The following is a 68,846-nucleotide window of genomic DNA, read 5'->3' as shown; positions in this document are numbered from 1 at the left end:
GGATAAATTGAAAATCACAACTTATTTTGTTTCAAATAGAGTATACATTTCTCCCACGATTATAAACAACTACAAAAAACATGACATTTTATTCTGAAAGGTTCTGACTAAATGTATTATTGTTGCAGAACGTTTGGTGTGTGTGAGCAGTCTGGCAGCAGAGTTCTGAATATATTGTAATTTTGAAATGGAGCTAGCTGGTAGGCCAATGAAAAGTGCATTGCAGTAATCAAGACGTGATGTGACAAACGCATGGATGAGTGTTTCAGCATCAGAGATACTGATAAAGGGACAGAGCTGAGCGATGCGACGTAGATGAAAGAATGCTAATTTGGTGACGGAATTAATGTGAGAGTGGAAAGATAAAGAGGAATCAAAAATTACACCAAGATTTTTAACAGTAGTAGATGGTTTGATAAGAGTGCCAGCAGTCTCACAGGTGAAGTTGGTGGGAATTTTATTAGTGAGTGATGAAGGTCCAGTGAAAATAATCTCAGTTTTGTCCATGTTGAGTTTTAGAAAATTTGAATGAAGCCAATGTTTTATTTCATGTACACAAGCAGAGATTTTATCAGTTGTGAATGATAAAGTGGATGTACAGGTAGTGTATAATTGAATGTCGTCAGCGTAAAAATGATATTTAAAACCATGACGGCGTAGGATCTCACCAAGAGGTATGATATAGATTATAAATAATAGTGGCCCAAGAACGGATCCCTGAGGGACACCTTGCTTCAGGGGGACGGTGGGTGAGCGGAAATTCTGAAGAGAAACGTAGAACAGTCTGTCAGAGAGATAGGAGGAGAACCAGGAAAGAGCAGCACCAGAAATACCCACATCCGAAAGGCGCAGAATGAGTAGTTGATGGGAGATGGTATCAAAGGCAGAGCTAAGGTCAAGCAGCAAAAGCATAGATAGAGAACCAGAATCACCAGAGAGAAGCAAATCATTAAGTACCTTAACTAGAGCAGTTTCAGTACTATGTAAAGGGCGGAAACCAGATTGAAAAGGATCGAAAAGATTATTTTCAACTAGAAAAGACTGAAGCTGGGTGGCAACAGTACTTTCCAGTAATTTGGCTATGAAGGGGAGATTTGAAATGGGACGATAATTAGGTAAAACTGTGGGATCAAGGTTGGGTTTCTTGAGAACGGGGGTAACAGCTGCAGTTTTGAGTGATAGAGGTAATGAAGCAGAGGTAAGAGATGCGTTGATGAAATGAGAGATAGGTGCAGAAATTACTGAATGGCAACGTTTTAGTAGAGTAGTAGGAGCAGGGTCGAGATGACAAGATGTAGGGTTAGATTTCAAGATTAACTCGGAGACAGAAGAGGGAGTAGACAGAGAAAAAAGCAGCAGGGATTGACCAGGTTGATTCGGCAGATAACTAGTGTTAGTGGCATCATTAAAGAGACACTGGTTTACGGCATCTGTCTTTTCGATCATGTGAGCTAAGAATGAAGTGCAGAGTTCATCAGAAGCTAGTGCAGCATGAGACGGAGGTTTGATGAGTTTGTTTATTGACTTGAATAATGCTTTTGGCCTGTTGCTTGATTTATTAATTGTAGCCGATACAAAACTGCAACGAGCCAGATTCAGTGCAGATTTATAATTTTTCATATGGTCTTTGAATGCCGAATGGTGAACAGTCAGGCCAGTTTTCCTGTAGTTACGCTCAAGCCGTCTACCAGTGGCCTTTAAGATACGGAGCTCAGGAGTGTACCAAGGAGACGAATGTGTGGAAGGGACACTTCTGGTCTATTAATATAAATTTTATTTACTATTATTATTAAATCTCTTGTAATAAATGCACAGAAAAATTATGATGTGTAATTATTAAATGTAATAATTATTAAATTATTAAATGTGCACTATGTAGGATTTTTGCAGTAAAATATCCAAAAACCACCAGGCAAGTGTTATATATTTTGTTCCCTTTCGTTTAGTCACTCCGAGTAATGTCAGTGACTGACGAATGGGTTTCGCTTAGAAGCTAATCTTCTTTGAGATCTTAGAAAATGCCCAATGGCAGGGCCAATACAATGGGCATGCGGACTTTGCATGCTTAATTCCGCCCCACCACGTACATAAGGAAGTACGCTGGCATGATCGCATTATCCCAGCCAACATTGCCATGTGGGCCCCATGTGGGTTTTTGATGGGCTGTCACTTGGGCCCTGCATGGGCAACCCAAGTGGGGCCCGTATAATTTTGTCCATCGGCTCCACATGGGCCCATGTGTGTTAGCCCACAGGGGCACATGATGGGTCCATAGTGGGCTCTAAGTGGGGCCCATTTGTGTGTTCATTATAGGGGCCAACATGGGTCCCAAATGGGTTCTAATAAATGGGGCCAATGTGGGCCACATACAGAACCCTTATGGGGCCTAAATGGGTTTATGACGGATGGGCTCATACTGGGCCCATATGGGTATCCCAGCAGGTAGCACCCATTTGGGGCCTACATGGGTCTGCCCATATTGGTTGGTGACGGGATCCAGATGGGTGTTATGTAGGGCTCTTATGGGCCACAATGGGAATATAGATGGGCTACCATATTTTCTGTTTGTTATCTTATAGTAAACCCCTAAATACAAAAATTACATGTAATCCTCTAACTACACTAAACTGTTAAAAGTATTCAATGAACAGAAACCAGTAGTGCATGCTTTAGTTTATTATGCAAGGTTAATTTGGAATAATTTGAAAATGACTACATTTACAACTTTATAATACAAAAGTATCAAAAGTACAGTCTAAAATAATGTATTTCACAAACAAATAAAAGAAAAACAGTGCAGCTCCTCACTACTCTGTCATCACTCTCCAAACTGCCCTTTGAAAAAGAATCAACCATTGTGCCACCTTTTGGTACCCCAAGTCAGACAAAACCAGATGGCGAAGAAACGACAAACGCTAACTGCAAAATAATTCAGAATTTAGGTGAAGAATTAAGTGTGAAACCATCAGAAACCCTTTAGTCTCCAACAGCACAATTTTCCAGAACTGCAACCTACCTGGAGTCTTCAGAAGTGAGTCTTCAGAAGTGAAGGTGTCAGGATCTCAGAGACTTCAGTTAGCTAAAGAATCCTAAAAAATGACCCCCACTTAATAAGAATCACAAGCAGATGTGTTGTAAAATACATGGTTATGGTTACAAACCTGTCTTGGAGTATCACCAGCCCTGCAAATGTTGTATGTCTCATATATCTGACACACCCATTTCAGGTTTTGCAGTTTAATGAGCATGAGTTGAATCAGGTGATAGATGTGGGAGCCATTATATAATTAATTATAAAGTGAAGATCTTGGTGTAACCTACTAATAATGACTGAGTTTTACCAAATCCTTCTGAAGGCATTACAAATTATTTGTAACAGTATACTAAAGTGTTACTATATTTGGTATCTTTTGTGCATTTGTTATTTGAATTAGCACTAAATAAAAAAGGGAAAAAGCACAGGCAGCTGAGTGAGGAGATGTGGATAAAGCTCATCAGATCTCATTGCTCAGTGGAAACTATTTGTTCTGTGACAACATAAACATTTATTAAAGATCTATTTAAAATGAAACATTTGAGAATGGAAATATTTCCCTCAATGTGCACAATTTTTGAATAAAAGCTAAAATGGTCCCTGTATGGCGCTTTTCTGTGATCACGAAATAAACTTTTTTATTGCCTTTTTTCTCTGTATCCACAGGCCCTTGATGCCTGTTACCACTAAATGGCAGAATATTTGGTCAAATTGCAATTGTGCTGGCCTTTTTAGATTTTGATTAGATTGAAGTCACGTTGTGTTTAAGTGTCAAAATAACAATACAAATCATTTCAAGGATGATATTTGTGTGCTATCTATCCAATCAACCGTTGGAATTGACTGTGTTTGCACTTGTCTTGACTGTGAATGAATTAGACCACTGAGTAGCCCATTTTCAACCCATGTACTCATTTCCCATTAGTGAACTATCTAAGTCCCACATGAGGAGCCCAGCTGGGTTTGTGGGAAGAACTACATTTATTAATAAACAAAAAATCTCAGAGTGCTACAGACTTAAAACAATCAACAAATAATGTTTAAAAATAAAATGGAAAAATTAAGAAGTTATATATAAACTTATGAAATACTTAAAATGCAATAAATGTAATCAGTTGTTAGGGTTAGGCTGTTACCCATATTTGTACAAAAACAAAACCAACTGCAAACAATAAAACATTACAATTCTAAATATAGCCCAAATGTGGCCCACATGGGACCCTCAAATAAACAATAATGGGCAACCTAACTGGGCCCCACAACTTTATCCAAGATGGGGCCCACATTCAGCCCATCAAACTGCCCACCCTGAGCCCATGCCCAGCTTAAACCCATGTGGGGCCCACATGGACATGTTGGCTGGGAGGAGATAGCAGTGCTGTGGCAGTGGATACGAGCTGTTTCAGCATGCTTTCATACGTATCAAATGAGCTGGTTGTACAGAGAATTAGGCTCCTGTAGGAGATAATAATAATAATAATAATAATAATAATAATAATAATAATAATAATAATAGATTTTTTTTATAATGCACTTTTCATTCCGAAGAATCTCAAAGTGCAAAGATGACACTGCTGTGGTGGTGGGACAAGTTTGGATGGAGGAACAGCACTCCTGCAGGAGTGAGGTTGGTGGCACTGCTGTGGCACTGCTATGAGCCCTTTTAAACTTGCTTTTCAAGCTATCCGAAGACCCAGTTGTATAGAGAATTGGGCTCCTGTGGGGGTGGAGAAGGTGACACTGCTGAGACAGTGAAACGGGTTTTGGAAAGGCGTATCAGAGCTCCTGCGGGAGCGGAATTGACTATAACTGCTGCGGCAGTGGATACGAGACATTTCAACTTGCTTTCCAACTATCCAATCGAACTAGTTGTACGGACAATTGGGCTCCTGTGGGAATGGAGAAGATGACCTTGCTGTGGTATTGAAACGAGTTTGGATGGAGTATCGGGCTTTTGCGAGAGCGGAGTTGTCTATACTGCTGTGGCCGTGGGGACGAACCGTTTCAACTTGTTTTTTGAAACCAGTGAGCCGGGTTGGACGTATTACTGCAGCTCCTGCGGAAATATGGAGAAACCACTGCTGCGGCAGTACAAGCAAGTTGAATGGAAAACGGAACTGAGGGAGCTGAGGCGGTATCACTGCTGTGGCAGTGGAGGCCTTTGGGTGGATTCTGCTGGGGTGGATGAGATGATACTGCTGCGGCAGTGAGAACTAGCTGGATGGAAAAGCTTAGCTTCTGTTAGAAGGGAGCAGATGACACTGCTGCGGCAGTGAGAGCCAGCTGGATGGGGAATACTGAGCTTCTGTTGGAGCGGAGATGACGACACTGCTGCGGCAGTGAAAAGCCAGCTGGATGGAGAATCCTGAGCTTCTGTAAGAGCGGAGGAGGTAACACTGCTGAGGCAGTGAGAGCCAGCTGGATGGAGAATACTGAGCTTCTGTTAGAGCGGAGGAGATAACACTGCTGCGGCAGTGACAGCCAGCTGGATAAAGAATCCTGAGCTTCTGTTAGAGCGGAGGAGGTAACACTGCTGAGGCAGTGAGAGCCAGCTGGATGGAGAATACTGAGCTTCTTTTAGAGAGGAGGAGATAACACTGCTGCGGCAGTGACAGCCAGCTGGATGGAGAATACTGAGCTTCTGTTGGAGCGAAGGAGATAACACTGCTGCGGCAGTGAAAGCCAGGTGGATGGAGAAAACTGAGCTTCTGTTGGAGCGAAGGAGATAACACTGCTGCGGCAGTGAAAGCCAGGTGGATGGAGAAAACTGAGCTTCTGTTGGAGCGAAGGAGATAACTGCTGCGGCAGTGAAACATTTGAGGGGAGTGACGAGATGCTGCTACAGCAGTTAATATTATTGATTCCCTTAGTGAATTTGGTGATGTTGAATTGAAGCGGATGTGGTGATCCTGTAGGATTAAGTGTATGGAAACAAGCTGAAGCTGAAACAATTTTAGCTTATGAGGGTCTGTTCTTTGATGTGGGAGTGATTGGAAGAGATGTAGCTCTTGAAAGCCTCTGACGACCAGTGACATTAATTTGGTGCTGGAAGAGACCTTTTTGAGCAGCTGTGGTGGCTGCACCTATGCAGAATGAATGGCTAGAAAAGTTGTCTGCTGGGATGCCCTATTGAATCAATATAGAATTGAGGTCTTTTTGGAACCAGAAACGTGTGACAGGGAATCCTGTGGTGCTTGAGAAAAGAGTTTAGTCTGCAAACTTCTGAAATGTGGGTAGGCTAAAAGGGATTGATACGGCTGGATTGGTGATGGAAGGTTGAAAATGTAAATGGAATGCCCTTTTTTCATTTGATCCGTCTTGCTTTGTTTGATGAAGTAAGAGATTGTTTCGTCATCTAGCACTGCTAGGTCTGAAATTGTAGGACGAAGCTTTGGGTTGAAGGTGGACGTGATGGTAATTTCTGAGCTTCTGAGAAAACTGAAGAAAGCCGATATGAACATTGCATCCAGAGTATGGGCAGTATTGGTGGAGTGGTAGCCTCGGCGGAGGGTGGCGATACATTTGGTGAGTATGTCTAGAGTTATTGGTTGTCTGGTGTCTGAGTGGGTGGGTTGAGATTTTTTGAATGCCTTTGATGAGCATGGATGTTTGTGAATTGGTTATTTCTGGAGAGGGCAGACCAAACACAAGTTTGTGAAAAAATTGAATTCCGCTTAGATTAACCTTGATGGAGCTGACTTGGAGGTTTTTGATGCTGTTGAGATAAGATATGAATGAAGTTATGGTAAGCAAAGAAAAATCTGGAAAATTCAGATTATATATGGAGTGAAAAGACTTGAAACACTTCCATGCAGTTAGGTAGGATTGAAGGGTTCTGGGGGAAACAGCTTGAAGGATGGAATTGAGAGAAGCGTCAGTGAGGAGTCTCAATGGGTGGTTTAGGGGAATATTAGCTCTGAATAAGGAGGTACTGGGGTTGGGAATGGGAATGGGTCCGTCTCTGGCGCCAACAGCCTGAATTTCTGTGAGGATCTGTGCTCTAATGTTGCTGGCGACAGGGGGGCGGTTCCAAGGCTGTAGAATTCGGCGGTAAGGGCATCTGTGTTGCAGAAAATAGAGAATGGAGCACGAGTTTGGGAAAAATTTTTAGGCGGATAGAAACCAGGGGGCGAGGCCACTTGTGGAGGCAACCTCTCGTTTGGGTCGGCCCCCGACAAAGAAGGAGTGGGAAAAAAGGGGAAAGAGGAAAGCTGAGGAGGACAAAAAGGCAGCTGGGCCTGCACCGCTAGCGGAGGCAGCCTCGCGCTAGAGTTTGATGGTGGGGCTGCAGGCCAAGGGAAGGGGTTAGAAAAAGTGACAGGAAAAGGCTTTGATAGCGAAGCTTGAGCTGCTGGCGGAAGTGTACTTACGCTTAAAGGATTGCCTGGGGCAGAGGAAACTGGTATTGTGACCTGAGGTGCAATGCTGGAAACACCCACGGTCTCTAGCTCAGCGGAGCACAGAGATGAGTTGCGCTGGGTGGCGGCGGCGGCGATGGCAGCAGCGGCTGGAACTGGGGCGCGGCCCGGGCTAGCTGATGGCCTGCTGCAGCGGCCTGATGCTCGAGGAAGAACCAGTCCTGTGGGAGAAGGTGTCTTTTGAGAGTGTGAGTTCGGATCCTTATGTTTCCTTAACCTGTTTGCAGTTTTGGAAGGTGGAGTGGATTTTGGAGATGGAGAAGCTGCTTGAAGTGACACGTACAGGTTGTATAATTAGGCTTCATTAATTCTTCTGGAAAAATTAACATCGGCACTGATTAGCACTTGTCTTAACCCTAGTACGGTCCATTTCTCTATTGCTGGAATCATAGGTTGTACTGAGGAGTAGGAGGAAGCTGGAGATGGTGGATGTCTTGAAGGTGGAGGCGATGGCAAGCCACTGTGTCTCGGCGTACGGGATGCGGTTCGGCTGGGCCGACGGCCACGCTGTGTTCCTGGGCCCTCATTTATCAAGGGTGCGTATGCACAATTCTGTGGGTAGTGAGTGCGTAAGAACAGTTTCACACAAAGTGTGAGATTTACCAACTTGTACTTATACGTAGAAATGTATGTAAATATAAGCACACCTCTGAGCATGCTTACGCAGAGAAACTAGTGGTAGAACAGCGATACTACACATAAAACAGCATGTAAAGGGTTACTTCAGCAATTAACGTATGGCTTTTGTAGTCATATGGTTATATAAGGTCATCTATATATATATATATATATATTTAAATGGTTATATAAATTCAAATAGTTTTATATATGTATTTTTATTAATATTGGTTATCATTTATTAAGTATACTGATGTCTATATCACTTATATCTGCATATACTGGCGGGTGACGCTAGGGGGCAGTGGTGAGACCGCAGGGTATCTCACTTATGATAAAGAAGAAGTTACACTGCCAGCCATATCAACATGTGCTGAATGTTTATTGTCTTCTTTGTTGATTTTGCAGGTAAGATGAGTGATGGGACATCGCGACTGTTTTCTAATGGTTAGATGTTAGTTTATTTGTTTGTTAGGTGTTTTCGTTTTGTTAATCGGCAAAAATAACCGCATCGGCGCACCCGCGGCTGGAATGCGGCCTAGACGGCCGCGCGGGCGGATGCCGTGCGAGAAATCGCCGCGGCTGGAATGCGGCCTAGACGGCCGCGCGGGCGGATGCCGTGCGAGAAATCGCCGCGGCTGGAATGCGGCCTACTCGGCCGTGCGGTAGATCGTGATTTCAGCACAAATTAACAATTTAACGAACGCAGAGTTGTCTTTTAAAGATAGTTCAGCAACATTTGATCATTTATTTGTTTGTTTTATTACATTCAGTCATTGTGGGCAAATATATTGTTGTTTAGAGAGTTTGTAGACATTGATTCAGAGTTATATGGCCTAATGTTATTTAAAGAACAGAGCTTACAATCACATACAATTAAATATAAGTAATGCAAATTGCTTGTAGACAGTTTGTGTAATTGAGCATTAGCATTTAACTACTGAAAGATGAGTGTAAGCTAGTGGGTGGAATACAAATGTTATTATTTCTTGATATATTGTGTATCTGAGTAATGTACGTTATACCAGCATAATGTGTATATATGTGAGTTGATTGAACAGTATCTCACTTATGATAAAGAAGAAGTTACACTGCCAGCCATATCAACATGTGCTGAATGTTTATTGTCTTCTTTGTTGATTTTGCAGATATTGCAGTGTGACAGAAATAAAAAAAACGATATGTGCCACCAGAAAACACAGCCTCTTCTGTGTGTGCAACACTTTGTATCAGTTGAAACCTGGGAGTATATTCGAATGATCGTGCTAAATTTATTTGACACTAAATTTATATATAAAATTTTGTCTTTAAAATGACTATATATCTTTGTCTATAGATGGATGGATGGATGGATGGATATATAGATATAGATATAAAGTCATTTTAAACACAATGCGTAATTGGTTTCTAACCCTAAAAAAGACAGTTGTGACAAATGTTGGATGCAATTATTTCCTTGGACCCAACCCACAGTTCCCTTTCGTTCAGTCACTCCGACGTAACGTCAGTGACTGACGAATGGGGGTTTCGCTTAGAAGCCTGTTATCTCCGAGACTAGAAAGCGCCCAATGGCAGTGCCAATGCCATGGGCATGCGAGATTTGCATGCGTAACTCCGCCTACCCACGTGGGTATATAAGGAAGTAGCTGGCATCATCGCATTATGTTTTAATGCTTCGGAGCCAGGGGTTACATACCTTTCACTCCTATAAGCCTTCTGAGTTAAGTCAGTTCTTCGAGATGCTCAGGATCTTCCAGTCGGTGTTGGTGTTCGGCGCGTTCCAGCGGTCACATACTTCCTGCCTGCTGGTCAGACGATTGGTTTCCAGTTGGTGTGTGGTCCCCTGGGTGCTTCGGCATCGACTGCGAGGTTAATCCTCTCACAAAAGAGCTCACACGTGGCACGTCCTTTTCAGGATGTCTCGCCCGTGTGCTTCTGGGTGTGGCCGGTCTCTACACTCTTCTGATGGGCACTCGCACTGTCTGGCATGCTTGGGCTTCCGGCATGCTCAGGCGGCGCTTGTGGATGAGTCATGTTCTCACTGCGGGAACATGGCCATCTCCGTGTTGCGGTCGAGACTCAATGATCTCCGTGCGGCCGCCGGAGTGAGAGTCCCCTCCGTCACCCCCCGATCTGACGTGTCCGCGGCCTCGGCCTCATCCGGTCCGCGGGGCGTCTCTTCGGCTGGTGGCCAGGGTGACCTGAGGGTGATGGTGTGGAACACAGCTCCGACGTTCATGCCTCGGCCCACACCCCCCTCTGTTGAACCGGTACCCGCGAGCGTTGTGATGGAGCTCCAGAGGAGGACGAGATGTCGGTGACCGCATCACAAGGTGGGCTAGAGGCCATCCGAGGATGATGATTCGGCTGTGCTGCCGCCTCCGGGCGCGCCAGGATTGTCCGAGTCGGACCCGGAGCTGACAGCCATGCTTCGCCCAACAGTTCTCGGCCGCCCAGAAGCAGACTGAGGCTATCAAACATATACTGCCCCGGCGGCCCGCTGCTGCACCCCAAGCGCCGCCGGCACAGTCGCCTCAGCTGCCTCGCCGCCGAGGGCGGCCTCCTGCAGTCCCCCCCGCTCCCGCGCGGCCACAGCAGCAGCCTTCACCCGGGCCGCGCCGCGGAGCGCGCCGCAAGAAGCCGCCCCAGTCCGCGCCAGCCCCGCGGCCCGCTAAACGCCAGGCCAAGCAGCGCTCCTGACGCGGACAGCTCAGAGATGGGCAGTTCTTTCCAGGAGACGGCAGCAGGGCCGCTCCTTCCCCCGGTGGAGGGCCGGGGGAGAATCTTTCGTTCCGCTGCTGCCCCCCGGGGTGGCAGCACCCTAATGTGGTTAAAGAAAGAACTGACAAACCCATCTCTGAGCACCCAGAGACCGGTGACGGCAGTGTGCGCCGCCCCCGGGCCACGCCGCTCTCGTCCCTCTCTGTCGCCAGCCCCCTCTCAGAGCAGACCCCAGTGGAACGCGAGTCCTTCCCTGGTCTCCTCTGTCAGGGCGCAGCTGTTACCGCCGCCCCGACACTGGGCCGCTACGCCACCCGAGTCCGGGCCGGTAACACTGCCTCGCTGCCCCACCGAGGGTACGCCGGTGCTCCGCATGACCCCGTTGGTACACTCCCTGGGAGCGTGGCTACAGCTGCCGGGACTGTCCCGCTGGGTCGCACGGACCATCCGGCTCGGCTACGCGATTCAGTTCGCGCGAGCTCCTCCCCGCTTCCGGGGTGTACGGTACACCATGGTGGGGTCCAATGCCCCAGTCATGCGTGCGGAGATCGCGACCCTACTGGCGAAGGGTGCGGTTGAGCTCGTCCCTCCAGCCGAGATGAAGTCCGGCTTCTACAGCCCTTACTTCATTGTACCGAAGAAATCCGGTGGGTTACGACCGATCCTGGACCTTCGCGTCCTGAACCGATCCCTGTACAGGCTTCCGTTCAGGATGTTGACTGCGAAACGCCTTTTCGAATGCGTTCGTCCATGCGATTGGTTTGCAGCGATCGACCTGAAGGACGCGTACTTCCATGTGTCCATCCTTCCGCGACACAGACCGTTCCTGCGGTTTGCGTTCGAAGGGCGGGCATATCAGTATGCCGTACTACCATTCGGGCTAGCTCTGTCCCCTCGCGTCTTCACGAATATTGTCGAGGCAGCCCTTTGCGCCACTCAGGCAACAAGGGGTTCGCATCCTGAACTATCTCGACGACTGGCTCATACTGGGCCACTCTCGGGACCGGGTGTGCGAACACAGAGACCTGGTTCTCCACCACTTAGCTCGTTTGGGCCTTCGGGTCAACTGGGAGAAGAGCAAACTCTGCCCCGTGCAGAGGATCTCTTTTCTCGGTATGGAGATCGACTCGGTCGCCATGTGCGCGCAGCTTACCGGCTTGCGCGCGCAGTCGCTGCTGACTTGCCTCAGGCAGATAGAGAGCAAGAGTGCGGTTCCACTGAAACTATTTCAGAGGCTCCTGGGGCATATGGCATCTGCAGCCGCAGTGACGCCGCTCGGATTGCTTCATATGAGACCGCTTCAGCACTGGCTTCGCGATCGAGTCCCGAGATGGGCATGGCAGTCTGGCACGCTCCGGGTCCCAGTGACTCAGGCCTGCAGACAGACACTCACCCAGTAGTCGAACCTCAGCTTTCTACGGGCAGGAGTGCCCTTAGAACGAGTTTCCCGGCATGTTGTTGTGTCAACAGATGCGTCCACCACGGGTTGGGGTGCCATGTGCAATGGTCATGCAGCCGCCGGCTCTTGGTCAGAGAGCCAGAGCCGCCTGCATATCAATTGCCTCGAGTTGCTGGCAGTACGGTTCGCCCTGCACCGCTTCCGAGCGTTGCTGAAGGGTCAACACGTACTAGTCAGATCGGACAACACGGCCGTAGTAGCGTACATCAACCACCAGGGCGGTCTACGCTCCCGCCGCATGTCTCAACTCGCCCGCCATCTCGTTTTATGGAGTCAGAAGCGCCTGAGGTCCCTTCGTGCTGTCCATATCCCGGGGATCCTGAACCGTGCAGCCGACGAGCTCTCACGGATTCAGCCAATCCCTGGGGAGTGGACACTCCATCCCCAGTCGGTCCAGCTGATTTGGGATCAGTTCGGGGATGCACAGGTAGATCTGTTTGCCTCCCACGACTCGTCTCACTGCAGCCTGTTCTATTCCCTGACCGAGGGCACGCTCGGCACGGATGCACTGGCGCACAGCTGGCCGCGGGGCCTACGCAAGTATGCGTTTCCCCCAGTGAGCCTTCTTGCACGTGTTCTGTGCAAAGTCAGGGAGGACAAGGAGCAGGTCATCTTGGTCGCCCCGTACTGGCACGGCCGGACCTGGTTCCCAGAACTAGTGTTCCTTGCGACAGCCCCCTCCCTGGCCAATTCCTCTGAGACAAGACCTACTCTCTCAGAGACGGGGCACCCTGTGGCACCCGCGTCCCGATCTTTGGAACCTCCACGTGTGGCTCCTGGACGGGACGCGGCAGGTTTGAGTACCCTACCACCTCCGGTGGTGGCTACCATCACTTCCGCTCTGGCCGAGTCCTCGAGACAGGCCTATGCGTTGAAGTGGAACCTCTTCGTCAATTGGTGCTCTTCTCGCCAAGAAGACCCCTGGAAATGCCCGATCGGGTCTGTGCTCTCTTTCCTCCAGGAAGGGTTGGATCGAAGGCTGTCTCCATCCACCCTGAAGGTTTATGTGGCCACTATCGCCGCCTACCATGACCTCCTGGACGGGAAAACGGTAAGTAAGCACGACCTGGTCATCAGGTTCCTGAGGGGTGCGAGGAGACTACATCCTCCTCGTGCTCCTCTCGTACCCTCTTGGGACCTCTCAGTAGTTCTAAGTGCTCTGCAGAGGGCCCCATTTGAGCCTTTGCGGTCAGTAGATGTTAAGTTCTTGTCTATGAAGACAGCGCTCCTGACCGCACTGGCCTCCATCAAGAGGGTAGGGGACCTGCAGGCATTTTCGGTTGACGAAGCGTGCCTGGAATTCGGGCCGGCCGACTCTCACGTGATCCTGAGACCCCGGCCTGGATATGTGCCCAAGGTTCCCACCACTCCGTTCAGAGACCAGGTGGTGAACCTGCAAGCGCTGCCTTTGGAGGAGGCAGACCCAGCCTTGGCATTGCTCTGTCCAGTACGCGCCCTTCGCGCTTACGTAGACAGGACGCAGTGTTTCAGGACCTCAGACCAGCTCTTTGTCTGTTATGGTGGGAAGCTGAAAGGGAAGGCTCTCTCAAAGCAAAGGTTGTCCCACTGGATAGTGGACACCATTGTTTTGGCTTACCAGCAGCAGGGACGCCCATGTCCCCTTGGGGTCAGGGCCCATTCCACCCGGAGTGTGGCCTCCTCTTGGGCTTTAGCACATGGCACTCCGCTGACAGACATCTGCAGAGCTGCAGGCTGGGCGACACCAAACACATTCGCCAGGTTCTATAACCTCCGAGTGGAGCCTGTATCCGACTATGTACTCGCCTCTACAAGTGGCCGGTAATGGATTGGCTCAGGTGTCTTCGCTTGCTCGCCATTCCACTCCACGGACTGGATACGTGCGATATTCTTCTCAGGTGAGTTCCCAGAGAGCCCTGAGCTCCTCCAGCACTGACGACGCCGACGCCAGTAAATCTGCCCTCAGCCCAGACACTCGTGTCCGGCCAGGTGCCCCATGTGCATGGTTCCCCTCCGGCGACCCCCACATGTGTATTTCCACCGTAAGCCTCCCTGAGCGGGTGTATTCCCTTGGCAACCTTGCCACCCCCTGGGGTTAAAAATCCACCTGCGGCTGGTACCCCAGTGATCTTCCCCCGGGGTCATACGTGTATTCCTAAGTCCTCCCTACGGGTAGGCATCTTGGCGCATATCTCCTCCTGGAATATGCCTCCCAGTGTACCTTGGTATTCCTGCGTTAAGTAGAGGCCTTTGACCGTTCTAACTTGCATCAGGGTTCTCACACTTGCGCAGGGCACTGGAAGACAGCCGAGTGGCGTTATTGCATTGGGACCCCCATTCGTCAGTCACTGACGTTACGTCGGAGTGACTGAACGAAAGGGAACGTCTCGGTTACGTATCATTAACCCTCATTCCCTGAGGAGGGAACGGAGACGTAACGTCCCGTTGCCACATCCGCTGTACCACTGGAACGGAGTTCAACTTGGCTCCTCAGCAGGTAAAACATAATGCGATGATGCCAGCTACTTCCTTATATACCCACGTGGGTAGGCGGAGTTACGCATGCAAATCTCGCATGCCCATGGCATTGGCACTGCCATTGGGCGCTTTCTAGTCTCGGAGATGACAGGCTTCTAAGCGAAACCCCCATTCGTCAGTCACTGACGTTACGTCTCCGTTCCCTGCTCAGGGAACGAGGGTTACATACGTAACCGAGACGTTCCCTTACTGAAATCTTCAACAAGCCAAAATAAAATGGGGCTTGCATGCTATCGCCAGATTTCCAAACAGAATTGGAGCCACAGACTGCACCCACATCGCCATAAAAGCACCATCATAAACCAACAAATTTACTTATGTAAATAGAAAAGTGTTTCATTCTGTTTTCTGCTAGACAAATAATCATTTGTGTTGCAAATTTGTTGTTGTTAAATGTCATTGTCATTGCCGTCAACGTCAAAATGATTGACTCATTTTGCATTTGTGAAGTTCCTCTTTTTGCCATAATTGCGGTGACAGAAAAAAAAACTCGTGATTTTTAAAGGGATGTGTTGTCACCATATATGCTTCATTGGAGGCGTTTCTGAATGCTAATGACTGCCCAGATAGCATGGTGACATTGATTCAATCTTGATTCCATCAGAATCATCATTTTGGTTGAGGTTGAAACTTCAATGCTAAGTAATATTGGATCAATGTTGAAAATTCAATGCTAACACCATACTGGACCAATGTTGAAAATTCATTGCTAAATAATATTGGATCAATGTTGATAATGCCATGCTTTTCAGTGTTGAAAAGACAAACATTGAATCAATGCTGATGTTTGGTCATCTTAATTCTCCACCGGTGAGGCTTATGGTCAATCTATCTGTCCCATTATTCAACATGTTAAGGCAAGTCCAAATCAATTGGCTACATTTGTGTGAATGTGAGCACATTTAACTTTTGTAAATTTTGTAATTGTAAGCCTTTCTTTAAATGTTTCTGGAAGAGTGAAAATTGTATGCGTGTTTGATTTCTGACTCTTCCAATAAGAAAGCTGAAAAACTATGAATCTTTTTAAAAGGTATATTATTTTCCTGCTTACTGGCATGTAATGTTGTCATTCTGTGTTTCATGTTATTATAATAAAAAATGTAAAAAATAAATAATAAAAAAACAAAGAACTTCTACCATAAATTTAGTCTATCAGTTTTAAATAAATAAAAATGTAGCCTATTATTATTATTTAAATCATGTAGAATGTAATACAAAACATTGTATTATTTATCTAAAGAATACAGAGTTAATAAAGAATTTAGAATATGTGTCCCTATCGAATATCGAATGCGCCACAATCCAATCCAGCAGGTGGCGGTAATCCACCTTAAATACATCCACCAATCAACCAAAGCAAGCGCAGCTGAACAGACTTCAATCGTGAAAAAGTGACACAGGACAATGACCATGTTTTTTTAGAGGTAAGTGGCCTACAAAAATATAATTATAAAATTCATCTCAATTTTAATTTAGTGTTTTTATTCATCTTTATGTTTTACAACTTGTGTGCTTCTCCTGCGCGAGTTAGAGTGAACTGCAATGTTAATAATAGTCACATGAGCGCCCTCGTAAGTTACACAACCAACGGCCAGGATAATCTTAATACATTGAGTTTCAGTTTGTTTTCACCAAACCATATCATATTTGTATTCATTTTTTTTTCTTAAGATTGGCATGTATACTGTGAATTGCGTCCGAATTCTGACTCGTGCAACTCAAGTCGATCCTATTTGATTCATTTGGATTTTGAGACCATATAGGATCGACTCACAAGTCAATGAATGCGCGGCGCGGATCCACAAACGTATCTTACTCGTTGCACACACAGATGAATCATTTTGAATCATCCTATATTCTTCCAGTGTATAAACGAGAGGCGATCGGAAGGTTAGATGAATTTCTGGCTTGTCAGTAATTGTGTTCGCCACTCGTGAGAGTATCTCACAGCTGAAGCAGAACTAGAACTGATTGACCTGTTAGCGCGGTGAGGGGAAATACAATCAGTTCAGCTCTGCTTCAGCTGTGAGATATCATCACGAGAGCAGATCACTTCATTACATCATTACAGTTTAATCTTTAATGCAGCAAGAAAAGAGTGAGATCTTTAAGTTCTGTAGGCAGCTATATCAAACTACAGAAATTTAGTAAACAGTTGTGCCTCCAGTTCGTGTTGTAAATGGAAAAAAAATCTCTTCCAAACCACCATGTAGCCTATACAGCTCCTCTTTTATTTTCTTAATTTAGCTATTTGGTCATTCATTTACTTGTTTCATTTTCACACTTTATTTATTTACTATTAAATACAATAATATTATTAGATAAAACACCACTTTGGTGATAAATAGTCACTTTGCTTTTTCATTCATTGTGTGTCTGCAGGTCCTTTAAAGTCTATACTAAAATGCATTAAATAGTCCTGAATTTAATGTAATGTTAATGTTTAATGTTTTAACTGGGATATCAAGATTGTGATAAAATTTCAAGTTTCACTTCATTTTGTAGTACGCTATATTTGTAATGTATAATTAATCACATTTCCAAATATTTACTAACTTCTTGTTGTTTTAGATGCCGTGAATGCTGATAATAAGAGGCATCAGAGTTTATCTTTGCTGGGACGGTGCAAAACTGGCTCCATTACAACCTGAAAGGCTTCGGGGCATTGCTCATGGTGGAAACCCCTGAGTTTGGAGTATTTCATTCTTTCTTCTACCTTCTTTCTTTCAGTAGTACTATGTCATTTCTGTATTTATTGGCAAGTTTACATTTGTATTTACTTCCATTTTGCAGATGCACGTTGTCATGTTTTTCCAGGCTCTTCTCATTTGTATCATAAATTCAGATGTAATTGTTTCAAGTCAATGTGAGATTTCCTGTTGTAACTGTGGGGCAAAAATAAATACATTTGCATCTAAACTGAAGGATGGTGTTTACATTGAGTGACTTTTTGATGCAAAATCATATCGACTGCAGCCACACATGGTCTCTGATTAAAATGAATAAAATAAAGAGACAAATTAACTGGCATAGAATCCTGCTGTACATAAAGCAAGATTGATCTTTTTTTCATTGTTGAAATAACATTATTTCACGGTGCAAACCTGATGAAAAATCAATGTTATATTTTAATATTTATTCAATGATATTTTGATTGATGCATTAACATTGATTCAACATTGATTCACTTAAATAAGTGGTTTAATTTTAGTTGGAAAACTATTGATTTTAAGCCCATCTTGATCTATTTTTCATCGTTGAAATAACATTATTTCAGGGTGCAAACCTGATGAAAAATCAACATTCTCAACATTGACATCTCAACATTGATTCAATCATATTTTAGTTGATGCATTAACATTGATTCAACGCTGATTCACTGTTTGTCTGCTATCTGGGTGTGAACGTGAACGAGCATGGCACTTACGTACATGTGGGATTTATCAACAACGATTGCTTACTCATGTGCGTAAGAACTGTGTATGTACGTTTGATAAATACAGATTTTCTTTTACTTAGACACATTCTAAATTTCAGTCATACGACGAAATATAGAACCTTTTCTACGCACTGTTGATAAATGAGGGCCCTGGAGATTCAGTCACAGTGTCTTGTTGGGTTGGGGTGCTCCTTGCAGCTGTGGGATGCTGTAGAGAATCTTCGTCAGATGGATAAAGTTCATTCTCAGACATTGCAACAGATGGGTAGGACCAAATCAGGATTTTCTTCAGCTCCTGCGGAAGCATAAAGAACAACACTGCTTTGGCAGTGCAGAAACGGTTAGCCAGAGAAACCGAGCTCCTGTGGGAGCAGAGGGAACAGCACTGCTGCAGCAGTGGAGAAACAGTTAGCCAGAAAACTGAGCTCCTGTGGGAGCAGAGGGAACAGCACTGCTGCAGCAGTGGAGAAACGGTTAGCCAGAAAAACTGAGCTCCTGTGGGAGCAGAGGGAACAGCACTGCTGCAGCAGTGGAGAAACGGTTAGCCAGAAAAACTGAGCTCCTGTGGGAGCAGAGGGAACAGCACTACTGCAACAGTGGAGAAAAGATTAGCCCAAAAACCTGAGCTCCTGTGGGAGCAGAAGGAACCACACTGTTATGGACACTGGAGAAATTAGCCAGAGAAACTGGGCTTCTGTGGGAGCAGAAAGAACAGCACTGCTGTGGCAGAGGATAAAAAGATTAGCCAGAAAACAGAGCTCCTGCGGGAACAGAGGGAACAGCACTGCTGTGGCAGGGAAGAAATTAGCCAGAGAAACTGAGCTCCTGTGGGAGCAGAGAGAATAGCACTGCTGCGGCAGAGGAGAAATTAGCCAGAGAAACTGAGCTCCTGTGGGAGCAGAGAGAATAGCACTGCTGCGGCAGAGGAGAAATTAGCCAGAGAAACTGAGCTCCTGCGGGAGCAGAGAGAACAGCACTGCTGCTGTGGTGGAGAAAAAGTTAGATGGAACAAAATGGAAAAGCATGTTTGTGAAACCAAAATGAGACTCTTATCTTGAAAGAGACCCATTTGGGTCCAACTCTTATTAAATTTAGCAAACAACATTACAATATAATCACAATAAAGAAAACAGTCATGGTTCATAAGAACTCATTGATTGTAAAATGCTCTGAAACTGTAATATTCTGAACGCAACACAGCGCTACATTCAAAGTTTAATAATCACAATTAGGAAGATGTGATGTATGTTTCCATCTCCAAAATATAAGATGGCTTAAATAATCATTATGCTGTATTGTCAACATTTAAGTTACTAAGCCTCACGATACATTCATTCACTTTGCGAGCGAGTATATTTATTGTTCATCACCACGGCAAATGCATAATGAAAGCACTTTGTGTGTGACAAGTTTCTGTCTGTAGTACACAGAGTCAGCAAGATCACAACAAAGCTTGCTGCGTGCCGGAACAATTTTATTTAAGATACGTTTCTATTTCCTGGGACAGGAGCTGTTGTAGCTGTCCCGCTGCAAGTCTGTGCAGTGTGCACTCTTTACAGTGTCTGAGTGCTGCTCAAACAGTTGAATCGTCATTGATTGAATTGTGGCAAAGACCACATTACACTTTGGAAAAAAACAGCAATTCTTTTACCGTGATGTTGAGGAGCCATTGGTTTGAAATAATGCTGATGAAAAGCGGCCGAAAGGGGCTTTAGGTAGCTTAGGAATTTGTAAGGAAAGTTTTTAGCATTGTAGCATAGCTTCGAGCAGCGTGTGGAGCCATGTTAACAGTGTGGGTAGAAAAAGCAACCTTCCAGAATGCTGCAAACTTTGTCAAGGAACATTGGTGAGTTGACTGGGTATTTATGTGATCCTCCACTTGAGCTGATTGGTAGACATGTTGATTACTGATTGGTAACAGCTGGTTGGAATGACATCATGATTAGGTAGATCATTTGAACGTGCTTCTCCGAACTTAGTTTTTTAAGAAACATCATTTAACGAATCGTCATCTGCACGCTGCCTCAGCAACGCGAGATTCGATTCGTTCCCAACATATTTGGCTTTTATCCCTCGAGATGAAAGACCACAGGCGCGAGGCTGAAACACTCGAAAACGCACGTTTCTGTACGCTGCGAGATATTTCTCAACGACCATAGCCAGCAGCCTCAGGAGCTGACTGCACGCCTCGCCAAACAGTACCACATGTACATAAAATAGCGTGTGTTCACTTTTGTTGCAGACCCGTAATGCACGCGCTGCCTCGGCAACGCGAGATCGAGCCTGCATTTTGAGGTGGCGAGCTCTCGTTTACTTCACTCCGTCGACGCTGAGCACATCTAATTCCTCGGAATTAGATTGCTCAAGCATCTGGTTCTCTATCCCGGGGAAGAGCCGCATCGCGGGCTTCCGCACGGGAACGGAGAACACCGGGTTACAGGCATCCCCCTCGGGGACTGCCCAAGCACCTTTTTTATGAATGAAGCAGTGTGTATGGTGTTTTAACGTCACCCGCCTCGATGCTGAGCACATTTAATTCCTCAGAATCAGACAGCTCAAGCATCGGTCCCTCCAACCCGGGGGAAGATGCCGCCAAGCAGGCTTCCACATGGGGAGGAAGATCGTCGGAACTGTCAGAGGAGGATTGGGAAAGTGCCGCGGCAGTCCCGAAACCCTCTGACAAGTCCCGCTGTGAACCCCATGATCTGCAACACCGAGCCGCCTCAGCGACCGCAAGTGCAGAACCATGGGGCTCACGAGGCTGGCCGGTCTCATCGAACACAGCCAGCCGAGAGCGGAGCAGTCTGAGTGTCAGCCGCCCACAATGCTCGCATGCGGCTCCCTCGAGAGCCGCCCGGGCATGCTGACCACCAGACACTGCACACACAGCAGGTGTGTATCCAAGCCCGAAATGTAGCGGGGACACGGATGCACACACTGCCTCAACTCTCTTTTTTTTTCTCTTTCACACACTTTCACAACTGGACTGACAAGAGTAAATAGACAGACAATCACAGAGCGCGCTATGCCGCTATTATGCGCCGGCTCCCCTTTTATACTTCCGGGTATGCCGTCACAATGACGTCATCACGCACGCCAATCGGATTGGACTAGTGTCTATTCGGACTTCAGATTCGCTGATGCTTAGGGAGCATCCCCATTTCGCCGTTCCAACGCAGTGGGAAGTTCCCTCGATAAGGGAACTGCATACCATAGGCACACCAAAACTCATCTTGGCGTATACTCCACAAGATTGCACACTCGTACTATACCTATTTTCATGAGATTGGGCTCCCAAAATCCAAACACACGACACCCTGTTGCTAAAAAGTGTTCAGTGACACATCACACATCTCTAGGCCAGACCTTCATACATATTGTGATTGCATAAAATTTGCGCAAGAGGATGCCTTTTGATTGGTTCCTACATTTATCCATCAAAATGTTGCTGGCAAGTCATTGGCTAGGCATTGAATGGCTCAAAAAGGCACAATATGTATGATTTATAGATACAAATATTCAAAGACCAATAGAACAACACTGTAAAAAGTACTACCTATATATAACTCATAAAAAGTGAGGCAAGTGGCTGCATTGGATGTTTTAAGTTGAGTCAACTTGCAGCATTTTTTAAGTAAAATAAACACTGTAATATTACTTAATACAAACGCAACAAAATCAAGTTGAGTTAAATAATAATACTAGTATTAATCAGTTGGATAAACCTACTTTTCTTGGTACAGGTAACTTATTTGTGGGTTGTTACAAGTAACCTGTACTCATTTTAATTAGGTTTTATGAAATGTATTTTCTTAGTAAAATTAACTTAATCACAAGTGAATAAATATTTTAAGTGTGCCCTATAGCTATAATCTCAAGAAATACATCTAAATGTCTATATTCTAAGCACTACAGTGATTAACTTTACATAATCAGACTTTTTTAATTACTTTTTTAATAACAATTACACAGTCAAGTGAAGAAAAAAAGATGGGAAGATAGACTGAAGACAATAATATTTATTTAATGTAAACCAGTGTCACTTTTAACAGTGACTACAGCATGCTTTCGACAGGTTTGGCACACCTCTGACCACGGGCTGTCCTTCTATGACAATCCAGTGTCGGGTTGATGGCACATGTAAATTTTCTGTGGGCTAAAACTGCCAAGCTCAATATGCACCTCAGTTTCATCACAACTCTATTGGTGGAGACAAAAAAAAGATAAAGATTTTGGTCAGACAAACTGTAAATTAGATGCATATCGCAGACAGGTAGAAGACAGATAAGACACAAATAAAAATTATAAAAGTGGTGGATACTAGATGGATACTGTGACTAGAGCATGTGACCAGAGTGAAGTCTACCATGACAATGCCATTGAGTATGGGTACTAAACTATCATGATCTACTGTAGCATTGTCTTTTCCTGGTTCAAATGATCCATTACAATAAAACAATGCAATTGTGTTTGCCTGTACCTGATTGGTCATCCCCTTAATAAAGGAATAGTACACTTTCAAATAAAAATGTCCTGATGATTTTACTCACCCCCATGTCATCCAAGATGTCCATGTCCTCCTCTTTAATCAAAAAGAAATTAAGCTTTTTAATGAAAACTTTCCAGGACTTTTCTCATAGTGGACTTCAATTGGCACAAAAATGGCTAAAGGTCAAAAATTGTTTCAGTGCTGCTTCAAAGGGCTTTAAACAATCCCAGACGAGGAATAAGGGCCATATTAAGCGAAACAATCTGTCATTTTCTTTTTAAAAAAATGTATATGCTTTACAGACACAAATGATCGAATCACAAGTGCTTCCACCAGAACATGATTCCGTATTCTTCAAAAAGCTTGCACTAAATGTGACGCCTGTTCTGGCACCAGTTCCGTTTTTTACGTAAGTCGAATAGGGAAGGCTTAGGACATTTAGCGTATAAGCTTTTTGGAGAATGCGGATTCACATTCTGGTGGAAGCACTTGTGATGTGATCATTTGTTTCTATAAAGTTTATACATTTTAATGAATTTTTTTATAAAATGACCAATCATTTTGCTAAATAAGACCCTTACTCCTTGTCTGATATTGTTTAAAGCCATTTAGAGCAGCACTGAAACTATTTACTCAACTATCTGGGGCTTATTGAAGTCCACTATAAGGAGAATAATCCTGGAATTTTTTCATCAAAAACCTGAATTTCTTTTCGACTGAAGAAAGGAGGACATGGACATCTTGGATGACATGGGGGTGAGTAAATTATCAGGAAATTTTCATTTAAAAGTGGACTATTCCTTTAAGCTACAGAGTTTAAATATCTTTCAAGAGCAAGCGTTATTACCCCATATCATCACAATATTAATACATAGACAGAAAAATAGAAAAGTAGCTTTAAGCCCAATACATACGTGGTGGACACTGATGAAGTCTTCCTGTCTCTCCTCCATGTACTCATTCAGGCATCTCAGGACCACTTCTCTCCTTTTCTCCACAGAGGCAGATGGTTCCTGTCAAAAAGTAAAATCTGATCTAAATTCACAGCCTGATGATAAATTAAAAAGGTCCTACTATACATCTAATAGTAGCTTCCAATAGTACATTGGCTATTTCTCACCTCAAATGCTTTTTTTAAGCATGTTTTAGTGGACCTTTTATGTGCAAAGAGTGATATGCAACTGATTCCCAGGAACTCTCAACGGATCTGTAAAGAGAAGAAAACCATCTTAGTTACACACCAAAAGTGATGTTTTTTGTCTGTGTGTCACGTCACAGACAAGGGAAAAGGGTGCGAGGACTCAAGTGCAGAAAATAATATATTTATTTATAACAAATAAAACAAACTCAAAACAAAACCCACGAGGGGGAAAAACACATAATAGAATAATAACATATAAACTTAAACAAACCAACAGAATCACGGGGAGGACGGAGGACGGAAGACGCAGACATTACACAAGGATCCAACACAGACTGACAAACACAAGGAGCTTAAAAAGGGAAGAAATCAAGAGGGAACAGGTGGGAGAAATCAACACTAATCAGATAACAAGGGGGAGGGATCAGACAATGACAGGAGCACATGCAAGACATGACAAAACCCACATGTGCACACAAGACAGGACAGGCATGTGACATTACCCCCTCCTTAAGGAGCGGCTACCAGACGCTCCACTAGGGACGGGCGGGACAGACCAGGGCGGGACGGGAGGGACAGACCAGGGCGGGACGGGAGGGACAGACCAGGGGGGCACGGGAGGGACAGACCAGGGGGGCACGGGAGGGACAGACCAGGGGGGCACGGGAGGGACAGACCAGGGCGGCACGGGAGGGACAGACCAGGGCGGCACGGGAGGGACAGACCAGGGCGGCACGGGAGGGACAGACCAGGGCGGGACAGGGGAAACAAACAAGGAAGGAACAGACAAGGGAGGGGTCAACAAGGGAAACATGGGGAAAACAAAAAGTTCAGGAGGCCATGGTGGCACACAAAGTTCGAATGACCAGGGCGGCACGGGAGGGACAGACCAGGGGGGCACGGGAGGAGCGGTGAGAGCAGGACGCCTCAGCGGCGCACGGAGAGCAGGACGCCTCAGCGGCGCACGGAGAGCAGGACGCCTCAGCGGCGCACGGAGAGCAGGGCGCCTCAGCGGCGCACGGAGAGCAGGGCGCCTCAGCGGCGCACGGAGAGCAGGGCGCCTCAGCGGCGCACGGAGAGCAGGGCGCCTCAGCGGCGCACGGAGAGCAGGGCGCCTCAGCGGCGCACGGAGAGCAGGGCGCCTCAGCGGCGCACGGAGAGCAGGGCGCCTCAGCGGCGCACGGAGAGCAGGGCGCCTCAGCGGCGCACGGAGAGCAGGGCGCCTCAGCGGCGCACGGAGAGCAGGGCGCCTCAGCGGCGCACGGAGAGCAGGGCGCCTCAGCGGCGCACGGAGAGCAGGGCGCCTCAGCGGCGCACGGAGAGCAGGGCGCCTCAGCGGCGCACGGAGAGCAGGGCGCCTCAGCGGCGCACGGAGAGCAGGGCGCCTCAGCGGCGCAGGGAGAGCAGGGCGCCTCAGCGGCGCAGGGAGAGCAGGGCGCCTCAGCGGCGCAGGCAGGGCGTTGGGGAAACTTCTCCAGTCCAGCAGTATCCACCGGCACTGGGACCACCGGAATACGATCTGCTGGCATTGGGACCACCGGAACATGATCTGCCGGAACTGGGACCACCGGAACACGATCCACCGGCACAGGGACCACCGGAACACGATTCACCGGAACTGAGACCACCGGCACACGATCCACCGGAACTGGGACCACCGGAACTGCCTCCGGGGCTTCGGATAAAGCCCTGTGCTCCTTCCACGCATGCAGGACTGCCACCACAAAGCATCCCATCACAGCCCTCCAGGCCGTTTCCGGACTCGGGACCACCGGAACGGAGTCCACCGGCACAGGGACCACCGGAACACGATCCACCGGCACAGGGACCACCGGAACACGATCCACCGGCACAGGGACCACCGGAACACGATCCACCGGCACAGGGACCACCGGAACACGATCCACCGGCACAGGGACCACCGGAACACGATCCACCGGCACAGGGACCACCGGAACACGATCCACCGGCACAGGGACCACCGGAACACGATCCACCGGCACAGGGACCACCGGAACATGATCCACCGGCACAGGGACCACCGGCGCACGATCCACCGGAACTGGGACCACCGGAGTGGTGGATGACACCCTGTGCTTTTCCCAAGCATGCAGGACTGCCACCACAAACCCTCCCATTACGGCCCTCCAGGCCATGTCTGGACTCGGGATTCCCGGACTCGGGACCCCCGGAACTGGCACCGAGGGAGAACTTCTCTGCTGAGTCCTCATAGTATGGTTGGATCCTTCTGTCACGTCACAGACAAGGGAAAAGGGTGCGAGGACTCAAGTGCAGAAAATAATATATTTATTTATAACAAATAAAACAAACTCAAAACAAAACCCACGAGGGGGAAAAACACATAATAGAATAATAACATATAAACTTAAACAAACCAACAGAATCACGGGGAGGACGGAGGACGGAAGACGCAGACATTACACAAGGATCCAACACAGACTGACAAACACAAGGAGCTTAAAAAGGGAAGAAATCAAGAGGGAACAGGTGGGAGAAATCAACACTAATCAGATAACAAGGGGGAGGGATCAGACAATGACAGGAGCACATGCAAGACATGACAAAACCCACATGTGCACACAAGACAGGACAGGCATGTGACACTGTGATTTAAACAACATGAGAGTTTTGGATACAAATTAGTGTCAAGCAGTAAATAAAAATATTCACTATATAGTTATTTTTAAGTATGAAAAAAAGCAAGAATGATATTTAATCTTTATTGAGGTTTGTTGCCTTATGTGCCCCATCTTCACAACTAAATTTACCAAAATTGAGCAATGTGAAATTCCTCTGAATGTGGCACAGCACGAAAAAGATACTGTTGTTGACTTAGTGCATACTGCACTGTATTCTTTAGCCGTGTAATGAGTTATAGCCGTGTATCTATTTTGAAGTGTTTCTTACCTGGATGTGAAGCTTGAAGACCCCATGTAACAAAAGCGCTTGGATATCTAAAGACCAGGAAAATGCATGTTAGAATAAGGTTAGAAATGTGTTAAATGCAACTTATTTATGGATTAGAAGTTGTAGGGTTTTTCAACCACAAATCTGTCAATAATCAACTATACAGCATTAAAAAAGTGCTCTCTGATGAAATCTCTAAAAACAGACAGTCTACTAAGCATACATCTATAAAAGCTGAACTTGGCATCTGAATTAGTAATGCAAAAGTATACTAACATAATCACTGATTCCAGAGTCCTGCACTTTACTTTCCCTTATTTGCTATTGAACTATTGTCTTGAAATTGCTACTGTTTCGATCGCATATGATCCCGAAATTGAATTTGTGCAATATAAAAATATAACTGAGGGCATTTGTGCAATGAATTATTACCTACCTATCTGCATTTTTAAACACGTCCCTCCTGAATGTTGTTACAATGACGATGATAACAGACGATGATATAAAACACTTACTCACAGCACTTACTCATTTCATATTAACTTATTAACGTTAACTGTTGTCTGCCGATTGACCGCACGGTACAGCTATCTTGCCATGTGTGCAGCAGTGTAGCTAGCTATACAGTACAATTTGCAAACCTAACCTCAGTTCCCTGGAGTAAGCGATTTCTTGTGACTTTACATTACCAGTCATTTGGCTAAATTTGTTCAACTTACCGTGTTAATCAGTTCCTGAACTTCAGATCCGCTGCATCGAATGATCAGTTGAAGTGCAGAGGAAGATACTGCATGCCTGGGCAAGTCCCCTCGCGCCAGTGAAAAACAGTTAATGCCAACTTATAAAATTTAAAATATTTACGTTTGATGAACACACCTGCCACAGCGACAGCGCAGCTCAAATAAATTGTGTATGTCTACTCACTTTTATAGCATTTCTTGTACACAATAACCACATACAAATAACTACCCAAATTAATTGCAATGGTTTTATTTAAAATATTTTGTTATATAAAAACTGATACATTTTAAGCAAAGAGGAAGTATTTTGATTCTCTTTAGTATAAAACAAATAAAATAAACTAGATTATAACTATTTTAAATATATAAACCCTACTTTGATGGTGTAGCACTTTTTACAGTGAATACATTTTGTAGTGTTGTCAAAAGTACCGACTTCAAAACCAAGTTGGTATTGAAATTTAAAAAATGTGACTATACCAGCATTCGCTCCAATCACAGAAATATGTTGAGCATGTGAACACAATGGCCAATCAGAGATGTTTAAGAATCCGTCCAGAAATGCTGGTATAGTCACATTTTTTAAATTTCAATACCAACTTGGTTTTGAAGTCGGTACTTTTGACAACACTAGTAAGTACACAAAACACATAAAAAATAAAACAAACATATTTCCTACTCCTTCATAACATACTCCTTCAATCCATGAATGCTTCTCCCACTTACTCTGTGATCTCAGTGTTTAAATCTGTGTTTCATATCTCAATACAGTAAAATAATATATAGTAGAAAGTTTTGTAAATAGATTGGACTTTAAACCTTTTGACTTGTTTTTCTGACTGAATCTGTTCAGGAATAGTTTAATGAATGTTATGTTTAAAAGTTGCTGCAGGCTTTCAGAAAACAAAGTTTTACAATTTAACGATTTAAAACACAATTAAAAAAAAGTTAAGCAGTTGTCATTGCTTCTTTTTATTGTTATAAAGGACTGTTTAAATATAGTAATTCACAATTTGTACAGTTTTACAGTAAAGAAAATTGTATAATGATTTACAGTTAATAAAATTGTTTCAAAGTAAAACAATATATACTGTACTGTAAAAAAAAATCACAGACATTTAATATGTCCTCATAAACCACATTTATAGTGTAATACCAGTGTAATACCCATGTAGTTAGTTATAAAAATTTGTGTCCTCATAAACCACATAAACAGGCTCACACACACACACACACACACACACACACACACACACACACACACACACACACACACACACACACACACACACACACACACACACACACACACACACACACGTCATGTTTCCATGTTTTATGGGGACTTTCCATAGGTGTAATGGATTTCATACTGTACAAACTGTACATCCTATCCCCTTACCCTGCCCCTGCCCCTAAACCTACCCATCACAGGAAACCTTCTGCATTTTTACTTTCTCAAAAAAACTCCTTCTGTGTGATTTATAAGATGTTTTCCTCATGGGGACCTAAAAATGTCCCCACAAGGACAAGGATTTCGGATATTGGCATCTTTGTGGGGCAATACACATACACACACACACACACACACACACACACACACACACACACACACACACACACACACACACACACACACACACACACACACACACACACACACACAAACTCCAGAGATTATCGGCTTCCTCTGAGGTTGGGAACATCTTAACTAACTATAAACAAGAAAATTCTCCAAAATATGCTGATAACATGTGCTTTCTCTCAGACAGAGATACAGACAATAGTACAGTCAATATTAATCTTGATTTTTTACTTCTTCAGTAAAATAAAATATAAAGTGGATAAAATATAATAAATTAAAATGAAAGACAAATCCATATGTCATATCTTGAAGCCGGGCTAAGTGAGAAAACACTGTTACTGCTCTCCTGACATGTTTGGGGTGTGTGATACCTCCAAAATCCAACACGATCACATGTGAATGCGTATCAATAGTACGAGTGTGCAATCTCGTGGAATGTAAACGCCAAAATGAGTTTTGGTGTGCCTATGTTAGGCGTACCTATTGTACGCTGTTTTTAACGTACATCATGATATGCACTTTATGGCGTGTATATGACAGGCTCTTGGGTAGTATGGGGTGGTGGGGTGGGTGGTTTGTGCGTATAATACGCCATCAAGTGCTTTTCATATGCACAAAAAAAACTGCATACCATAGGCACACCAAAACTCATCTTGGCTTATACATTCCACAAGATTGCACACTCGTACTATACGTATTTTCATGAGATTGGGCTCCCAAAATCCAAACACACGACACCCTGTTGCTAAAAAGTGTTTAGTGACACATCACACATCTCTAGGCCAGACCTTCATACATATTGTGATTGCATAAAATTTGCGCAAGAGGATGCCTTTTGATTGGTTCCTACGTTTATCCATCAAAATGTTGCTGGCAAGTCATTGGCTAGGCATTGAATGGCTCAAAAAGGCACAATATGTATGATTTATAGATACAAATATTCAAAGACCAATAGAACAATACATTTTGTAGTGTTGTCAAAAGTACCGACTTCAAAACCAAGTTGGTATTGAAATTTAAAAAATGTGACTATACCAGCATTCGCTCCAATCACAGAAATATGTTGAGCATGTGAACACAATGGCCAATCAGAGATGTTTAAGAATCCATCCAGAAATGCTGGTATAGTCACATTTTTTAAATTTCAATACCAACTTGGTTTTGAAGTCGGTACTTTTGACAACACTTGTAAGTACACAACACACATAAAAAATAAAACAAACATATTTCCTACTCCTTCATAACATACTCCTTCAATCCATGAATGCTTCTCCCCCTTACTCTGTGATCTCAGTGTTTAAATCTGTGTGTTTCATATCTCAATACAGCAAAATAATATAAAGTAGAAACTTTTGTAAATAGATTGGACTTTAAACCTTTTGACTTGCTTTTCTGACTGAATCTGTTCAGGAATAGTTTAATGAATGTTATGTTTAATAGTTGCTGCAGGCTTTCAGAAAACAAAGTTTTACAACTTAACGATTAAAAACACAATAAAAAAAAAGTTAAGCAGTTGTCATTGCTTCTTTTTATTGTTATAAAGGACTGTTTAAATATAGTAATTCACAATTTGTACAGTTTTACAGTAAAGAAAATTGTATAATGATTTACAGTTAATAAAATTGTTTCAAAGTAAAACAATACTGTACTGTAAAAAAAATCACAGCAAGATAAATGGTACTGTAAATAGCAATACAGTTAAAGTTTGTTTACATTAAATTACTGACAACCTGCTGCCAGTAAGTTACTGTAATTTATCCTCTTAACCTGCGCCCCTATTTTTGAGGATTTTCTAAAAACGACATACCCAAATAAAAATGTCTGCATCTCCTAAACCCTATGGTCTATATTCATAAATCTGGTCTTATTTTAAACTAAATACTTTAAATTTTGTTACCCAAGTGTCATAACTCGATTAGTATAAGAACAGAGTAAAGCAATGGGAAGCATGCAAGTGACTCTGTATGACTATTTTTTTTTTGTGAGATTTTAATGTTGAGGCCCTGAAAATAACCTAAATATAAAACTGAATGTCTGATCATGTTTTGATTCAAATTTGAGGATGATTCTCTCAAAAATGTAACTTCTGTAAGCCAAATGTCAAAAAAAAGACTAGGTGTCCTTTCAAAAAGACCCTTTATTTCAGAACTTTTGTTGTGGTCAAGAGTAGTTTTTTACTCAAGTAAATCTTCAATAAACCACAATAAACTGCTAATTATAATGGATATACAGTTCCTGAAAAACTAAAGCAACTATTTACAGAATTAACAAAGTGTAAAAAAACTAATTTAGTTGATAAAAACAGTCTGTCATTAGCTGTGTCTCATTTCAGAAGGCTGCGTCCTCCAGAGGTCGCATCCGAAGGCTCCATTTGTCATAAGGCTTTCTCATTTTTTTAAAAAAGTGAGTAGGACACTGCAAATGAGCCCTTCGAATGCGCCCTTCTCTACAGGATTTCGGAGTGTGCATGAGGTGTATCCTTTGCTGCTGGAGATAACCCACAATTATTTGCGTATATATTATATTATATTTTAAAAAACGGCAACACCGCCAGATATACATGCAAGCGTAGGTGTGGTGTTTAAATGTAAGTAGTTTAAGCTTGTTTTTGTTTTTTAAGCTCTATTACCTCAAACAGATAGTTGTGGAAAACAGAATTAAGTAAATTAATTTAGTTAAGTAAATTAACTTATTGAATGAAATAAACATTTAATTTAGTGAATTTCACTGTTTTTCACAGGTTTTATGTAACTCATTTTATAGAAAATATGATTAAGTAATGAGTAATAGGCGTGGAGCTCTCTAAATGTATCACTCACCCCTTGGATTTTTAAAAACTTGAGGAAGTGTTCTATTGTTCGCCAAAACAAACCACCCCGCCCCAAACTCACGCCATTGGTTGAGGGCTAACTCAAATACTTGGTCTTTCTGAGAGATTTTCCAGCAGAGCTCATTGTGTGATCGCAGGTCGTCAGGATGACAGCTCTAGTCCTCTGCGCGGTGTTATTGTGTCTGTCTGGATGCTTGAGCTCAACAGAAGCTGCTACAGAACTGAACACAGGTAAGAACATACATGCTCTTTAACTTCAGTACCAGTCTGAAGAAATGCATTAATGCCTTACAATATATGACATCTCAGGACATTACAATTTAAACATACAGTACAGACATCCAGTGAAAGATAAACTTTGTACATGTTTAAATAATTAATATAAAGTCATATAAATTTATCAATTGTAATAGTCCAATATTTCCACTGTTCGAGGAAAAACAGATAAACTATACACAGAATACACAGTTGTTGTTGTTGTTGTTTTTTTACAGTAAAGCGAACATTAAATGTTTTCTATTTTCCTGTTCTAACAACAAATGATACAACATAAGACGAGGAGCTCATAACTTATTACTTGATCAGTTTTAGGATTTTGTTGTTGCTGATTGAAATGAATTTTGACAGATACAATTGGTTACAAATACACGCTTTTTATATTTGAAGCTTGAAATACATATTACAAAACCACTTTCAGATGCTAAAACAAACTGTATAACCTGATCTCCCCTAATGATGCTCTTCTGGAGTTGAATTATATTATATATTATATTATATTATTTTATACCATGGCCTATTTAAATACTCGATTCTGATTGGCTGGAAGGTTTGCAGTAGTTTAATGCACAGGTAGTTCCAGTCAGTTTGATTACAGTTCGAAATTAGTCCGCCACTATAAACATTGGTAACCATAGTAACACAGTTACCCTTGCAAACAAAGTGACATTGGCATTTGGCAGTATATCAAATGTTTTGTCTTGGGGTCCTTCACGTGCACCAGCCAAGAGGGTAAACTAGCACTCGGAGAGCGTTCCACCCATAGGGGCGGCCATTGCTAACCAAGCCGTCACCTGCTGTTAGCATCCCATTGGCTCCCATTCATTTTTGAGCCACTTTGACAGTGAATAACTTTACATCTGAGGCATTTAAAGACTCCATTTGTCCATTGTTTATTTATAAAGAAACACGACAATGCATAAAAGGCTCAATTACCTTGTATCTTACACTATCGCCCCGTAGAAGCTGTTTTTGTAAAAATAGGCTAACAATTGCGGCATAACCAACGGGACTCTGTCGCACAGGAGGAGACGCTCAGAAGCAATCTTTTACTGTCTATGAGGCAGTCAGGGGGACGTGGAGACAAAGTCTGATAAAGTCAAGCGGGAAGAATGGGAAAAAGCCCATAGCCCATAGAGATGCTAATGCCACACTCAGTAATATATTAAAAAATGACTAATATCGGCCCGATATATCGGCAAACCGATATATCGGTCAAGCTCTAATATCAACCATAGATATGTATATGCATAACGTTACATATCTATGGTATCAACATTAAGTGACATGACATGTGACACACAGAAGCCAACGGCACATGTCACTATGCGCATAGATATGTATACGTATACATATCTATGACTATGCGCGTATTGGCACATCGGTGGCACATGCGGTCTTCATTGGCATGTGTCACTGACATTATCATGACCCACACTGACATGACACCTTAATGACACAGAGTTGCGGAACATGTCTCCGTGTGTCGTGTTTCTTTACAATCTATGGTCGTGACACCTCCGGTAGACTGACAGATTACTGGAGCACCTATACTGACGTGATACACAATAATTATTTATTTTAAAACAATAATTAGCCTAATGTTGTTGTATTTTAGATGTCAAATTAAATGCATTAAAGTCAGTAATATTTTTTTCAAAAATGTTATTAGTGTCACGTCTGTATTTGATTGGCATGTGCCACTGAATGTTTTGTAAAAGCCAAAGTCAATCATTTTAGAAAAAACTTGAAATAAATTTCATGGGTCACCATCAATAACGCATTAACAGACGCGTCCGTTGCTGTAAAACTTAAATTTTGCGTGACAAACTTACATTGCGACAAACTGACATCTAGAACCTCAATAAGCAAGGAAAACATAATTTCACCTCCAAGCCTAAACCTGAAATAACCCGTATCTAATTTTCGTCTAATTTCACGAAAACAATCACCAAAAAGGGAATTTCCAACTGTTTTATTTTTTAATAATTTATTATTATTTAATTTAATGCATTAAATGTAATGTGTCTTTATAGTAGCCTAAACTTTGGTTAAAGAAGCCGGAGTCACACTACATAATTAATTTAAATAAATTATATGATTAGTTCAAATAAATATTGCCTTGTCACTGTCAGTGTTGCCTGTCATTCATAAATAATTTTAATAAATCCATTAAATAATCATTAAGTTAGCCTATGTTTGCTATATCCTTAAAGGTGCCCTAGAATGAAATTTTGTATTAACCATGGCACAGTTGAATAACAAGAGTTCAGTACATGGACATCACATACAGTGAGTCTCAAATTATTACCCATTATTTCCTCCTTCATATGTAAATCTTGTTTGTGAAAAACACCACAGAAAAACAGACGATTCTCGACTTAACGCCAACTGTGACGCAATCTCTGGTGATCATTAATTTGTACGCCCCCCAACATTTGTATATGGCACATGTGTCACGCGAGGAAAGCAAAATTAGCAGATCATGGAAATAGATGTTATGTTCTAGGCTGTGTAGGGGATGTGGGGACTTTTCATACCCTTCTCACTGAACAAAACTGTCAACAGGCATGTTTATCTATAACTGGATACCGCAACAATTGAATTAAAAGTTGTTCATTTGCTCGGCAAATGTAGTTCAAGGTAGGTATTGACTGCATTACAGTTCCATATCACTTTGCCAATCATTTCAGTTATTTTAAAGTAGAAAGACTGAAATGGTTATTTCTTGTAAAACATTTTTCTTTTCTTTTTTTTTTTACAGAGAAAAGTTAAATTCAGCATTCAGTGATATGTTGCCTCTGTCTTGTGTCTGTTAACAGGAAATCCAGGAGTGTGTCCAAGCAGAGTCTATAAAGCAGAAAAGTGTCCCCTGATAAGTTTTTTGTCGTGTGCCGATGACAGTGACTGTGCCGAGAATGAGAAATGCTGCAGCAATGGATGTGGACTTCAGTGTATGGCTCCAGTTATAGGTATATTCTATTCTATTCTATTCTATTCTATTCTATTCTATTCTATTCTATTCTATTCTATTCTATTCTATTCTATTCTATTCTATTCTATTCTATTCTATTCTATTCCATTCTATTCCATTCTATTCCATTCCATTCCATTCCATTCCATTCTATTCTATTCTATTCTATTCTATGTGCTTGAATCTGATTGGCCAATGAGCCTATGTGTGCGATTATTTAGGGAAAACTAAATTAAAGGGTGACTAAACCCTAAAAAACTTTTTTTTAGTAAATGATCTGCAAGACTACAACACGCTTTCAGACAAATCCTGACACGCAAGTGGTTGCTGTGGTAACGAACAACAATACCGGAACGTGCTGCCGTAGGCTATAGTCTAACTTTTATTTGAGGAAATCTGTTTATAATAGGCTAATAGGTTTGAACTTATTGTTCCTGTGGTGCTTATTGATTCAGTTCATTTGAATAAATACATTGCATGTATTTGATTTTTTTTTTTTTTTTTTATGGCATTCAATATGGATTTGACTGTTCATTGTTCATAGATTAGTTAGTGGTTTTAATTCTCTCTTGCGCTGCTGCTGCTAGCATGAATGAATAAATTAATGAATGAGCATCGACAGCATCGGTTGTTAAAGGAACACTGCACTGTTTTTAGAAACAGCCTAGGGCTTACACCTTTTTTCCTACATTTAGATGTGTGGGCAAATGCATTTTTGTCTCAGTGTATGCATTGCACAGACGAAGCACTAGGCTTGTTTGAGATGAGCAAAATCTGCGCAGAACCGATCACCGGTGATCAGCGCGAGATGCATGCTGGTTAGAAATGTGTACGAGGGCGGTCCGCCTTGCTCTGATGTCATGCTTACGTATGTCAAAAAACTCCAGCGAGCGAAAGGCGGACATGTCGGATTCTGCAGTCGAGCGCAGTTGCTCTCCACTGACTGTGCTGAGCAAAATCATGATGGGAAAAGACTTGCTGACTACACACCTTAATGCTCATTGGTTTAAACAACCGTGATGTATGGTTCTTTTTTAAAATGTTTGATCTTGAAACTCTGATATCATGTTTTTATGTCTATAAACTAGGGTTGTGCACGAATATTCTAATAGTCGAATATTCGATCTGTAATTAATATTTGAAAGCTACAAATACTATTCGAATTTTACTGCGTTGATTTTCTGGTAGCCTAGAAATCTAGACGCACCCTAGCGGCAGCAAATTTAATCTGCCCGCAAGTGTCGTCTAGGAACTCTCAATACCCTTCTGAGCTGTATTCCCCTCCCTCTGGACGGCCCAGTCACATCGTGTATAGAGTCGGCGGGCGGGGCCATAATGACGACGGCCGAGTTGCGTTTGCGTGCTTCTAGTAAACACAGAAACTGGCGAACGGCGGTCTTTCGAATCAGCTTTGACCGCGACTCTGGAAGACTTGGAGTTAAGCTTTTCTCTGAGAAAAGAACAAAGAACGGCACTGAAGTCATTCTTAAAAAGGGAAGATGTGTTCGGAGTTTAGCTGACTGGATACGGTGAATGTTTAATCTGTCAACAAGCTCTGTTTCACCTTCGTTGCTCTGGTTGGTGGTAGCGCTACCCTATCGCGTGCAGAGAGAGTTTGAAAGACAACCGTTTATCCCGCCCCTCGGATTGAGCCCTGTCTATGGTGAGTTTCCAGACCAAACATCTTGATGTGGGTCTGGGTTGTCAGGCTAGTGTGGATATGCTCTACAGATACAAATTTCACTCTCACACGTGTTCAGTTGTTTTGCGCCAATAATACCTTCATATCATGAAGATTTTTTCCAAACCGTGTTTTTGTCTTATCCTGAATCACTACGGTAAACGTTATACATAAAATAGGTGTTTGTATTTCCGCTGCGGATTAGCACAGTATCTGCAGACTCGCCATTGACACAAACAGAGAGAAGTAGATCCGGCTGCAATGTTCTTCCGCAAGACGCATGCGGTTCTGTTTATGAAGCGCCAGAGCACCACAAGTTACGGCTTACTATTGCTCCAAGTATTGATTGCATATGCGATACTGATCTTGTACAAAAGTCCAATAGACAAGTTGATATTAAGTAATAACGTTTTAGCCACAACACTGCCTATTTGTGAAAATCAAAGCCACACCAGAACGGATTCGCATCTCCAAGCGATTCGATTCAAATGAATCTGTGTTTTGAACTATTGACTGAATAACTCGCACATTAAGACTTGCCGCCACCTACTGGCGGTTTTATTTTCATATTTATATTTTGACTTTTTATTTAAAATATTAAACTTTTAAAGTTTCATTTCTACATACCGGTATTTCTAAATTCAAAAACATGCATGAAAAACACAACATTCATACAATATTATTTACCCATGAGCTGCATTAAACACTAACAGTTATGTAAATGTATTCAAATCACACTTCAAATGGAGCTTCTGTGCCACTTCTGCTATGCAAAGACGGATGCTTATCTCATTTGATTGGAAACAGTCTGATTGTGTCTAATTGTTCTAACTGAATTTATTGTTTAAATTAAACAAACAAGTTAAAAACAACTTTTTAATTTAAGAAATTGACAGATGATGCATGTACATAATAAGATTAGAAAACATTGCTCTTATAATGGTAAAAATGCCCCTGGACATTAAAGGGTTAGTTCACCCAAAAATTTAAATTATTTCATACTCACCCTCATGTCGTTGGACACCTGTGACACCTTCGTTCATCTTCAGAAATGAAGATATTTTTGTTGAAAGCTGATGGCTGAGAAAGGCTTCAAAAAGGCCTCCATTGGCATTCAGTACATTTCCACTGACCCACTCACAGGGCACTATATGACCCATAAAAGGCACTAAAGACTTCGTTACAAAGTCCATCTCACTACAGTGGCTGTACAATTATTGTACCAAGCGGCGAGAACAGTTTTTGTGCGCAAAACAAATTAAAATAATGACTTTATCTGCCATATATATATGTGTATGTGTTTTTTTATTTTTTTATTTGATGAATCTTTATTCTATGAATCTTTCACAGTATATATATATATATATATATATATATATATATATATATATATATATATATATATATATAGTGGCAGGGTGAAGGATCACGCAACAATGAAATTGGTGCAAAGCCCCCAGAGGGTGGATTTATTGGTGTGAACTTTGACAAACGTGATGTGTTAAGGTGCAGGTGCGCTGTGAATGTCCTTCTTCCGGGTGCCCTGGTGCTAGCGGTGACGTGGGTGCGGCGAGGTGGCCGGAGCATCACAGGCTGCAGTCTGGGTGAGAGAGAGAGAGACAGGTTAGCGTAGTGCTGCATGGAGATCGTGCTCAAACTGGTGTCCCAGAGTGAAGGCCTTTATGTCCGGGCCTGATGGCCTGCAGCTGTGACGATCCGGCCCGTGCTGATCGTTTGCAGGTGTTTGCAATGAGTTGCCAGGGCGACGCTGATGAGAGCTCGGGAGACTTGTCACACTCCCCCCCCCCCTAAGCGTCGCGCTGGTCCTGTAATTAAAGTTAGTGGTGTACCTTGGGGAACATAGGGGTGGGCGGGGAGTGCACCCTGTCTCCGAGCCTCTGGGACCCAATAGGGCCGCCGCCTCACGATGACCCCTGATGTCGTTCGGACGTCGTGCTGGATGACGTCGGTGTCCCCGGGCAGACTTAGGCAACGGCCCCACCAGGTCCATTCCGATTCGCTCGAAAGGTACCCCGCTGCTGGGAAGCGGAACGAGCGGGCTGGGGGGAGGACCTCGTGGTGCGGTCCGTTGGCAGGTCGGACAGGCCTGACAGAAGCGCTTCACTTCTCCGTCCAAGCCTGGCCAGTGGTACCGGTCCCGGATCCGCTGGATGGTGTGGGCGACTCCCCGGTGGCCGGCCACCGGATGGCCGTGGGCTAGGTCCATGATCACCTCCGTCTTGGTCCTCGGCACCACGAGGAGCTCTTTGACCTCCCCCCTCCGCTGGGCGACACAGTACAACAGGCCGTTCCGAACGATGAAATGCGGGAGAGGACGGGGCGCTGGGAGATGGTCCCGGCCGTCGACTGCCCGGACCTGAGTCCAGCAGTTCTTGAGGCGGTCATCTTCCCGCTGGGCCTTCGCCAAGGAGCCCCCTCCTTGGACCTGTTGGAAGACATCAGAGACGACGTTAGGAGTTTGGGAGGGGGACTCACCATCTCTCCCGCTGTCCGACGCCCATAGAGCGGCCTGGGTCTTCCTCCTTCTCCGACCGCGCCGCTCTCGGGGGCGGCTCCCGGCCTGGCTGGCTGGCTGAGCGGAGGTCCGAAGCAGGTCTTCGAAACCCGGCCAGTCCCGTCCGAGGAGTACGGCCACGGGAAGGTCCTTCACAATTCCCACTTCCAGCGGCCAGGTGCCCGGGCCAGCGGAGATCGTCACTCGGCGGGCCGGGACATGACGAGTGTCGCCGTGTACACAGGTGATAGGAAGCTGGGCTTTGGAGTTCTTCTGGGGCGGTAGGATGGCGGCCTGGACGAGACTGACCGAGCTCCCCGAGTCCAGAAGGGCCAGAACCGGCCGCCCATTGAGTTTCACCTCCGATCGCGGGGCTCCGCGGGGCGGTTCTAGATGGACGGTGCAGCCAGCCAACCATGCGCGTACCGGTGTGCCCGGTTCCTCCGTGGGCATCGGCTCATCGATTGGGCCGGGAGCCGCAGGCCTGTGTACTGCGCGCTGGGTACCTTCCGGCGCGCGTCGCTCCTGGACCACCCTCCGGGGGAAAAACGGCGCTCGCTCCCCCGGGTCGCGGTGCATCGCCGCCTCCGCCAACTCGATGGCTTCGACGAGCTCGCCGATGGTGGTTGGATTCGTCATTCCCACCACCCTCCTGGTGGGCGGCGGGAGAGCTCGGAGCAAACGGTCGGTCGTTACGCGCTCCGCCACCTGACCCGCGGTGGTTGTTCCCTCGAGCAGCCAGTGTCGGGACAGTCTGGAGAGTTCAGCGGCCTGGGCGCGGGCTGGGCGACGAGGCTTGTACTCCCATTCGTGAAACAATTCGGCTGCTGAAATGGACGACAGCCCGAGGCGTCCGAGGATGTCTCTTTTTAATGCATCATAGTTGTCAGCCCTCTCAGTGGGCAGTGAAAAGTAGGCTCGTTGTGCCTCACCGGTCAGCAGGGGTCCCAGCAACCGCGCCCATTCGCTCCGGTCCCAGTTCTCCTGAACCGCCGTGGTCTCGAATAGCTGAAGGAACAACTCGATGTCATCATGGCTGGTTAACTTCGGCAGCAGCTGGGTTGCGCGGACGCGCGGATCAGGCAGCGGGACGCGCGGATCAGGCAGCGGAACGCGCTGGGCAGGGGTGAGGCGGAGAGCGGCGACTTCCTCTTCAAGCTTTTCCTGAGGAGCCATCAGGTGTTCGGTGATCTGTTGCTGTCGCAAACTCACTTCGGTAAGGCACCTGATAAGGTCGTCCATGATGGGGGAGGAGCGCCGCTTTTTTCTCCGATCCTGTTGACTGCGTGGGTGAGAAAAAACAATGTCAGTGTTGAGGGGGTGGTTGGTGATCCTTCACGCTCTTGCCCGCATTCTCCACCAGTGTGGCAGGGTGAAGGATCACGCAACAATGAAATTGGTGCAAAGCCCCCAGAGGGTGGATTTATTGGTGTGAACTTTGACAAACGTGATGTGTTAAGGTGCAGGTGCGCTGTGAATGTCCTTCTTCCGGGTGCCCTGGTGCTAGCGGTGACGTGGGTGCGGCGAGGTGGCCGGAGCATCACAGGCTGCAGTCTGGGTGAGAGAGAGAGAGACAGGTTAGCGTAGTGCTGCATGGAGATCGTGCTCAAACTGGTGTCCCAGAGTGAAGGCCTTTATGTCCGGGCCTGATGGCCTGCAGCTGTGACGATCCGGCCCGTGCTGATCGTTTGCAGGTGTTTGCAATGAGTTGCCAGGGCGACGCTGATGAGAGCTCGGGAGACTTGTCACAATATATATATATATATATATATATATATATATATATATATATATATATATATATACTGTGAAAGATTCATTCAGCATTCAGTGATATGTTTTCTCTGTCATGTGTCTGTATAACAGAAAAGCCAGGAGTGTGTCCAAGGGGAAACATTGATCCAGCAGTGTGTGCCATGACAAGCTTCAGATGGATGTGTGACTATGACAGTGACTGTGCCAAGAATGAGAAATGCTGCCACAATGGATGTGTACTTCAGTGTATGGCTCCAGTTACAGGTATTTGTTATGTTATGTAATGTTATGTAATGTAATGTAATTAACAGTAAATAACGAATAAACCACACGTTTTCTGTTATTAAGCTCTGCAACATAATTAACATAAAGATAGTAGCCAATATTTTACATATTGGTTGTAATGGCATCTTTTTATCAATGAAGGCCAGTATCACCGGTACCAATACTAAAAAAAATATCTCTATTCTTAATTTAAGTCATCAATTATAGCCATTTAGCATTACAGTATAAATGAAAGTTATTGTTCCCTTATCGCCGGGGAGTCTAATCAGCTGTTTGTCTGCTTCAGCACCCGGAGTAAACGGAACCCCGCCTCTAAGCAGACACTGAGCAAGTGGATAGTCAATTTAACTTAATATTGTTTAACTGAATATACGAAGCAAACTGCTAAAGTAACAACAACATTAACAACACTGAAATAAGAGAGTGCTGTTTATCTATTAATCAGAGGCGCATTAAAGTTACTATAGCAATTGTAGAGACCCGGCGCGTTTACTTCAGAATCATCATCATATAAGGAAACTGTCCTGTATAAAGAGAACAAAGAAGGCTTTTCTTTCTATTCTGTGAAGTGCCTGATATTTCCATGGAAGCGTTGCATGTTTAATGCCTGGAACACTTTAGTAAGGTTGTGTGTAGCCATTACTATGCACTATCATACACAATAGTTAGCATTAACTAACAGTACTTTTAAGGCCTTTTTAAATTTTGGCTTATTTAAATTTCTACAAATGCCATTTTATAGACTAGGCCAGGGATTACTAAAGTGTGGTGCGCGAGCTGCCACCAGGGGGTGCGCAAGAGGAAAAATGTAATGGCGGTCTGTTTTTTTAATGGGATTTTCCATACAACAAAAAAAAGACAAGATGATCGCGGAAGATTTGGTTTCAAAGTGAAATGTAAAAGTGCCTATTTAAGTGAGTTTGTCGTTGTGTGTTGTTGTGTTTTTCATTAAGAATAATAGGCTAATGAACCCACAGTTCAAGCAACCCGCCCCCGAATCGGCGCTAATTCGAAACTAAAATCAGCATGGTTGCACAGAGTGCGCACTTACTGACGAGCTGTCATTCACAGTGTGCGCGCACTGGCGCGGTTTCAGTTCATGCATATGGAAGCTTAACTTTCATAGGAATTCATTGAAAGTACTCGCTTTGCTCCGCTCCGTTATTAATGCCGGAGCAGCTGTGTGCATATGTTCCTTTCGGTTAGATAGAATTAGTGATTTAAAAGCCCAGTCGGTGATACTGGTCACACGTTAATTAACCGGTGGGAATTTCCACACCGTCACATCTCTATGCGTGCCAACTCGTTCCACACCCATAGGACCTCCGTTCATCTTCAGAACACAGTTTAGGATATTTTAGATTTAGTCAGACAGCGTATCTAAGTGTAGAATGGGAATAAAAGAAAAAAAAACAAAAGCTAATAAAAACATCATCAGAGTAGTCCATATGTGACATCAGTTGGTTAATTAGAATCTCTTGAAGCATCGAAAATACATTTTGGTCTAAAAAATAACAAAAACTACGACTTTATTCAGCATTGTCTTCTCTTCCCTGTTTGTGTTCAATCCTCAAATAAAGATTCAAACAGTTATGAATCAGCGTATTGAGCGCGTAAATCAGCGCGTGCCAAACTGCTGAAATCACGTGACATTGACGATCCGATTCATTGATCTATTTACTGATTCATAGTGAATTGTTAACTGTTCATAACCGTTCATTCATAACCGTTTGATTCATAACCGTTTGATTCATAACCGTTTGAATCTTTATTATTGATTCAAACCATTTGATTCATAACCAAATTCATAATTCATAACCGTTTGAATCTTTATTTAAGGATTGAACACAAACGCGGAAGAAAAGACAATGCTGAATAAAGTCGTAGTTTTTGTTATTTTTGGACCAAAATGTATTTTCGATGCTTCAAGAGATTCTAATTAACCCACTGATATCACATATGGACTACTTTGATGATGTTTTTATTAGCTTTCTGGACATGGACAGTATAGTGTGCATACACTTAGATACTCTGTCGGACTATATATATATATATATATATATATATATATATATATATATATATATATATATATATATATATATATATATATATATATATATATATATATATATATATATATATATATATATATATATATATATAAAATATCTTAAACGGAGTTCTGAAGATGAACGGAGGTCTTACGGGTGTGGAACGACATTAAGGTGAGTCATTAATGACATAATTTCATTTTTGGATGAACTAACCCTTTAATTAAAGTGAACTTAAAACAATCTTCACATAAACATGTTATAATAAATGTCATATGTACCTGTGGCCTTGCAGAAATTGAAGAAATTTAATAATGTAATAAAGTATATAATATTATAAATAAATAAATAATAAAAAAATATATAAATATATATATATATATATATATATATATATATATATATATATATATATATATATATATATATATATATATTTTTTTTTTTTTTATAATATTATATACTTTATTACATTATTCAATTTCTATTTCTTTATTCAATTTCTGCAAGGCCACAGGTACATATGACATTTATTATAACATGTTTGTGTTATAATTTATATATATATATATATATAGTGCTGTCAAGCGATAAAAAATGAATTATTCGCACATTTTTATTTAATTTTTTGTAATAATTTCAGTTACTCTCCAAGTGATTTTAACTTAACTTTAAGACATCATATTTTAAATATTTGTTGTAATGGCAACTTTTTATCAAGTGTTTTTAGGCCAGTATCACTGATATTAATACCACTACTGTCACTGAAATAGATTTTTTTTTTTTAAACATTAAAGTATTAGTTCACTTTAGAATGAAACTTTCCTGATAATTAACTCACCCCATGTCATCCAAGATGTTCATGTCAAGTTTTTTTGAGGAAAACATTCCAGGATTTTTCTCCATTTAATGGACTTAATTGGAAACCAACGGGTTGAAGGTCCAAATCAATGCAGTTTCAAAGGAAGAGCTTCAGAGGATCTGCACGATCCCCGATGAGGAATAGGGTCTTATCTAGCGAAACCATTGGTCATTTAAATAAAAAAATAAAAACAATAACGGTGTGTCTATTCACACTAAGTGCAAATAGTGTGCCTTGTTGGCAAGTTCTATTCGCACTAGCTCCACCTAGCAATGCCCGGCTGTGCCACACAAGATTTAAAAAAAAAAAAAACGGCCATAGTTTAACGTCCTCAATGGCGGAATCACAAACGCGTATGCATGGTTAATAGGCACTGTTTTGTTGCGATCAACGTGGCTTATTGGGTAGGGATAGGTGTAAGGAGGACTTTTAGTGTTCCTTTAAGGCGGCATTCAATTTTTCTTATAAAAAATATAATTTACACGGTTATTATTGCATCCTGTCAATGTACAACAATACTGAAGTGCAAATAGTATGTATAAATATGAGTATACATTACATGTAATTACTATTTATATGGCAAAGAACTGCTACTTTTATATGGTGTGAATTGAATATATCACTATTTTCACGCAGTAAATAGAATCTACAGCTATTTGCACTTAGTGTAAATATCATCTATCACTAAGAAAATAAATAAAATTGTAAAAAAAATTCTGTATACATATAATCTAGTTGCTATCAACGCGGTGTAAATAGCATCTATCTAAATAGCAACTAGATTATATTTACACTTAGTGCAAATAGCCGCTGCCAATAAATAATAACATCTTTTGAACCACAAAAAAAAAAAAACCTCAACTTCAGTGTTCTGCTTTTGCAAAATGTATGACATCACGTCGGAGAAATCACGCACGTGGAAGTACCAACCCAGTGTTAAAGCGGATGTACAAAGACTAAATCAAACACCCATTACATAAAACAGTGATGTCAGACTATTCTGAAGTTGGAGGAGAACATGAGATGGAGTTTTTCGGCACTGGGTCGGTACTTCCACCTACGCCACGGGCTTGACCTTTCCGACATGAGTACATCATATGTCATGAAGAAACAGACACTGTCACACTCATCTCATTTTCTCACAACTCTTTACCAAAACGAACGACAAATAAAGCATAACATTTTAAAGTAGAAAGACTAAAATAGTTATTTTTTGTGGAACATATTGCAACAATATATAGGTTCAACTTACAACTTTTTTTTTTTTTTTTTTTTTTATTGTGACAATTCAGCATTCAGTGATATGTTTTCTCTGTCATGTGTCTGTATAACAGAAAAGCCAGGAGTGTGTCCAAGTGGAAAAATTGATCCAGCAGTGTGTCGCCGGATACGCTTCAGATGGATGTGTGACTATGACAGTGACTGTGCCAAGAATGAGAAATGCTGCCACAATGGATGTGGACTTCAGTGTATGGCTCCAGTTACAGGTATTTGTATATGTTGTGTTATATTTAGTGCTGACAATCAAATAAAAATACGAATGAATCACAAAATGTTTCGTAATTAAAGGGTTACTTCAGCGATCAGCATATTGTTGAATCAGTTATCAGAATCAGTTATCACCCTGGAGTATATTCGAATGATCGTGCTTCCCCCTCTCATATCCCCCTGAGACGAGAGATTTTATGCTTTTTATTTCGGGAAAAATTACTCCGGTGACGCAAATATGATCAATTTGCATCATCGGTAAAATGCTTGGCCAGACGCTATACAGCCAGCAGAGGGAGCTATTTCCGCATGTTTTCAACTCGCACATGGGGGATGGGGTCGCACTCACAGCTCAGCTCGGCTCAGGCATTCATGGAAACGGTGCAGCCGGCGGAGCAAAGTGAGTATTTTATCTTCTCAAGTTAATTCCTATGAAAGTTAATCTTCAAAAGGCATGAACTGAAAACGTGCCAGACTGAACACATGCTGAGAACTACTGCCGCGAGCGTGGACGCGTTTACCTCAGCTCTCATCACGAGAGCTCATTCAGCTCATCACGATGAGTGTAATCTTACTCCTGCTGCGTTTGTGCTGACACTTCCTCAGCGGCTAAATCACAATATATTGAACAGACACGTTCAGTTTTTAATTGTAGTGTCTGTTCTCTAACTGAACTGATTTTATGAAGATGAATGCGGTGGTGGAAAAGTAAAAGTGATTCAGTAGCGGTGGCTTTGGAAGGGGCTTCACAGGGCACAATATTTTTTTCTCCCAGGATGGTAGGGGAAGGTGCCGCCGTTTTCGTCTGTGATTGGCTAGAAGGGCTCTCCTCCAATTGGTTATACATTTCACTTTCATGACAGGCTGTAAGCTGGTCTGTTTTGATCGTCTTTACAACAGAAGTAAACAAAGTTTGTTTTTGTGACATATGGGGACATTCCTTTTTTCCTTCATAAAAACCGTATTTACTGCCCCCTTACACTGCCCCTAAACCTACCCATCACAGGAAACATTCTGCAATTTTACTTTCTAAAAAATAATCCTGTATGATTTATAAGCATTTTGAAAAGTGAGGACATGGGCAAATGTCCTCATATTTCACCCTCTCCTTGTAATACCAGGAGCCAGTGTAAGGATTCAAGTACAGGGGAAATGTCATCCTCTGCCTGACGGGTTTCCAGACAGAATTTGAGCGGCTGCATTCTGTACCAACTGTAGTTTGTTAAGGGTAGCTTTTGGGACCCCGGCAAGCAAAGCATTACAGTAATCAATTCGTGAAAATACAAAAATGTTAATTATCTTTTCAGCCACAGGTAGTGACAGCATGGGTGGCGTTCATGTGTGTTAAACTCGTAAATACGATCTTTACGACATGACTTGAATGCACAATTACTCCTGGTTTATGGAGTAAAAATGGCAAAAGGCAAATTATAAGGCAAGATAAGCTGTTATACCTTTTATTTCATGTTGTTTTATGTTGTTAGCATTCAGTGATATGTTTTCTCTGTCTTATGTCTGTATAACAGGAGTGTGTCCAATCAGACGTTATACAGCAGAAGAGTGTACCTGGATACGTTTTGTGTCATGTACTGATGACAGTGACTGTGCCAAAAATGAGAAATGCTGCAGCAATGGATGTGGACTTCAGTGTATGGCTCCAGCTACAGGTATTATATTATTTTATTATATTTTTAATATATTTGATATATTTTAAATATATGTTGTAATGGCATCTTTTTATGAATGAAGGCCAATATCACTGAAACTAATACAGTTCCTGGTATCTCTATGAAATTGATTTTTTTAAACATTAATGATAGAAATTCAGCATTTATGTATAAGGTATATCTATATTTATTATAACATTTATTTGGCTTTAAAAAATAATAACAATGATTTATATACACCCATCAGGTTGAAAACACCCACAAATTTAGAAACGCCCACTCTTGTTCCGCCATGTTTCTTACGGACACGCCCCCAACTCGTACAGATCAGCGGTGCTTCTCAAAATCCCTCCTCGTTTCCTCACTACTCCATCCTCCATCCTATGACCCGAAACCGATGGAGCTCAGCCATCTTGTAGGAGATCTCAATTTTCTATGTGCACCGCCAGGAGGCGAGGATGGAGGAGTGAGAAGGCTTCCTGAGGAGTCATGAGCGAGGATACACTGGAGTATCCTTTGCGGAAGTGTTTTACCGACTAAACGTGACGCAAGCATTAATTCTCCTCCCCCTTCATATCGTGCCACAGTTTATTCATTATTATTATTATTATGTTTACATGTACAAGACACAAATGTTTATCAAATAACAACTACTGACACAATTATATCAAAGCACAATAAAATGAAAGAAACAAATAGAGAAGGGGGGGTGAACACTCAATCTCATGTCAGTTTCAGTCAATCTCATGTCAATCTTGAGTACCTATAGAGTATTATTGCATCCTTCATATCTCCGAAAAGTCTTTAGTTTTATTATATTTATAAAAGAAGTATAGGCTATACCGAGTCTTTCCGGAAAAAAACGAGCGCCTGGAGGCGTATCGTGTGGGCGGAGCTAAAGAATGACGAGTGCGCACAAAGCGGTGACATTCTCAAGCGTGGAGAAACCCAACTAATCTCAGCTAATAGATATATGATCCAGAATCAAATTCGGAGGCTGAAATAAATTGAACAGGAGGACATGATTTGGTTTATGGACTATTGTATGCGACTAAACCTTAGCAGTAGCAAGCAAAACGGTTTTGCACGTCAGACTAGTGTAACGTTATACAGAACAACAATGGAGTAACGTTAGCGCATTTGAATGACGAAGCACGCGATCGTGTCGTTTACTGATGTTTACTCACGCAAAGATAGCCAACAGCAGAGACATTTGAAGCAGTTTTACTCACCGGCTGCTTCCACAGCAGGACCGAACCTTTATCGCTGGGACCGCTCCGTCAAAAACACACTTCTTTGGTATGATTTGGTGAAGTCCTGTGACAGCAGTGACCGTGGAAATCCACTTTGCGACGCGACTAAAGCGATGTTGTGAAGCTTCCCGTCATTTCTGCGTTCAAATCGGTTCAAATGCAGCGCTGCCTTCCCGGAATGCTGTGCTGAAGCGCTGAAGTCGCTTGATGTCACTCATAGGAATAAAGTGGAGCGCGGTGCGTCATAAGTGTTCACGGACGACTGGATCTGCAGCTGAGAGTGTTTATGGGCGTGCATTTCCTCTCTCGCTCTAGTCACGCGTGCGCACCCTACTGGGGGAAGAGCCCGTACGGCCCATACAAGGACCTTCTGCTCTGTCGACGTCAAGCCGACCCACACTCGAAAAAAAACTCTCCGAAACTTGTGAGAAACTGGAAGGAGTATTTTTGACAAAGAAATACTCCATCAAACGTCCAACATTAGTTTTTGAAACTTTGTCTATGTTTAGGATGGGAATCCAAGTCTTTAACAGTGTAAAAAGCTCAGTATGCATGAAACAGCATTTCATCCCCCCCACCCCCCCACCCCTTAATAATAACTGGTAATATTAATTAAAATATGGACAAATATGGTATTTTGTGGAGGCTGAAGCTTACAATATGAATAGTTAACTCTAATGTTCAAGAATCCCGAATGCAGTCATTATTAACTGACGCCGCTTTGAAGTGACGCTAAAGGGAGCGAGGATATATAATTTCACTTGATTCAATTCCTCCGTCCTCGCGTCTTTTCCTCACGTCCTTCCCTTGCATCCTGAAGGGGTGGAGCTAATGAGCGAGGAAAGGAAGCTAGGAAAGGAAACGAGGATGAACAAATAAGAATTGGGAAGCACCCCAGGCCTTAAAGAAAATCCCCAACTTCCCATTGGTATTTACGACTTCGTGGTGGCGTTCATGTGTGTTAAACTCGTAAATACTATCTTTACAACATCACTTGAACACACAATTAATCCTTGTTTATTTGAGGGAAACAGAGGAGAAAAAAATGGCAAAAGGCAAATTATAAGGCAAGATAAGCTGATATACCTTTTATTTCATGTTGTTTGTATATTTGGAAATGTATTTGGCATGTAATTTATTGTTGCACTCAATGGACTGAAAACTAGCTAACGCTATAAGCTGCTGATAATGCATATAATAACAGATAAATATACTGTAGTTTATATCTTACCTAAATAAACAATTTGGTTTTTAATGTACGACTTTCATAAACACCGCATTCGTAGGGGCTGCCATTGTTGTTTCGTGGGCTATGTGACGTCAGAACTCGTAACTGGGAGTACATCGATCTAGTACGAGTTCACGGGTGGGAAGTCACAGGTTTGACTTCCGTTCCAGTGCACTTTCACAGGTTGAAGGTCGGAAAAACAACGGTTACCGGTTGCCTGAAACTCGGCATAACATACCGCTGGAATGTGTGATTGACCAATCAGAATCAAGTATTCCACAGAGCCTTGTAATAATAATATATATGTATAACTTCCACATTTTTTTTTACACTCAAAAATGTATTCAACATTCAGTTATATGTTTTCTCTGTCTTGTGTCTTTATAACAGTAAATCCAGGAGTGTGTCCAATCAGACGTTATACAGCAGAAGAGTGTACCTGGATACGTTTTGTGTCGTGTACCGATGACAGTGAATGTGCCAAAAATGAGAAATGCTGCAGCAATGGATGTGGACTTCAGTGTATGGCTCCAGCTACAGGTATTATATTATTTTATTTTATTTTTTAATATATTTGATATATTTGTTGAAATGGCATCTTTTTATGAATGAAGCCCAATATCACTAAAACTAATACAGCTCCTTGTATCTCTATGAAATTATTATTTTTAACATTAATGATAGAAATTAAACATTTATGTATACGGTATATCAATTTCAACATTTATTAGGCTTTAAAAAATAACTTTTAATTAAAGTGTACTTGAAACAATCTTCATACAAACCTATTATAATAAATGTCATATGTACCTGTGGCCTTGCAGAAATTGAATGAGGAAATAGAAATTGAATAATGAAATAAAGTGGTCAAAAACTTTACAATCTTCACTGCATATATAATAAATTATATAAGGGATGCAACAATACAGTTAGTCCACGGTTCAATATATTGAGACTTACCTCGGTTTTTAACCACGGTTTTCGGTTCGGTTCGGTTTGATGGCTTGTCACATCAGTTTTTGCTATTCTTATCTTAAGCGACAGGAACAGCAAGAGGTTAAGGAGAAAATAAAGACAATACTCAAAAAACAATACTAAAAAGCAATACTCTTTATTTATTTTACTTAAAAGAATTTAATAAACTTACTTAAACTTAAAACTTTACTTAAAGGTCCCGTTCTTCGCGATTCCATCTTTCAAACTTTAGTTAGTGTGTAATGTTGCTGTTGGAGCATAAATAATACCTGTAAAATTATAAAGCTCAAAGTTCAATGCCAAGCGAAATATTTTATTTAACAGAAGTTCCTTTTAAAGTCTGCAGCGAACGGCCGGTTTGGACTACAGCAGGAAGTGCAGGGATGTAATGACTTCACTAGAACCGTTTGTTGACTAACCCTCCGCCCACAAGAACACGCAAAATAGGGGGCGTGGTCTTGTTGCTCTCTCACGTGGAGAAGGTTTTATGCAGAAAAAGGATTGCATCAACTGTGGATGGCTTCAAGGCTGTCCTGCTGAAGTTGCAATCAATGGAATGACGAGGATGTTTCGGGTTTCCCGCGGGGGCAATATGCACGCACGTGTTGCACGTTGTTGTCACGGCGACATAAACAAATTTCTGCATGCAGAAAGACGGATGTTAGGGTAATATTTTACAGTTATTTTAATCACAAAAACAAACCATTGCATCACGTTAAACAGGCCCATTGGCTACTTGCATAATAAGCAGTTTTAAATTTAAAAGGTTCAATGCCTTATCGCGCTGACATGACCGAGCCAGACCCGAACCTGAACGTCATTTCTAAATAACTGTCCGAACTCGGCCCGACCCGTCGGGTACCGTCGGAACCCGTCGGGCTCGGGTCGGGTATCCATCCTCTAGCGCTCAGCGCTCATTAACCCCGGTGAGAGCAGCCTTAACTCGGCCCGTCCTTTTGACGACTGCCGCTGCCTGGCAGAAGCCCCTCCAATGACACAAATTTGCGTCTGTTGTGTAGTGAATGAAGCGAATGGAGTCAAAATGTTCACGCGTCCAAGTTCACGCGAATAGCGCTATTTATTCGCGTCACTCGCGTCTGGTGTGAACGCAGCAGAATGATCAGGACAACCTTTTAAACGCAGTTTGATAGCGAAATAAAATACTTGCTTTGAGTTAGCTTTAGGTGTGTGTGTCTGTCGGAGCTCGGATTGGTGTCTCAGAGGAGTTTTTCGGGCGCAAGGCTGGTTCTCTTATCTTCTCCTCTCTGGCTGGGAGCCAGGGGGCCCTCTCGCAGAATGTTCGTCTCTCTTGGCGGAATGCTCTCGTGGTGGAAGGCGCGCGTAGAGTCTGTGTTTAGGCTCTACTTTTATAGATTAGGATTGGCTGACGCCCTATCTTTGAGATGATCCAATCAGTAAAGGGGGTCCAAAGGCTTCCTTTGTCTATTGAACTCCCCTCTTCCTCGTGACTTAATCAGAATGGTTTATTCACACACAGCTGGTACTTCTGTTCTAGGCATCTTGTTGTAATTTGCACACGAGATTCGGTACCGTTGGGTTCCTGTGATTGTAACGATACCATGCACAATATTCCTGAGAGTTGAGAGTACAGAGATACAGGATTTTCCCAGTTACTTGCATACAGTGTTTGATTTACATACAGTAACATCCTAGCTCATTTTAATACATCATATAAAGACATTAAATCAAGAATATATATATATATATATATATATATATATATATATATATATATATATATATATATATATATATATTTAATACGTTGAAAGAGGTAGTGTGTCCAATCGTCCATATATGGCTGATGTGTATGTCACAAGACTGTCCATGTGTATTGGGACTGTATGTGTGGGTCAGAGGTCGAAAGGAGGGTAGTTTGTGGGTTCTTGTGGAGAGTGCCTCTGGCGTCAACAACTTCCATGCTCACAATCCCTTCTCACAAGGTATTTTGGGATGACAATATGGCTCTTCATCTTGATAATGTTATATGGTTGCAACATACAAGGGACATTTGTATGATCTGATTAGATAATCACAGGATGCGTGATGTTTGAGCTCTGGCCATTTGGTTAAATTTCTTATGCAGCCATTGTTGCTACATATATATATATATATATATATATAGATAGATAGATAGATAGATAGATAGATAGATAGATAGATAGATAGATAGATAGATAGATAGATAGATAGATAGATAGATAGATAGATAGATAGATAGATAGATAGATAGATAGATAGATAGATAGATAGTGCCTTGCGAAAGTATTCGCCCCCCCCCCCCCCCCCCCCCCTTGAACTTTGCGACCTTTTACCACATTTCAGGCTTCAAACATGATATGAAACTGTAATTTTTTTGCAAAGAATCAACAACAAGTGGGACACAATCATGAAGTGGAACGAAATTTATTGGATATTTTAAACTTTTTTGACAAATCAAAAACTGAAAAATTGGGCGTGCAAAATGATTCAAACCCCTTAAGTTAATACTTTGTAGCTCCACCTTTTGCTAGCTGTAAGTCACTTGGGGTATGTCTCTATCAGTTTTGCACATTGAGAGACTGACATTTTTGCCCATTCCTTCTTGCAGAACCGCTCCAGCTCAGTGAGGTTGGATGGAGAGCGTTTGTGAACAGCAGTTTTCAGTACTTTCCACAGATTGTCGATTGGATTCAGGTCTGGACTTTGACTTGGCCATTCTAACACCTGGTTATGTTTATTTTTGAACCATTCCATTGTAGATTTTGCTCTATGTTTTGGATCATTCTCTTGTTGGAAGACAAATCTCCGTCCCAGTCTCAGGTCTTTTGCAGACTCCATCGGTTTTCTTCCAGAATGGTCCTGTATTTGGCTCCATCCATCTTCCCATCAATTTTAACAATCTTCCCTCTCCCTGCTGAAGAAAAGGGATGTTGTGTTCAGGCTGATGAGCTGTGTTGCTTTTACGCCAAACATAACGTTTTGCTTTGTTGCCAAAAGTTCAATTTTGGTTTCATCTGACCAGAGCACCTTCTTCCACATGTTTGGTGTGTTTCCCAGGTGGCTTGTGGCAAACTTTAAACGACACTTTTTATGGATATCTTTAAGAAATGGCTTTCTTCTTGCCACTCTTCCATAAAGGCCAGATTTGTGCAGTATACAACTGCTTGTTGTCCTATGGACAGTCTCTCCCACCTCAGCTGTAGATCTCTGCAGTTCATCCAGAGTGATCATGGGCCTCTTGGCTGCATCTCTGATCCTTCTTCTATTTGTATGAGCTGAGAGTTTAGAGGGACGGCCAGGTCTTGGTAGATTTGCAGTGGTCTGATACCCCTTCCATTTCAGGTGCATTTATACAGAGACTTGATTACACACAGGTGGATTCTATTTATCAACGTTAGTCATTAAGGTCAGCATTGGATCATTCAGAGATCCTCACTGAACTTCTGAAGAGAGTTTGCTGCACTGAAAGTAAAGGGGCAGAATAATTTTGCACGCCCAATTTTTCAGTTTTTGATTTGTTAAAAAAGTTTGAAATATCCAATAAATTTCATTCCACTTCATGATTGTGTCCCACTTGTTGTTGATTCTTCAGAAAAAATTACAGTTTTGTATTTTATGTTTGACACCTGAAATGTGGCAAAAGGTCGCAAAGTTCAAGGGGGGTGAATACACACCCTATATATATATATATAATATATATAAATCCTGATTAAAGCTACAATTTTCTCTGTTACCTTTGTTCTTTGATTATCATTAATGGCTGACATAAGAGCAGGTTTATTAGGCCGCTGTCACTTTAATTTCTGTCACTGACGAACATGACACTGTCACGCACATCTCATTTTCTCACAACTCTTGTGACCAAAACCCATGAAAAAATAAAGCGTAACATTTTCAACTAGAAAGACCAAAATAGTTATTTCTTGTAAAACATATCCCAATAATATATATGTACAATTTACGAAAGTATTTTTTTAAAGAGAAAAATTCATTCAGCACTCAGTGATATGTTTTCTCTGTCTTGTGTCTGTATAACAGTAAAGCCAGGAGTGTGTCCACGCAAACTTTTTACACCGAAAGAGTGTGACTTGATTGTTTACAAGAGGCCGCCGATGACATGTACCGATGACAGTGACTGTGTCGAGAATGAGAAATGCTGCAGCAATGGATGTATACGTCAGTGTATGGCTCCAGTTAAAGGTATTTATGTCATGTTAGTGTAATTTAGTGCTATCAATCAATAAAAAATGTTTTAATTAATCACACATTTTTCTGTAATTAATCATGACAATATAATTAACGAAAAGACAGTTGCCGATATTTAAAATATTTGTTTAATAACATCGTTTTATGAAAGAAGGCCATTAGCACCGATACCAATTCCAATACATTCAGCATTCAGCATTACAGTATAATTGAAACCCATCAATTTGAACATTTATTAGGCTTTAAAAAATATAACATCTTTTAATTTAAGTGAACTTAAAACAATCTTCACATAAACCCATTGTAATAAATGTCACATTTAGCTGTGGCTTTAATATATCAGAGGGCTCATTTTTTTCTGTTGGCCCAGTTTCTTATTTTTTTACCCATGTATGCTTGTAAATAGTACTTTATACAATTTCTGTGTATTTACTACCTGTTTAGACCAGTGGTTTTCAAACCCTGCACATTTTGTTTGTCTCCCTCATTCATCACACCTGATTCAACTCATTAGTTAGTAGAGACCGCAAGAAGTAAATTGAGGCTACGTCTACATTAAAGGGTTAGTTCACCCAAAAATTAAAGTTATGTCATTAATGACTCACCCTAATGTCATTCCACACCCGTAAGACCTCCGTTCATCTTCAGAACACAGTTTAAGATATTTTATATTTAGTCCGAGAGCGAATTCAAGTGTATGCACATTTTACTGTCCATGTCCAGAAAGGGAATACAAACATCATTAAAGTAGTCCATATGTGACATCAGTTGGTTAATTAGAATCTCTTGAAGCATCAATCGAATCAATCCGAATCATTGATCGATTCACTGATTCATAACCTTTTGAATCTTTATTTGAACACAAACAAGGAAGAGAGGACAATGCTGAATAAAGTCATAGTTTTTGTTATTTTTGGACCAAAATGTATTTTCGATGCTTCAAAAGAGTCTAACTTACCAGCTGATGTCACATATGGACTACTTTGATGATGTTTTATTCTCTTTCTGGACATGGACAGTAGGCTATAGTGTGCCTACACTTAGATACACTCTCGGACGAAATATAAAATATCTTAAACTGTGTTCTGAAGATGAACGGTGGTCTTACGGAGTCATTAATGACATCGATTTCATTTTTGGGTGAACTAACCCTTTAATCCGCATAGATTTGAAAACTGATTTTTTTTGTTTCACAACGCTCTCAGTCCAAACCTATGTTTTCCAAAAGTTTCTCATCCACACTGAAACGTCAGTAAACGCCTAATTCAACTTACTGCGCATATGTAAGACCACATAAAACCTCACTGAGATTATACAGACATCTAGCCTGACAAGCCAGACCCACATCAAGATGTTTGGTCTGGAAACTCACCATTGGCAGGGCTCAATCCGAGGGGCGGGATAAACGGTTGTCTTTCAAACTCCCTTTGCACGCAATTGGAAAGCGCTACAACCAGCCAGAGCAATGAAGAAGGCGAAGCAGAGCTCGTTGACAGATTAAACTTTCGCCGTATCTGGTCGGCAAAACTCAGAACACATCTTCTCTTCTTAAGAATGACTTCAGTGCCGTTCTTTGTTCTTTTCTCAGAGAAAAGCTTAACTCCAAGTCTTCCAGAGTCACGGTCAAAGCTGATTCAAAAGACTGCCGTTTGCCAGTTTCTGTGTTTACTAGAAGCATGCAAGCACAACTTTGTTGCATTATGTTAAGCCCCGCCCACCGACTCTATACACGATATGATTGGCCCGACCAGAGTTTGGCGTTTACAGCTCAGAAGTGTATTGAGAGTTGCTAGACGACACTTGCGGCCAGGGCCGGATTTACCACCGGGCCGATTGGGCCGGTGCCCGGGGGCCTCCGACCTCTAGGGGGCCTCCGAGCCTCATCCTTTTTTTTTTTTTACTTTATTATTGGATTAAATAAAATTAAACAAATCATTAGTAAGTGTGTTAAAAATCATTTATTTGCACACACGTACAAAAAAAAATCATGATCAGCTTTTTGGCTGTGTCTGATGATGACAATGATGAGTCATCAGCATATCGGAAACTGTTGATTGCGGCAAGACAGGCGGTAGAAGTCGAAGATAGACATGAAAAAACAACCAACATGGTTAAAAAACGGAAGCAGCGGAGCCACAAAATGGAAAGCTAAAAGGGAGAAGGATAGCAGTGAGGATTTAATTAGGAGTACTATTCTAACCATCTCCACTTTTTTCCAAGTCTTTTTTCAAAATTCACTTTTTTTCTGAAAGCGGCAGAGACCCGGCGTTGACGTGTAGATTAACGTACATTACCAGTTTGACAGCCTCAAGAAATGTTGGCCTATCAATTACTTTTTCCCCTTATTAAAAACCCTGATTATTATAGATGCCCGGATCGGCACAGAAACCTTCCATCTGCGTCCACAGAGTCCGACCCACCTAAATATTTTATTTTTCTGATTTCTCCACTTGTCTGTCCCCGTTATGATGTTGCTTTTTAAATCACGTAACCCTAGGCAGCTTTGATGAGGTATTTCCTTGAGATGTAGGCTATATAATAAATGTTGTGAAATAAATGCAAAATATAGCATTAACACTACTTTAGTATTGCAATGATACAGCACAGCACCAAGCGCGCTTCTCATCGGAGCTGCCTCAGCGATTTGTCACCGCGGCACTCATCAAAATATTACCGTAGCCTACATTTGAGATGACCAATCAAATCAAAGTAGGCGGGCTTTACATTCACAGAAGATACTTAGCGCGAATTTCATAATTCAGGTGATTCATAATGTATTTTTTTCTAATGTAACATATTTTGTCAATGTGAGTGGAAAATAAACATTAATGAACGTGATTTCATCAGATTAGACAGAATGTGAATTTTTGACTGTCTCAGTTTGTGTAAATCCACTTGGGGTTCAGAGTATTTATTTTTTCCCACATTAATTTCCCACGTCTATAGTAGCTACAATTACGTGGTTTTGTTTCAGTAATACTTTTTTATTGATTTACCCTGAAATAATGGAAGTGAAATGTGACAACCTGCCCCATAGGTGGAGTATGTGAAGTAACATGAGCATATGACAGATTAAAATGTTATCTGATATAGGCTAATTGAAAGAAAATAAAAAAACTAAAATATTTTGTCAATAAAAATTCTAATTTGAAAAGAAATAAAGTTAAGTTTGACAACAAACATCGTAAAATGCAGCTATACAACATAGTTCAAACCCCCCTAAATACCTTGCATTTGAGAGCTCACTGATATTAAAACCCTGCTTACGGCCCTGTACTTACATTGTTATATTAATATTGACTTTATTTTTATGACCAGATAGGCCTACAATACAAAAACAAGAGCTCCTTTTTACTGTTTCTAATAAAATTACGATTTTTTAGAAACTATGTTTCTTAAAAATGATTTTTTTAAGCTGTGTGAGTTTGGGCCACGAGTTCTGGGGGGGGCCTCCAAAATTCTGCGCCCAGGGGCCTCTGCTTTCTAAATCCGTGCCTGCTTGCGGCAGATTAGATTTGCTGCCGCTAGGCTGTGTCTAGATTTCTAGGCTAACAGACATCATAAAGTTATCACAATTCTTTTGGCAGGATCATTTTATTTAGCAAAAAATCTCACCATTGACTGATGTGTCCAGGTCGCACTCGCTCAACCATTATGTTTGGTCTAAAACGCAACTCTACTCGTGTTTTGTCACATGACTTTAAATGCAAGTACATTTTCAGTCATCCTTGCAGGACTGTGATGTGAAGTGTGCAAAGTAATTTATTTTAGCAACTGTGTGAAAGTGAATGGCACATAACTGGAACAATAGCAGTATTAAGATACATATATTGGGACAATTTGCGTCACATGACTAAACATGCGTCATCGTTTTCAAATGACGTTACCTGCTCTGACACGAAGAAGGCGTTTTCCAATGTATACGCTTTGGAGACCCTTTTAAAAAAGCTACGTTTTCGTTGACTTAAAACTATTGCTATTGACGACGGCCATTATAAAGAAGGAAATCCCACAGAATTTAATCTTCCTTTTTGAAAAAAAAAGTGCATAGAGCTGCTTGTTTTATTTGTTGTTTATTGATTTGCAAATATAAAACTTGAAACATTTTCATCTCATTTGAACAAAATCATGATAATATTGATAATCATGATAATTTGGGTCACTATAATCATCCTATTAATTTTTTTTATACAGTTCCATTCATGGATGCCAGGATGGTCAGTGCCCTCCCGAAAAGAATTGCTGCCCAACCATCTGTGGCCACGCAGTGAACCGTGCTGATTTAACCAGGAGTAATACGATTAATTACATATGTTTTAGGGAAAAGGGAGTTATTTTACTTAAATCAGGGAGTTCTTTTACTTAAATCAATTCAGTGCTTCATTTATGTATGCTTTTGTATCACTTTAGCCAAAATGAGTGTGTTGAAATAACAGAAGCATATGGACATGGCTAGATGGCTAACTAAATAATATTACCCCATGACCTACAAGCTGAAGTAGTCAAAAATATTATTTGATATCAAAAATATCAATTGTTGCTGAAATGCACTCATGTTGAACAAATCATACTAAAGATGCTACATTTGCCATGTATCTGTCCTATATAAACTCTTGTATTCTGGTGAGATTCTCTGTGATTAAAGCATAAAGAAAGGCATCGTTTGGAGTCTGTCTGATTACTGCTCTACTCTAGCCTGACGTGGTCATACTCAATTTAAGTCAGAATATGAGTCTGAAACTGCTCCATTGGGCTGTGATTATGGGGCGTTTCAACCGAACCAGGAAAGACATTAATTGGATAGAGCTACAACCAATGAGAGCAACAAAGCAACGCATTATGTTAGTTGTCAAATGTCAACTGAGCTCAACTGCACTGTGTTGCCAAGTCCGCATTTTTTTCCGCGGGTTGTTTTCTATGTCCGTGGGTTGAAGCGACTATTATGTGATATGTAGACCCATGAGCAGAGCCGGATTAACGCAAAGGCAAACTAGGCACGTGCCTAGGGCCCGATTGGCGGGATAGGGCCCAGACAGAGGGACAAAAATAAATAAAAATAAAATAAAATTTACAAATGTCCTATCTACAATTTTTTTCAATATTTATTAATTAACTAAAAATAGTGACGATGTTTATCTTAACCATAGACTGTTACATTACGTCACATTAATGGCAGCCAGTTAAGTCAGGGGAGATGTCAGCGGCGGTCAGAGCGGGACAACAAAGCTAGCAGGCAGGTGTGTTTTGAGGAGGCTAACATTCAAGATGCTTCCGGGTGCGGCAAAATGTAAAAAAAAAAAAAAATGAAGAGGAACAAAAGAAGAGACAGCAGGGGGCTTTACAGAAGTTTCTGTCGGGCAGCCGCCCGGTCGACTGCTGTGAACCTGCTTGAGTCAGCAGAGCCAGAGGCCGAGCCCAGCCCGGAGACACGGCCCGAAGACGCGGCGGAAAAAATTCCCAATACACAAAATTTGGCTCAACGTGGTATTTTAAGATTGAACCAGGGCCGGCCCAAGGCATAAGCGAACTAAGCGGCTGCTTACGGTCCCCTTGGCCACCAGGGGGCCCCCAAGAGCACATAATATGACTTTTTGCTGCAGCTATGTTCCTTTATGTTTGAAATCCTAAAATGGCCTTTAAACAATTACTAAATAAACTGCAAAATGTTACGTTTTCTATGTGCACGGATTGATTCAGACAGCGCTGCACAAGCTCGCGGTGCCATCGACTGGACTAAAGCTTGTTCGTCAGGGTTCAAAGTCCACAAGAATGCAAATTTGTTCATCCCCAAATTCATAAAGAGAATCATATATAAATATGTTGTTGTCAACAAATAGAAGTACTAATGTCATCTGCGTGAATTTCCGCCAAAATAAAAGCTCTACTTAATATTTGAAAGAAATCCACCAACATTTCTTGTTTTAAAAAAGTCTCTTATGCTCACCAAAGGCTGCAATTATTTTGATCAAAACTACAGTGAAACCAGTTGTATTGTGAAATATTATTGCAATATAAAATAGCTGATTTCTATTATATATATATATATATATATATATATATATATATATATATATATATATATATATATATATATATATATATATATATATATATATATATATATATAATATCCATATGTGATATGAATATGTGATATGTATCAAGTAAATTGTAATGTGTTGCTGTGATCAAAGCTGAATTTTCAGCATCATTACACCAGTCTTCACTGTCACATGATCCTTCGCAGATTATTCTCATGATGATTGGCTGCTCAAGAAGCATTTATTTTTTATTATTATGTTGAAAACAATTGTGTAAACATCTTTTTTATGATTCTTTGAAATCTTTCTATTTTAGATAAATGCTGTTTTTTTTTTACTTTCTATTCATCAAAGAATCCTGGGGTAAAGAATTGTGAGCATATTTAGCATGAGACTTCTTAAAAAATCTATATATTTATTATATTTTAAAATATATTTAAAAATATAACTGTACTGTAAGACTTTGAATATTAAAGTGCAAATGAACACCTGATCACTCTTGCGGGTTTGCTACTTTTACAATTAAATACTGTATAAGGGTAAAAACATGACAGACAGACATGATGTTAGCAACACAGCTACAACTAATAAAATTGATAATGGGTGTGCGATTATTATCAAGAATTGACAATAGTCAATCGGTACCAAGGGGCCCCCAAATAAAATTCTGCTTAGGGCCCCATGAAGGCTTTGGCCGGCTCTGGATTGAACCGTTCAGTAGGGTGACGTTTAAGTCCCTTGGGGTCAGATAGACCCCAAACTTTTACAGAGCAATTGCATAAGGAAATATAAAAAATTTATATGGCAAACTATATATAATTTTTTTTATTTACTTCTCATCTATTCATTTATGCTGTGTTTTTGTGGATATTTTGTAGTTTTTTACCTATTTACTGCACAATTCCTTAACTAGTCCATAAATTGGCTCATGGAAAACGTCCCCGGTTACAACTGTAACCTTAGTTCCCTGAGAACAGGGAACGAGACGCTGCGTAAGCTGACGCTATGGGGAACGCCTCCAGCGTGACCGGTGTCTGAGCTACTATCAAATCACAGCAATCCTATTGACCGGCGACAGCCTATGATGTCATCAAGGTGCGACCAGGAAGTATATAAGGGCGCCTTGCAAACATGACACCAGCTTCTTCGTCTGAAGGGACTGTTCGCAGGCAGGCCCCGAGGCATGGCAAAAGTGACGCAGCGTCTCGTTCCCTGTTCTCAGGGAACTAAGGTTACAGTCGTAACCGGGGACGTTCCCTTTCGAAAGGGAACTCGAGCTGCGTCAGCTGACGCTATGGGGAACGATATACCCACGCCGCCATGCCGAGGGGAGTGCATGCCTACTGGCAGTGACAACTGTCAGGACAAGCAAATACAACTTAAATGCCTGAACCACTCCCCCTCTGGTCTCATTAGGCTGTCAGTGACAGCATTCCCTACGGTCATAGCCCGAGCTGTGGCCTTGGGGCACCTTCATGTACCCTACCCCGGCCGCTCAAAGGCCTGGAACCAACATGTTCGACAGAAGGGGTTCCTTTAAGGGAATGTGGCTAGGGGACCCGAGGGCGCCCCAGCCAATCACTATTCGGGAAGAACTTCACCGAATGCCACCAGGGAGGCTTGACCTGGCGTCACTATGCGGGACGCTTCCGTCTGCCAGCCCAGTCTGTTAACAACAGAGTCTCTGGAAACTCGCCTCTGGAGAGGCATCAAGCTGAGGGACTGCGAACTGGCAGTGTCCGCCTCAGGCCGGAACTCAGAGACGGGCTATCCTGGAGAACAGCGCTCAGCGTAGTGCTTTCCCACCCTTGCTAGCGAGGGGAGTCAGCTGCTCGATCCTAGGATCTACCGAGCACATACATTACAGGGGTGCTCAGGAGGCCTGAGAAGGCCTACAGGCTGATCTCACAGGGAGGCCCCGAGGGGCCTACGACCAACTGACCAGGCCCAGGCGGCCGTAAGCTCACAGACAACCCTCATAAGAGGGGAGCTCTTAAGCCTGCCTGGTAGGTACCATGCTGTAGGCAACCTATGCAGGTCCCTGTCCTGTAGGGACCGCATAGCAGCAGTGTAAATTCGTCGTGCTAGAGTATGCGCCCGCCATCAGGTGCCGAAGCCTGCTGGCAGGAACCACTAGCTGTCAGCTTGAGCCAGTTATGTGTCTCTGTCCAAGGAACTCATTCCCCCAGGGAGGCCCCACAGGGCCTACTACTTGCCAGGCTACTCGTAGCCGGCACTGAGACCAGGGAACGACCTCAGGGAGGCCTGGTGAGGCCTGCTACCTGATAGCAGACCATGCTAGCCGCCCTAGCTAGCAACCATGCTCACTGTCATAGGAACCAGGAACCGGGGCTCACCCTCCGGGAGGCCTAGCGAGGCCTAATCCCTGTCACCCAGTGGCCGAGGCCCTGGATCACCCCCTCAGGGGAAGCCAGATGAGGCCTGCTGCAACCCAGCAGGCCCTCCGGGAGGCCTGGTGAGGCCTGCTACCTGCCATCTGGTGACTGGAGCCCAGGAACACCCCCTCAGGGGAGGCCAGAGGAGGCCTGCTGTACCTCAGCAGGCCCTCAGGGAGGCCTGAAGAGGCCTACTACCTGTTATCCAGCGCTAGTTCCCTGGAGTACCCCCTCAGGGGAAGCCAGATGAGGCCTGCTGCATCCCAGCAAGCCCTCAGGGAGGCCCCGCGAGGCCTACTACCTATCATCCAGTGACTGAAGCCCAGGAACGACCCCTTGGGGGAAGCCAGACGAGGCTTACTGCTACCACAGCAGGCCCTCAGGGAGGCCTGGTGAGGCCTACTACCTGCCGTCTAACACCTGAAGCACGGGAATACCCTCTCAAGGGAAGCCCGGCAAGGCCTGCTGCACCCCAGCAGGCCCTCAGGGAGGCCTAGGGAGGCCTACTAACTGGGCTTGTAGCCATGCCAGCGACGAATGCTCGCTGGCAGGTCGGATGAATGCTGGCCGCTCCAAGTCGGGCTGACAGTGGCTGTCTGCTTGGCTGACGAAGACCTAGACATCCAGTTACCACCTGGGGAATCACCCCAGGGAGGCCATGATGGTCCTGCTTGTCGACGAGGTACTGCTGAAGCCGACATCGTCGGGATATTCCTCCCAGGCGCACATTGGCCCGATGTCGCGACTCACCCGCAAGGAGGCCTGCTGAGGCCTCCTGCTCAGAGTCCACTGCCAGGACTGCCCAAGCTGGCTGCTCACAGCCAGCTGGTAGCCCATGCCCCTCCCGGGGCTGGCTTCATCCCGGAGGCTCACGGGGTCCTCCATGCGATGACGCAGTCCCATCCGGCAGTGCCTACAGACATAGCCTAAACACATTGCCAAAAGCAGTGTACTCAGCAGAAAGTACCTAGACCCTCAAAGCGAGGGGAGTACAACTTACGTCACCTGCGTCAGGGCGGCCGCTCTTCCTTCATGCAGCAGCCTACCGTTCACGCTAGGGCATCAGCCATGGCAATGCTTCGGCTTCCAGGGGAGCATCCGACCGAACCATTACGAAGCACGCAGGTTGCGAGTGCAGCTCAACCCGAGCCCTAAAAGGTGGAGCAGAAGACACAGAGCAGAGGGCAAAAAATATTCACAAATATGCTACCCACCGGCCCAACATCCTCCAGGATGGGGCCAGGGGCCGCCAGAAGGTGGCAGCCACAACAAGCTCTGGAAAGCGGGGTTTTCGCAAAACTAGCCCACCCGCGTACAAGCGTGGGACGCCAAACCCCGCCCCACGACCACTGGCTAAGTCGCTGTTCATTCTGCTTCACACCAACCTGCATTACTAAAAACCCCAAAACGCAGAGAAGGGGGCGGGCCTTGGCCGGACGACTCTAATGTAAGAGGAGGCTGACTAGGGATGCGAAAGAAAATGCCCTGCAATATTCAAACCGAGGGCCTCGGGCGATAATTACTTTCCTTCTTTGGAAAGAAATGCCCCCCATCCCGCAAAAGCCTAGGCCAACCGATGCAGTGGCCCGGAGAGGGCCAGCCTACATAAGAGTATTATACACGGCTCGGGGGAGCGAAAAAACCTCAATAATACTCCGTCCAAGCCCTGCGAGGCTAGACAAAAATCTGTAGTTCGTGCGTAAGCCTAAACTCACCCTCCCGTCTATGAAATTCCACTAGGGGCAAAGTTGACCGCTTTACCCTGGGATGGCTAAGAGCTTCCTGTTTGACTAGGAGAGCACACTCGCCTAAAACAACAGCACATTCCTACAAGAATGAGCGGTTGCCTCAATACTGCTTCATCACACAGAGAGAAGGCAAAAAAACTGTTCGCACAGCTGTACATACAATGGCGGCTATTCTCTCCTAGCAAAGCTAGCTCTAGACATACCACATAACGGCATCTAAAAAATCGTTCTAGCCACCGGACAGGGGAACTACAGGGCCCTATGGTGTCCTCCATCGATACCGTGATCCCCAAACCCTTGGCGGGGAGCATGAAGTCTCACACAACATAAATAATAAATGTTTCCCTCACAAGGGGGACTTACCAGCTTGCCTCCTGCGCGACGATATCCACACATAAGTTTTACTCACAGTATGCATGTTTAGGAGCGCAACCGCCTGAGGGTGCGCTTCTCACAGCCCAGCCAGGCGGGGTCTAGAGTATCATCGTCATGGGCCGGATGTAAGAAGTGCCTGGGGAGAAAATGAAGAAGAGCAGTAAATGAGATGTAATTCTTAACTCACCCACCTAAGGGAGGGATATTTCATTCACGCCAACAGCGTTGTGATACTATTCCTCTTATGTGGGAGTCCGCCTCTTTGCGCCCCGCCCTTAACCGCGGGGAGCATGAGAGGCGATGTTGGCACTCAGGCCCCGTCACTGGTCCGTATACCGGGACGCCTCCCGCCTGCCTGGGACCCGGATCTCAGCGGTGTGCTGGTCCTCGGACACCACCACCCGCGCTTCTGTGACACTGGCCCTCAGGCCCTGCTATCGCTGATATGGCGCACAGCTGCGCAGCGGGTCAGGGTATTTTCCCTGATTGAGATCCCTCAGCAGGTCTTCCCAGTATACTTGCAACACAGACACGGCGTAAAAGTAGCACCAGGCTGACCCGCTGCCGTGTATGCCCCGCCATCTAAACTTCTTGAAACATAGTTGAAAGAAGCTCAGATGGCAGGGTTGGAGCTCTTAGTGCCCCCGCCTACCCGGATCTTTTTAGATTATTCTTAACAGCAATCCGGGGCTAGAACACATACCCATATCCACCCATCCTCCAAACATCAGCATTTAACACCCGCTGATGTCCGTGAATACACTGAACATGGGTTCTTCCATACCCTCACGATCTCAGTCAGGAGATAAGGAAGGAATGGAAAAGCTCAACTGAGCCGACGGTTTTATGGCCGGGGAGAAATCGATCGTTCCGCTTAAACGAGCGATCTCTCCTTTAATGCGCCCACATGACGGCCGCAGCCTGCATGCAGCGCGCTCATACCAGCCATCGGCTCAGCATACACAGCCAGGATGGCTGAGAAATTAATTTCCCTTCTCACCAGCCATCCCTACGAGCATTCGTGATTAGTCTCGTCAGTCGCTAGATCGCCGGAGGGAAACATCCCCTCGCGGCGATCGGCGACCCCATCCGAGGGACTGTGACGTGCATCCGCACTCAGCCTCAGCGTGAGCGGGGATCACATCACTAATCTCAGATGCAAAAACGCTCTTCCCTCAGGAAGAGCACTAGACGAGAACGGAGCAATCTTGGTTTGAAAACTTCGCTCACATTACACACAATCGAACAAATGACTCCACAAGAGCTTGACTGTGCATGCTCTTAATCCCAGGCAGAAAATAAATGAATCTGGATTACCTTTGACTTGAAGCATTCAGACAAAAACAGTCCCTGAAGACGAAGATACTGGTGTCATGTTTGCAAGGCGCCCTTATATACTTCCTGGTCGCACCTTGATGACATCATAGGCTGTCAATAGGATTGCTGTGATTTGATAGTAGCTCAGACACCGGTCACGCTGGAGGCGTTCCCCATAGCGTCAGCTGACGCAGCTCGAGTTCCCTTTTGAAAGGGAACTAATTTTTTATGAAAAAATCACTTAAATGATGATTTTAATTAAATCTAAATTGTTTTTGGACATTGCTCTATGGAGCTAATTCAATTGTGTGTATTTATTAATTTTTTGTGCATTTCTGAATTTTGTATGCATTTGGGAATCTTCTGTGCTTTTTTAATTTTGTGTGTGCATTTGTGATTTTTTTTGTGCATTTGTGTATCCTGTGTGTGCATTTGTGTATCCTGTGTTTGCATATGTGAATGTAGTGTGTGTATTTATCTTTATTGAGACTGAATTAGCTCCATATTGCTCTATGTGTTAGGGATAGAATACTGCCATCTGCAGGTTTGTCGAAAAACGTTAGTATGTATAATTAAAGATGTAAAGTGCAATGACCACATTATCCACTAGAGGTCCATATAGGGACTCATTTCACTTTCACTTCATTTTTCTTGATACTTCAACATTTTATGATATACAGTTTGTGAATCTATATTTAAAGGGGGGGGTGAAATGCTGTTTCATGCATACTGATCTTTTTACACTGTTAAAGACTTGGATTCCCATACTAAACATGGACAAAGTTTCAAAAGTTAAGGTGGACGTTTGATGGGAGTATTTCTTTGTCAAAAATACTACTTCCGGTTAGTCATAAGTTTCGGCAAGTTTTTTGCGATCATGCGTCCCCTTGACGTTAATGGGGGCAGAATTTCCTTGTAGGGGCCTTACGGACAATTCTACAGAGAGAGAGAGAGAGAGAGAGAGAGAGAGAGAGAGAGAGAGAGAGAGAGAGAGAGAGAGAGAGAGAGAGAGAGAGAGAGAGAGAGAGAGAGAAAGCAACAGCCTACGCCCATCAAAGCGCTGGCTCGTAGGATGCGCTGCACAGGTGATGTGCACAATTACAATGTCACCAAAAAAGTGCGTTTTTGGTTGCCAGACCAAGACAGTCCTGCACAGATTCCCCAAAAACCCCGCGTTAAATCAACAGTGGATGTAATTTGCTTTTCCGGATCAGCAACTGAGTTGCGCGAATGTTTATATCTGTTCACTGCATTTCGGTGCCGACTGTTTCATAAACAAGGCCCAGCTCGACGCCGGATTTTCCAATCGCCTATTGCTAAAGGATGGAGCAGTCCCAACGATAAAGGTCCCAACGTTAGAACCGCAGGCTGTGAGTTAGACTGCTACAAATGTCTGTTTTTTTGCCTATGCCCATCAAGTAGCCCAAACATGATCACGTATAGTTAATTGATCAATGGAGCATGCGATGTGTAGTGCGTGTACATTTGTTTAGCTGGCCACTATATGTGTAACTTTATGTTTGTGTATTGTAAAAGCACTCCAAACAACAATACACAAAGAGTGGGGAAATATTTTGAACTAAATAAGCGTGCGTCTTCATTCAAATGCGCTACTATTCCATGTCTTTCTATGTAAACACTAGCCTGCCGTGCAAAACCAGTCCGCTTACTAACGTTACAATAGTCTACACAAACCACGCGTAAACACACACACACACACACGTGCACAACTGCACTTCCCACATGTACACCTTCAAAGACAAAAATACGACGATATAATTCAAGTATAAATATGTAAATAACACAAGCCGCTAAGCATATTATATAG

General features: G+C 43.0%; 1 protein-coding gene and 1 long non-coding RNA gene across 3 annotated transcripts; both read left to right on the top strand.

Moving 5' to 3' along the window:
• The first annotated feature begins 8,384 nt into the window (after nt 1–8,384).
• Nucleotides 8,385–47,001, top strand: LOC137079511 (waprin-Phi1-like). The gene is made up of 6 exons (XM_067447462.1): nt 8,385–8,478; nt 32,057–32,150; nt 35,018–35,167; nt 41,232–41,384; nt 45,656–45,808; nt 46,931–47,001. Exons 2-6 carry the CDS (start codon nt 32,066–32,068, stop codon nt 46,999–47,001), a joined length of 612 nt encoding a protein of 203 aa, XP_067303563.1. The 5' UTR covers nt 8,385–8,478; nt 32,057–32,065.
• A 400-nt stretch (nt 47,002–47,401) lies between these two features.
• Nucleotides 47,402–59,793, top strand: LOC137078895 (uncharacterized). 2 transcript variants are annotated; one of them, XR_010905367.1, is made up of 3 exons: nt 47,402–47,476; nt 54,974–55,135; nt 59,336–59,793. It is a non-coding gene; the product is annotated as an uncharacterized lncRNA (long non-coding RNA). The 2 variants fall into 2 exon arrangements; XR_010905366.1 differs by lacking the exon at nt 47,402–47,476 and adding an exon at nt 50,357–50,497.
• Nucleotides 59,794–68,846: the final 9,053 nt, after the last annotated feature.

This window comes from Pseudorasbora parva, chromosome 6 (assembly GCF_024679245.1).
Source record: "Pseudorasbora parva isolate DD20220531a chromosome 6, ASM2467924v1, whole genome shotgun sequence".
Classification (NCBI taxonomy): domain Eukaryota; kingdom Metazoa; phylum Chordata; class Actinopteri; order Cypriniformes; family Gobionidae; genus Pseudorasbora; species Pseudorasbora parva.
The sequence above is the reverse complement of the archived record's forward strand: the minus strand, read 5'-3'. Positions and strand labels throughout refer to the sequence as shown.

What these genes read in the sequence shown, in the direction of transcription:
- LOC137079511 (XM_067447462.1), top strand. Translation starts at nt 32,066, where the DNA reads ATGACAGCTCTAGTCCTCTGCGCGGTGTTATTGTGTCTGTCTGGATGC. An exon ending in TGCTACAGAACTGAACACAG is followed by an intron (nt 32,151 to 35,017) that starts GTAAGAACATAC and finishes GTCTGTTAACAG; the next exon opens with GAAATCCAGGAGTGTGTCCA. An exon ending in GTGTATGGCTCCAGTTATAG is followed by an intron (nt 35,168 to 41,231) that starts GTATATTCTATT and finishes TCTGTATAACAG; the next exon opens with AAAAGCCAGGAGTGTGTCCA.